The sequence below is a fragment of the Talpa europaea genome (genome assembly GCF_964194135.1).
Source record: "Talpa europaea genome assembly, chromosome: 7".
NCBI lineage: Eukaryota > Metazoa > Chordata > Mammalia > Eulipotyphla > Talpidae > Talpa > Talpa europaea.
The window spans coordinates 103,512,170-103,584,258 of record NC_140074.1 but is presented as its reverse complement, the minus strand read 5'-3'; the positions used below and the strand labels follow the sequence as shown (position 1 = coordinate 103,584,258).

The 72,089-nt window shown below is 40.7% G+C and overlaps 1 protein-coding gene and 1 pseudogene across 2 annotated transcripts; one reads left to right on the top strand and one right to left on the bottom strand.

Moving 5' to 3' along the window:
* Window positions 1-18,035: 18,035 nt before the first annotated feature.
* SPIN1 (spindlin 1) lies at window positions 18,036-49,717 on the bottom strand (the record flags this gene model as incomplete). Its single annotated transcript, XM_084238817.1, has 5 exons — window positions 18,036-18,235; window positions 21,385-21,618; window positions 26,528-26,781; window positions 35,800-35,848; window positions 49,666-49,717. 5 exons carry the CDS (start codon window positions 49,715-49,717, stop codon window positions 18,036-18,038), a joined length of 789 nt encoding a protein of 262 aa, XP_084094943.1.
* Window positions 49,718-50,661: 944 nt separating this feature from the next.
* Window positions 50,662-63,510, top strand: LOC311173853 (small ribosomal subunit protein uS12-like; annotated as a pseudogene). The gene is made up of 2 exons: window positions 50,662-50,712; window positions 63,047-63,510. The product of its transcript is annotated as a small ribosomal subunit protein uS12-like (transcript).
* The last annotated feature ends 8,579 nt before the right edge of the window (window positions 63,511-72,089 follow it).

The window sequence follows — 72,089 nt, the reverse complement described above, 5'->3', positions numbered from 1 at the left end:
TCATGGGTCTGACACATGGAGCCAGCACCCCACACTGTCCTTTATATTACCCGTCTCCTGCAGATGAGCAGCTCAGGGCCAAGGCACCAGGGACCAGGGCTGTAAACATTGAGATGGGGCTGACGTGCCATAAAACCCACCCTTTAAGGTAGTGGCTTTTAGTACATCGATAGGTAACACAACTATCACCTCTACCTATGCCCACATTTTCAAATCTCAAGAAAGGCCAGACCCATCAAACAGTCACTCCCCACAACTCTCCCTGCGTGGGCACCGATCTGCTGAGTCTGTGGATTTGCTGTTGTGGGCAGTTCACAGAAGTGGAGCCCAAGGAGATATGCTCTTCGCATCTGGCGTCTCTCACTCAGTGTTAATGCTTTTAGGGTTCATCCACGTGCAGCGTGTCAGTGCTTCATTACTTCAGGACTGAGAGATGTCCCGTGTGGATGTCCCACACTGTTTGCTGATCAGTTTATGGAAGTTTGAGTGGGCTTTACCTTGGGCTACGATGAAAAGCTGCTATGAACATGTGTAACCAGGTGTCTGCGTGAATACTTTCCGTTCTCAGCTATACTGCAAGCAGCAGAACTTTACCCTTCTGAGGCTATTTTCCCCAGCGGTGGCCCCCTTCTGAATCCCCACCAGCAGGAAGTGAGGGTCAGCTCTCCCCCCCTTGCACCAACACTTGTGGGTGGGAAATGTGTGACTCATTTTTAAGTAAGTTTCCCATCTTTCATCACACTACAGAATGTCCCCACAAAGAGACATGCAGCAAGCAGCACTAGGAACTGCGGTCAGAGCATTGTGCCTACTGTGTGGAAGCAAAGAAAATCAGCCAGGCCTTGGCAAGTAATTTACCATCTGTCTCAGTCTCCCCATGGGTAAAATGGAGACAGAGGGGACAATTTAATGAGATTAAATTGTTTAACTACTGTTTTCTTTTATTTACTTTGATATAAATCGATGCTACTGAGCTCTCATCAGCAACACGGTGACTATTTGTTACAGCAACCAGAGACGCTATAGTGATGAGGATAGGCGACCAGGTAACAGGAACAATCCCTGGACAGCCGACGGGATGCAGAGCCCTCAGTCACAAGCAGACTGTTGCAAGTGCTGCAGATTCTGCCCGCTGAAAGGATGGGCCATTGACTACTTACAATGAGGTCCAAAGAATAATAACATTCCCTCTTCTGCATCCCCATGACTCCCTGTCACTTTCAGTAGCCTCTGTCCAGCGCCGCCCGGGGGAGCCTTGAGGACTGTCCAGGAAACACACTCACACAAGTCAGGTTTGCCACAGGCCTGCAAGTAACTCAGCCCTGATTCCTCCCCTGGTGATTTCTCTTAAGCCATAGCTGGTCAGACCTCCTTGTGGAGGTAAAGCAGTCTTTCTTGGAAGCAGCCCAGGGATATCCCGGTCCTATGGGTCCTGGGCTCCCAGAACTTGCCCTGGACCAGGAGTGTGCACACCTCTACCATCTCACAACCAATGAGGTCTGTGAGTCTTACATGACTAAAGCTCTAGGTCAGAAGACGTCTCCAGGGGTCAGGTGCAGCACAAGCAAAATGGGGTGTCTTCTCCACACAGGTACTCCAGGGTGGCAGCCCCTGAAGCTGGAGAGAAATGAAAGCTCAGGACTCCTCCCACCCTCCAGAAGCCTACACATGACCCACTCGTTTTCAACCTGGGGTAGCTGCTGTCTAGACAGAGGTCCCATCGGGAGCTTTCTGCTCTCAGCTACCTGGACCCCCACCAGCTGCTGCAGCCTGGCCTCACGTCCCTCAGTGTACCTTTTCCCTCCCATCTGTGCTCTCACCAGGCCTCAGAGACAGGCCCACTGCGTGTGCACGTGTATGCTCACACGCATGCACCCACACGTGTTCATGCACATGTACTCACACATATACATATGTGCAGACACACTTGAACATGCCTGCACACCCAACAGCACACTCGCCTATACATGTGTACTCATGCATTCACACGTTAGTGTACATGCACACTTACACATGGACATGTACAGACACAGATACTCACACTTAGGCACTCGTACAACCACATGCACATGCAGACACACTTAAACATGCCCAACCACACACACACATCTATCTTCCATCTCTGAGACTGGTAAAGAAGGAAAAATAAGATTGATTTCAGCACACAGAGACGCCATAACTCAAGGGCAGATACTTCACCTTGGGCCTCACACTTTTCCAACTGGAAGAGCAGACTAGCCCCCCTAATTCAGTCTCCTTAAACTGTGAACACAGTGTGATGCGCTGCAGGGCACGTGCCTAAGAGAGGCTGCGGGGCAGCAGTTCTCATAGGGAGAATGGAGCTCAGGCTGGGCTGCTGTTCTCTTGACCCAAGAGTGCCATCAGAGGACCACAAGGTAGGCAGGCCCTGCCCTGGCAACCTTACCCTGAAGGTGAAAGTCGGAGCATGACATGTGAAGTATAAGCAGCACAAAGAAAAAATAAAGTGGATCTGTAGCAAAGTCTGTACAGCGAGGGACACCATCAACAAAGTGAAGACAACCTACGGATGAGCATTTGCAAAACATACATCTGAGAAGGGGTTAATGTTTGAAATACATAAAGTCATACAATCCAAGAAAAAATAACAAGTAACCCAATTTGAAAAATGGGCAAAGGACCTGAACAGACATCTCTCCAAGACAGATGGCGAGCAGGCACATGAAGATTGTCAACATCACGGACCTCGAGGAAACAAAACGAAACCACAACGAGGCGTCACCTCACACCTGTGAAGATGGCTGTTATCAAAAGGACAAGAGGAAACAAGCATCAGTGAGAATGTGGAGAAAAGGGAACAAACCCTTGTGCACTGCTGGTGGGACTGTTAGTATAGCCACTGTAGATAGCAGCATGGCGGTCCCTCAAAAAATTAAAAATAGAACCACCATATGATCTAGTCACCCCACTTCTGGAAATATATCCAAAGGAAACAAACACACAAACTTGAAAAGAAACTTGCACCCCCACGTTCACTGCAGCATTATTTACAAAAGGCATGAGAGCAACCAAGATGTCCATCGATGATGAATAAAGAAAACGCGGAATACAGACGTAATGAAATGTTATTCAGTCTCAACAATAAGGAAATCCTGTCATCTGTGACAACACGGCTGGAGCTTGGGGGCACCTGCTGAGTGAGAGAAGTCAGACAGAAAAAGATACATACAGTATGATCTCATCATATGTGGACTCTAAAATGAACAAAACAAAAAGCCAAAACCCAACTCGCAGGAGAGATGAGACTTGTGGTCACCAGAGGTGGGAAGTAGGGCATGGGGGAACTGAGGAAGGGGCTCAAGAGGCTCAAACATCAGTCCCACTGATGGGCAGCGAGATGAGACGGGGAGCGCGGCTGCAGCTGAGCCGCCGCGTGCTGTACTAGAAAGCGGTGAGAACAGAGCCCAAGCGTCCTCAGCACAAGCAGCACAAGGAGCACGTTTTTCCCTTTTCTTTTTATTGTCTCTTTTTTTATTTATGAGAAGGCAGATGTTAGCTGAACCTCTGTGGTCATCATTTCACACACACACATCAGACCCTCATACTGGATGACGCCTGCAACTGACAGCGATGTTGTCAATTCTCGAAGACAGCTTTTATGATATATAACACTTTCAGCGAGAGAAATATTTAAGTATTACTCATGTTTAGGAAGAGATTATTTTGTAACTGACAAAGTTTAGGAAATATAGGTAGAGAACAGTTTAAAAAAACACCAGCCAGGGGTCTCCATGGTGGCACAGGGGTTAAGCCTCAGTGCTATCCAGTTATTGCCAGCCACTGTGGCATGAGTTCCATCCCCAGCCAGGAAGCTAACCCACATGGCACAGCAGACCTCGCCTGTCTCACCCACTGCTCCCCTCAGCAGTGTATTTCAGTCAATTCGCCTGTTCTGCTCCCCACTATGTCTCTGGTGAATCCTCTCACCCCCTATACCTCTGGCCTGTACCCCAGTTCTTGTATGCATAAATAAGTAAATCTTTTTTTTTTTTTTTAAAAAGAAACAAACCACTAGCCAGGATCACACTTAGGCAAGCGCATCACTGATATTCAGAGAGACTAGCATATGACACAGACAGGAAATCACACCCAAGCAGGTATGACCCTGCTACCACCCTGAGGTCTGAGACGTGGGGTACGAAGTCAGAAGCAGTGACGCAGATGTTGCCCCACTGCCTCTTCCCTTAATCTCGAGATCTTATTATATTGTCCAACTATGCACAGAAATGACTAGTTCCCAAGTAGGAATGACACTGCCCCCACCCCCTTCATTTCAGTACGGGTATTCATTTTAGGATTTGTGTTTTATGGAACATACATGCAGAGCAGACAGGGAAAACAGCTCTCACAACAGAACACGAGGCTGGTGTGCTCTTTGAGTCAACCTCTCGAGTTAACATAGCCACGTAAGAAGAGAAAGTGAGTCTCATCAGAGCCCGGGATACTGCTTTTCCTTTTTACCTTGGGCCCTGTCATTCTTGGCTGGATCTCAAAGGAGCATGCACATCCCCACCTGAGAGGAGACAGGGTGCTGGCAGTCACCACCCACAGGGTCATGGCCGGAGCAGGCACTGGATTCACAGCTAACTCCTTCACAGAACATTCAGTCCACAGAAACTGCCGAACGGTGGGGTGGCTGGCAGAGCACACACACACACCCTCATGGAAACAGCAGGGTGCTCCCAGGGACTGCTGCACAGAGAACAGTCTTTCATTGACAGCACCAGGAACCTGCCAGAGAAACCTTGGAAAGCAACAATGCACTTCCCTCCAGCAAGGGAATCGGACAGAAGAGATGTTGGCAGCTGTGCAAATTCTTATCCCAAACAGGCTCCTAACATCTTGTCTCTGACCCGTACCTACAGCGCTCACGCCTAGCTTGCTCTCTCAGCCTTAAGTGATAGGGCTCTGAATCATTCCAAGTGAGCTCCCAGACTCCAGGGCCGCGGGCTGGAAAGGACTACATATCCCACCCTCATCTGCAGGTGCAGCACTCCTGGGAAGTGGGCAGCAAGTGGTTGTGCAGTCTCTGGAGGGGGCACACCACTACCCACCCAGCCTGTAGGACTTCAACGAAACATCTTCCAACTGCAATGTGCGTCGGTGTGGGTGACCTGTAGGATCGCCCCCACAGCTGACTTTCCTCAAATAATATTCCACAAAACCCTTCAAGGTGTAAAGCATTTGTGTTTATTAGCCACTGGTGAATCCTCTTTAGAGAAATGTCTATTCAAATCCTTTGCACATATTTTAGCTGGGCTGTCTTCTTAAGAGTTCTTTATATATTCTGGGTATCAATCCTTTGTCAACATGACTTGCAAATATTTTCTTCCAACCTGTGCCTTGTTTTCTCATTTCCTTAGTAGAGGTTTATGACAAATTTTTATTTAACTTTGACAAATCCTGTAATTTCTTCTAAGTTTTCTCTCTTATATTTAGGTATAATGTCCATTTTAATTTTTATATATATGACAAAAAGACCAAAATGACCTTTCTGCACATGGAGGTTTCGTCTGTTGAAAGGGCAATCTTTACTCCATTAAATCGCTGTGGTGCCTCTGAAGAACCCCAAATGAATGTGAGGTGGCTGCAAGGACTCTCTGAGACCCATCACTTCATCGACCAATACCCTTATACCAGATCATGCTATGCTGATTACTGTAGATTTGGAATGAATTTTGATATCAGGGATTATACGTTCTCTACATTTGTTTCTATTGATTCCTCTGGTTGAGTCCTTTAAATTTCCACAAAAATTCTAGGAACAGCTTATTTATACCTGAAAATCTGCTTGGGACTATAATAGGAACTGCCCTATGAATGTCTTTCAGTCCATGAACATAGAATGTATCTGGTGATTTAGATCTTTAATTTCTCTTTGCAGTCTTTCGTAGTTTTCTGTACACAATCAGATTCTTTTATTTAATTCATTCCTAAGTATTCTACCATTACGCTATTTCTGAATAGTTCATTGCTTATACTGACTGTATACACCATTTTTATACACAGGTCTTGTTGAATTTTTTAGTTGTGTGTGTCTCTGTCCTGCAAGATTTTCAACATAGAATCAAGTCATCTGCAAATAAAGACAATTTTATTTCTTCCTTTCCCACCTAGATCTTTTTCCATTTCTTGTTTGAGTGCAAGGACGTCAGTGAACACCAGTGACATTCCTGACCTTAGGGAGAAAAGTCATCCTTCACCATGAACTATGTTAGCTATTGACTTTTTTTATGAATAACCTTCCTTCATTTGGTCAAGAAAATGCCCTTCTATTGCATGTTTTTGAGTTTTAATCAAAAACAGGTGTTGCGTTTTGTCTTGAGATAATTTGTACATTTTGTCTACTTACTAATATTGCAGAATATACTCAACGGAGTTTTCTAATACTAAATCTCACTTGGTCCTATTCCTAACGCTAAATCTCACTTGGTCTGAAGTCTGTGCAGTCTCCGCAACTGGCTCTCAAAAGGTGGTCATCTTCACCGGGCACCACAACTCCACTGGCCATCAGGCCTGGCTGCTATCTCGGAGGCTGACAAACCTTCTGAAAAACATTGGATTTGTTGAAGACTTTCGTTATCTATACTCACAAAGGACACTGATCTGGATTGTTCCTGTGATGATTCTGACTGACTCTGGTATCAAGGTAAGAGAGGTTAACAGCTTAGAGCTGGCAAATAGACCCTCCTCTTCTATTTCCTGAGTTTGTGCAAGGCTGGTGTTATTTTTTTCAAATGTTTGGCAGCATCCACCAGTGAAGCTTTAAATCTGTGAAAGAGTCTAGTTTCTAGTTCAACTTCTTTACTTATTCTAGGTCTCTTGAGATTTTCCATTTGACTTGAATTGTCCAACATGTTGGCATAAAATTACTTACTTCTTTACAATTCTTTTAATTTTGTGCAGTTGGTGGAATATCCCCTCTTTCATTTCTGATGTTGGCAATCTGTTTTCCCTTTCTTCTTGGTCAGTGTAGCTAGAAGTAGCTAGAAGTTTGCCAAATTTGTTATCTTTTCAAAGGCCCAATTATTGGCTTCACTGACTGTTCTCTATTGTTTTTGTTTTCCATATCACTGATTTCCATACTAATCTATATTATTTCTTTGCTTAAGCTTGCTTTTTATTTATTTTACTCTTCTTTTTCTAGTTTATAAGGCAGACAATTAAGACTTTTTGAGATCTTTTTAGTAGAGGTATTTAGAATTATAAATCTCTAAGTAGTTTCGCCACATCCCTTAAATTCTATGTTATGTTGTGATTACCAAGTGATATTTATTTTACAGATACCTCTTTAATGCTCACTTCTTAAAGTTTCTGTAAAAGTCAAACTCCTTTCCAGGAAAGTAACAAGAATCTTCTATAAAATATAGGTTTTTAGTTCACCTCTTGAAGCTCCTACCTTGGACTTTGAAGTATCTATTAGGTACAGATCTCTCTAAGCACAGAGTCCTGAGCTGATCTGAGCTACCTGCAAAGTAATTATGTATGCATTTGGTATCAAGCCACTGAGTACACACCCCCATATCATAACTCAGATGGTTTACAGACTGAGTTCCAGTCTCTTAAAGACAAACATTATTCTGTAAAACACATGACTATTATTCACAGAAAACTCCAAGCGTACATGACAAATGAAATGCTGTTATTTTGTTCTTCTCATAAAATAGTTGTTTTTTGTAATAAATAATAAGTATCTTTCAGTTCTTAGAGGACATCAATCCATTTTCCAAAGCTAAGTCGATATAGGAGAGGATGAAAGAGCCTCCTGCAGGTGAAATTCGTTTTGGTATAAGGTATTTTCCTGTCTAGCAGGATCCTTTTTTTGTTTCAAGACGATTACCAGGCAGCCTTTTCAGGAAAGGAATAAACACACAAGCTCTCCCGCTATCTGAAAATGGAATGTTCCTTTTTGGTATTGACTTTACACTGGAAACTACAGAAACACTCTTCCATATAAATGAAAGGTAATAGCGTTACCAGGCCTTTTCTTCAGGGGCCTTCTGACCATGTACAACACGAGTGTAAGACACAAGGGACCTAACCAAGCACTGTTCCTCCCATGAAGTCACCTATTGGGAGACTGACAGTAGGGTTCACTCACCAGGGCAGGTGGGAAGACACCCTGACTTCTGAAGTCTGTGCAGTCTCAGCATGTGGCTCTCAAAAGGTAGTCATCTTCACCGGGCACCACACTCAACTGGCCATCAGACCTGGCTGCTAGCCTGGCTGCTATCTCGGAGGCTGTGACAGGTGACAGCAGCAACATTCAGATGGCATGCGACACCTGTCACAACGTTATGGGAAGCCTGTTGGGCAAAGCCCAGAGTAAGGCAGTCAGCACAGCTGGGGTTCTCACCCAATTTCTCAGTAGGCCTCTGCTCAGTGCCGCTCCCTGGACATTTTGCGGGCACTGGGAGTTGCCAGACGGCCTGACGTGGAGTGAGCCTGAGCTCAACCTGCTCAAAGAATTTCTTGTGCTTAAAGACACCTGAAGCACCATGTGAACCAACTGACTTCTTCAAGTAATGTTCTTTTCTGTATTTTCCTTTTAAGGGGTTTTCTTTCTCAAAAACTCACTCAAACCTAGAACGTTTTTGGAAGAGAGCACTGAGTGAAGTAAGGCTCAACCATCTGAACAAAATCTTAAAATCTTGCCTTTAAAGATCATAAAAAGTAAATAAATCAAGCATAATCATATTAACATGATGCTTAATAATAATGCCTCATAAAGGTATGACTATTTTACTTTTGTAGAATTTGTGGATCTCAAAAATAAAAAGAAATGTTAGTAATATGGCTAATTTAGAAAAGGAACTTAATTTTCTTGGCAAAATTAATGATTAATTTCAGAATAAATCACTTTGATCATAAAGCCCTCTCAAATCAATGCTGACAAATTTCTACTTTTAAAGTCAAATAAAGGATTCTTCCCACAATACAAGATAAAAATACTTCAGTTTACAAGAGGCCCATTTTGAAATATTTTTCTCCCCAAAATTCTTAAACTTCTGAAATTTAAATCATACAACATCCCCATCAGTTGGGTAACAAGAAGGTAGAGATCCAAATACAGTGCCTGTCTACATGAGTAACTCACCTAGCCAGCCCTAGGATAGGCGTACACACTTTCAGAAGCTCCCCCCACTCCAGCATGACACAACAGTTAGACCTGTCTTCAAAGGTCAGGAAACAGGACAATACAGGAAATTTTAAATTATGAAGACAGATTTTGGGTTTTTCTGAGAGTAAAAGGAAACAAAACTTCACCTTGCAGTTCCTAATAAAATCATAGGACAATGTGCTTTCCAGAAAGCTGAAAGCAGCAGCTATAATGCCCAACAGGCCAGCTTCATGCCCAGCCAAGGAGACTTGCTCCCACTCTGAATACAAGTCTGAGTTGCTACCTTGCTCTCTGGAGGAGAATGGGCAGAACCCTGCATGGATCCCAAAGTATTCATGCTCTGCCACATGAACATCAGCGAGGAAGAGTAGAACTTAAATGGGAGAATATGCTGCAAATTATATTTTACTTTGTTTCCTTGTTCTACAGACACCATACTACTCTCTGTTCGCAGAGAATTGAAATGCCTGAATGGCCGTTGGCAGGGCTGAGTCCTGGATGGCATGTGCAAGGAACAGGACAATGGCCGACAACCACTGCAGTCCTGGTGTTCTAAGGCACTAGGTGCAAGTGTGTGTGCACAGCATGCAAAGCTGTAGCACTAAGATCAGGCAGACACCTGCTTGCCTTCCAATCATCCTGTGGCTTTATGTGCAACATGAATTGCGACTACTGAGGCATTTTTGCAAAAACAAGTTAATCTTTCCAAAGCATATTAGAGATATAGGAAGCCATAATGTTCTGCATAAACAAATCAGAAGTTCAGGGAAAAAAAAAATCATGTAACAAGAGAAACTGAGGCCCAGAGAAGAACAAACTCTGCAGGGCTAATTCTATCAGGCTTTGTGAATTCATCCAGTCAAGTCCAGCTGCCACCAAGAGCACAGTCCCCCAAACTCCCCAAGTCACAGCCACCATGTAACTTCATGTCCTAGTGAATTTTAACCATTTAACACTGACTGCAAGTTTTCAGGCTCAGTTCAATCTCTGAAGTCACAGATCTGAGTGGCAGTACCTCATACCAACTTACATATACCTGGAAAGAAAGTATAATCTTCCACACAAGACTGAAAAATCCATAATTAATAAAGGAACACTTTCAATGAGAAATCAACAGTATCTACTTTGTTAAAAAAAATGTTGGTGGCTTATGAAATTATTTGTTTATACCCACATTTATAAAATATGCAAGATAAATGGACACTTTCATTAAAATGTGTCTAGCATAAAAACTGAGGTTATTTTGTTTATACATTATAATAAAGACTTGGAACTCATCAACATATGAAATTCCACTCTTGAGAAATTTAGTAATTATACCTTCAACTCCAATTATATTTTCTAGACTGGAGGCCTAGAATGCCACAAAATTCTAATTTCCTTCTAAGGAGACCCACTACCATCACTTTCCCAGAAAGTTGAAAACACATGAGTCTGCCCCCTTGCCCCTCTGCTATTTTTGAGACGTGAAGAAAGAACAGGTCACCATTTTCTGGCAGTCTTGATAGTTATTTCTCTTGCACACACATTAAAACAGAGTGAGATTCTACTGTAATTTAAATAAAGCAGCTAGCTTCAATTAGAGTTTAGGGACACGTGTTAAATACTGAGACCAGAAATTTAATTAACGATGGAGTATCAAAAACTAAAGTGAATTTTAACAACTGAAATTTTTCACCCCTAGAAAAACAATCAACTTTTAAAACTCTTCCAAAAAAGAACCAATTTCAAATTATATTAGAAAAGAAGAGGGAGTAATTGCATGCACAGTACATCAAGGTGCAATGGTGGAAATGATGAGTGAGAATTACTTTCATGTTCTACACAACAGCTACATTTCATTGCACACAAGCCTCCTTTTGTTTAAGGAGCACAGCCTCCCTCTCCAGCAGCTTGGAACGCCGTCTGGCCACTTGAATACCGCTCATCAGGCTGTGGGCTGACACTGCAAGTTCCATCACCAGGTTTCACAAAATCACTGAGAAGGTAATTTAGGGATCATGATCCCTATGACAATGTGAAAACAAACAAAACAGAAGTGCACCTCTCTTTACAAACGTCAAACTCAAAGTTTACTTCTCACAGTTAAACTGTGAAACAGCCACTGACTCGTCAACACTCAACATGGCTGTTGCAGTTTTTATATATGCTGGGAGACACCAGGGTGCTGAAACACACAATCACCTCTCCAGATGCTGCTGAATGATAAATGAAACTGACAATGCAGAACTTAGAATGTGACCTCAAAGCTCAGCAAGTCTAAGGAGAACATGGCAAGGCCTGGATGGCAAAGGTGCTCTCTGTAGGAACAATGCCGAGGACACCAGCGCGGAGGTGAGAGGTTCCAGGGCAAGGCAGAGGCAAACTATGCCCCCAGTCTCTTGCAGGTTGATGGCCCCACTTTGCAGATGAGGAAAGTACGTCAGAAAGACAAAATCACTTGCCTACAATTGCACCAGCAGGTAACAAACTGGACAAAGGCAACACTCTTTTTGGCGCCCTAAATCAAACAGAACATCAGCATTATTTTAATAGTAATTAGACTGTGTCTATAATAATGCCCTGCCATGTTAACATGTTGTTAGGAACTCAATGGTGGGTCTAAGATCCATGTGTTGGAGCCCTAATTCCCAGGCTGTCAGAATGGGACTATGTTTACAGGTAGGGCCTTTAAAGAGATGATTACAGTTAATTAAATGCGGTCATTAGGGTGGTCCTAATCCAAATGACTGTCCTAACAGGAGGAGATCAGGTCATGGACCAGTTAAGACACAGGAACAAGACAAGGAGGGCCTCAGAAGAAAACAGCCTTGCTGACAGCCTTATGTGGGCTGCCCAGCCTCCAAGACTGGGATAAAGAAATGTTGGGTTATTTAGGCTGCCTGACTGTGCTATTTGCTCCTCAGTTCAAGCAGGACAGTAACATAGTAGCAGAGGATTAAAGTAATAACCACCCAGTGCTATAGCATCTGATTAATCAGAGCATAACCCCTTTCAGAAATAAAATTATCAATTATTTAAAAAAGGACAGTGACAATGGCTGAGTTATGTCTGCATTTTTTACAAACGTGTGTTAACTGAACAAACAGATGTCCAGTACAGGACGTGATTTTTACCCAGAAAAGTGTTTTCTGAGCACTGATATGATATGCCCCCTGTGAACCAAACTGCAGCAGAAATTCCAATTGTGAAACCAACTGGACTGTGGATTCCACCTCCTCAGACACATTTTTAGCTCTCCCCTGTAAGACTGTTCTGAAAATGACCACAGTCTTGTCCCTCCTAGTGTGACAAATCAGATTCGGAAAAATTTAGCAGCAAACCCTAAGGTTAAAACTATTTACACAGCATTACAGGGCAACTCAAAGCAACATTTTGCTAAAAGGAGGTCTCCAGTAAAAGAACAGACATATACAGTTAACAGAGCACTAGACACAGAACTACTTTTGGGATCAGAAATCACTGCCTCTTGTTCTTCTAGTTGGGTCATCCTCAGCCCCTCATAGGTGAGTACTTGTATGGCACATGGGTGATAAACATTAAATTTCATGTCAATCCTTCAAGTGATAAATTTAAGGCAGAAGTTTTAATGCTATTTTCAAAATCTACAGCAAAAACAATTCCAAACACCAAATTTCAACCCTGAATTGTGCTGACTCTCTGTATCAACATCAAGGTTTCTCAAAGGCCTTCCTTCTGTCCCTTTGCATCATAAAGCACTTTGGTGGTTCCCACATAAAGCACACAGAATTTTAAAGCATGTGTACTGGTTCTATCCTACAAAGGATTTTAGGTAGCTCACAGGTTACCTCAATCTCTTATGCTCCCACAGAGCATGAATTTCCAAAGCATATGCTGAAAGTAATGAAGGAGGAGGATGAAAGTGGAGGCAAGGATTCACCTACATCACAGAGTCCAGGCTACTCACCCACCATCACCGCTGTAGTAGAAAGACACTTGAAAAGGGCCTGCACTGCATGCCACCAACACCAGAGCTGGCAGGATCACCACACTGCCTGGTAGCCTGGCCTCAAATAAAAACTAAGCAAGAAAAATATAATACCATTTTAGACAAAAATGACGTGCCAAGGCAATATTAAAAACCATCTGTCACTTAGGCTATCAAAACTTAATTTTCTGGCCAATATAAGGGCAGAATGTCTAAGAAATAATTAAATGACTTGTCTAATTCTCTGAAATTTGGCAGCCTAAACACTTACAAAGTACAGCGTAGGCCAAATCAATTATTGTACAAATTAGATGTGACATTGTATGCCATGGGCATAAGAAACCCAGGTTCTTAAGAAATGTAAATTTAATGACATGTTTAGATGTCTTTGAGATATAAAATAGTATCTATTCTTGTAATGGAAGATCACTTAAATTTCGTCAGCATATTTTCTCTCCAAAATACATTATTTTTCCAGAAAAAAGATAATTCTGGATTCTAATTCCTACTACACAGACATATGATTCCTACATTCAAAGGAACTTTTATTAGGCAGTATAGAAATAAGAACAATTTTTGCTATCAAGTTATGAAATGATCTTACAAAAAAGATGCCTGGAAATTACTAGATTACTCTGTTCCTCATTGAAGTAAATGAATCCTGCAATGTTACCTTACCACATCAGCTGGGAACCTGCTATGGACCCAATTCCCCGCCCCCTACAATCCTGGACACTCACCACACTGCTTTGCACTGTTAACTGAGCTGTATCTTCGATGCCTTAGGAAAAAGATGGTAAGACGAAGCCTGGGGTGTGCCTGTGCGACCACAGGTTTATCTCCGGGACTTGGTCTCCCTCCTCCCAACAGAGTTGGGAGGCTCCCCAGCTTCGCCTCCTATCACCTGGGTCATTGCAGCAGCCCCAGAACACATCTGCCTCAGCTACCCCCTGGCCTGACTACGAGATCATTAGCCTATCTCAACAGGAAACATACAACAAGTCTAATTAAAAGACACATAATAATCTCTCCTAATTAAAATGACCAGGAAGCAGCAGCAGCACACATAGGTCACGACAGCCTCTATATCTCCGCCCTGACACCAAGGGGAGTGGAGACTTCTCAAAAACAGAACCTCAGTGACGAGCAATGAAGCATTAAGAGAAGCATCACAGACAACATACAAAGTGAGAACTGATGCAAAGTATAAAATACACATATTTAATTCTATTTAAAACAAAGTTTAGAGTTTTGTAAATTAGTATTTCCTATTAAAGGCAAATCACAAACTTTAATATTTTGGATGATATATTTGGCTATTGATTTCTTGCCCCTCTCCTTCACGGTATTACATTATCATTCAAATAAAAGTTCCATTTCTTTCTGTTCCTACCTATATCTGACATTTACATGCGGTGGAAAAAAAGGGGGGGTAGATAACTTAAAATAGTAAAATAAAACTTTAAAAATTTTTTCCAGAAACTTAACACATCACATTTTGCTCATGAGCACAAAATTTACAGTCAAAAGTTGCACATAAAGGGTTTATTTTAAATGTTTTAAGGATAGGATAGAGTTACATCATAATTATAAAAATTACTTACAGAATTAACAGATTTATATTGTTTATACTTCTAAATGCAGAGAACAGGGAACTGTCTACACATTGTATAAAATAAAATTAAAATCAAAAATGAATTCAAGCTTGAAAGATGAGGTCATTTACCTAATTTTAAATGCGAACACGAAGACCTCTGAAGTCTACACATTCATTCAAACTGCACTAAAGATGGAAAATACAAAGAGCGCAGCATTTCCAAGGAACCACAGACATTTTGACCAAAATTGTTTTCTGTTATAAGAATTGTTCCTGTTTTGTCTTTGGAGAACTTTCTTTTTTGTTTGTTTTTTTTAAGACAATCAGCTTAAGAATGTTTCAGGCACTACAATTTGTGACAATCAAAACAGTCTTCTAATGGGTCCGCAGCGTTCAGAGATTCAAGCCCAATGCACTTTGGGGTTTGGCACAAAAAAGGACAATAGAAATGAAATCTGGTTCAGAACTGTGATTGTTTAAGAATGCACAGTCCCTTCGAATGCTGCGAGACATACACAACTGGAAATCACCTTCTGCCAGCACTACATTTGCTTCACCAGTGCATTTTTTTATCCTACAACCACTAAAACAGCACAGTAAGCAAATATACAGAAAACTGAAAACAAATAAAAACAAAGAGAAAACAAAAAACCTAAATACCTTTCACATGCAGTTTTAATTAGTTACATTGAACATTCTACTTAGAATATAGCATGCAAAAAAGGATGGTCTGCTTTTAAGGTTTTCCTTTGAAGCTTCCCGTGGCAGCCAGACGTCACACACACACACACACACACACACACACACATACACACACACACGACACGATAATACTATAGCAGGTCAATGAGGAAGGCCGATACATTTTATACAGAGTCATGTCTTGTGTTGTCACAAGTCCCATGATAATTTTGGAAATTAATGTTGGATTCCTAGAACAAGGACCCAACATTCAGATATCAGGAAGAGGCAAGCAGTGCATGCAGATCTGAAACATGAGCCTAAAACGAAGTCTGAAATACTTGGCTAGGGAGCAGAAAAGTCACAAGTGCCACTAAATGTGGTTTAAGTCACCGAAGAAAAAAAAAAAAGGCAAAAAAAAAAAAAAAAATGGAAGAACAACCCCCCCCAAAAAAACCCTTCCCCTTCCTTCAGCCCTGAAGGCAATAAATGGAACAATGGTTAAAATAATGAAATAATAATAATCACGTCACATTCAGAGAGTGGCATATTGTGTGGTATTAAAGTTGCTAAATTTACTTGCAAAAAGACCACAATGCAAGTTGCTAAGTAATGCTGGAAATTTATCAGCTGACCCAACCCTCAGGATGATTCCAAAGGACTTTGATTTTTGGCCCGACGTCACTGTGCAGTGTCTGTGCGCTCACACTGGACACACTCACGCTCAGGGCATGTGTTCACTGGGGCAATAGTGTGGGCTCGGCCTTGAGATTCACATGCAGGGAGGGATTCTACATGAGCCACTAGGACAACAGGTGCAGCACCCGTGGGTGTGGGGTGAAGGTGCCTAGAACTGGATACCATCGTACAGAGCAACGTGTCTGCCTGCGCAATACAGAGAACAGAGGGTGTGTATTAGAGGTCACCTTCCAACCATACAAGGTACACACCTTCTTGAAGGCAAAATAGGTAGCCAGTCAACCACAGGGAGGCAAGGTCTTGAAAACACAGCTGTAACAGTGGGTTAGCCATGCCAGGTCGCACAGACCTCTGACCCAAACTTTGGAGTTTCTGACAGTCTTCTGCCCAAATCTGGGGAAAGATTGCTATCTCCACAAGAGACGAGTTCCACATATTGCTTTTGCCCTAGCCTCAAACTGCCAGGGCGCATCCAAAACAGTGTTCAAAGGTCATTTAATTGCTAAACCAACCATGTTTGCAGTTGTGTTTCAGTTAAAACCACCTTGTGGGCAGGGATAAGCCAGGACAGGATTCTGTGGCTAAGGGCTGCTGTATGTTATACCCACAAACTAGTTGGGGTAACAGACCCTGGCGGTAGTGTCCACTGATGCAATGATTCATGTCAATAGCAAACCAGAAGAACAGACAGCACCGCAAAAGGTGTTGAGCGATTTCAGCTGTTATTTGTCCAGATATTCTTTGTGGGCAAAGTCTGAGGTGGGAGTTGGGAGGGTGGAGGGCGGAGTGAGGCATGGGAGATAATAGGGGAGGTTCTTCTGACCATAATCATGTCGATGATAATGATGAAAACAAAAGTATCCCAGAAAACGCGTTAGAAGGCAACAATGCCATTCTTGAAATTACATACCTAACATAAAAGAATAATGTTCTTCCAGGAACTTACCACATGCACACAAACCACTGATGTACAGTTGCCTTTGAAATCCATGTACTAAAATCCAGATGGCCGATTTGTACAAATAATGGACCAATGTGCCGTCCAAAATACACCTGCATTACACTGTGTGGACCAAGTACCTGGGCTTTGCAAAAAAAAAAAAAAAAAAAAAAAAAAAAAAAAAAAAAGATGATAAAAAAAAAAAGGTCAACAAAAAAAATTTACAAAGTGTAAAACTAAAGGCAGCCTTTTATCCAGATTTCCAGCTGTTTCTGTAAAATTTTGATGTGGGTTATTAACTGTTCACAAGTGATTCATATTTGGACCTATGGTTTAAAGTCTCCAGGTTGAAAAGGTGCTCTGAACTTGACTTTCAAAACAAGCTGACCGTCGCTATGTGCCCAAACTTAATTTTTTAATAAACAGCAGTAGTAATAGCAAATATGACTAACTTGGGTAAAGCACTCCTGTTAAACTGGAGATAATTATTTAACCCCTGTTCCAATCCACAAAGAAAGGACTGCCAATGGTGTGTGTTTGTGTGTGTGTACACACAGATCTGTGTGTGTATAGATATATTACATATGTATACACACAGACCTATAGATAAGATAGGTAGATATAGATACATATATATCTCAAAAAAGGCAGTAACAAAAATACCAAACTATGCTTGCATTGTGGCAGCAGAGTAAGAGTGTTAAAGTGAAGGGGAAGATGGACAAGATCTATTAGATTTAAATGTATGATAGATACTAGCTGAACTTTTACCAAACTTGCCTGTAACTCCCCTCCAAACAGACTTCTTTTAAGAGGAAGGAGTTCCTTACACAAAATGCTCTGTGTTCACATAAATCTGTACTAGTCAGAACCAAACCAGTTCTGCTGCAGAGATTGTGGGTTCGCAGGGACATTTAAGCTTTCATTAAACTGGAAAGCAATCAAGTCTTTATGTCTACAAATTATACATTTAATAGTTCCACAAATTTGGCAAAGTTCGTGATGACATCTAGGATGTTTTCACCAAATCGTAGACATAGATATGGAAATCATCATCAAACTTGATGAAGTAGACAGACGGTTTGGCTTCCACTTGATGGATGACCATGCCAGTCCTTTTAGAGCCGTCTTCTTTGGCATATTCCACTTGTTTGCCTACCAGGCTGTCCACAACTTCTCCTGGTTCCCTTTCTGCTGGAGGTGAATCATCTGTATTAAAAGGGGGGAAATAATAATTTAAAGTCAATTTTTAAATAAATGCCAACTTGCATGTCTATTTGAGTAACTTAAAAACTTTTATTATCCTGAATTCATCTTGATTTAAACCAAAAGCCAGAAGCTTTTTATTCAATGGTCAGACAATAAACACGTCAGGTTTGCAGGCCTCTGTCCTAATGACTTGGCTCTGCCAGGACAGCAGGAACAGCGGAGACCTGCACAGAGGAATGGGTGGGGCTGTGTGCCAATAAAACTCTATTTACAAAAGTAGCTTGCTGACACCCTAGATCTAGACATGTAAAACATTTTAAAAATGATAACCTAAAATATCTTTGGCTCACATTTAATAATAGCTGTAATTACCCAAAGAGAAAAATGTAGACAATCATATAACGTCTAAAAAATTAAGTCTGAGTTACTTTGACGATTTCAAAGCTGACAACCCACAGGGATTATTGAGAATATGCTACACTTACAATGCCTACATATTCTTGGTCTTACTTTGTGAATCCTGAAAGTTTCCTTTTCCTCAACTTCATTGCATTACACACCATCTTCCTAATTCAATTTCAATTTAAAAGAGGTTTCAATTCACCATGCTTTAGAAACAGGTGCTCAGTGAACTGCACCCCAGATGGATCACACAGATCCTGAAGAGGCTTAGGCACCTGCGTCCTGGAAGCCCTGAGTCCTAGAAAGCACTGTCTGATATCCTACAAGTTCTGTAAGTTCTAGGAATACACATGAAGTGACACAAAACCACTGTAATCAATGACAGGGAGAAGTGAAGAGAACGGGGAAGAGAGAGGCAACTATAATCCTATCTGGAGAAGCCATTACAGTTCTGAAGGCCTTCAGCTTTTTCCCCAGGACAGGAGAGGGGGGCATGAGGCAGGGCAACCGAGTCCAGGTGCCTGATGTGCCCAAGACAGTTCAGCTCATTTATGACAACTGTTAACTATACACCACTTCACATTCCCACATGTGTCCAAGTTTGGACCATGTTTAATATTTATGTTACAATAAATTCTCTCACTGAAGGACACAATCCGAACCCTACAGTCTGATGTCTGTACTACAGTCACAGCCGACACAAACAAAACACCCAAGCGTGATGGAATTCCTCTCTCTATGGGAAATGAAGAGGAAACCTGACCGCAATTCTTTTTCTTCAAAGCTCCCCTTCCCTCAGCAGCAGCAACAGCACACTGCCAAGTTTTTGTGGCACTTTACCATTTCCAAGGAATTCCAAACACAAGATAGCACTTCCTATTGCCTTATCGACTTATTTTGAGTACTCCTCTCATTAAATCCCATTTATATAATCCCCATTATGCAAATACATACATTTAAAAAACATTCTAACAAGGTTTAAGAAAGTCAGGCTCCGAAAAGTACATCGGCATATCCATAGTGACTGGCTTATTCACAGGAAAATCTTTTAAAGAAAAGAACAGCAAAGTGTCTGTAATATCAAGTGTCCACAAGATCACACCTGTCCAAAGTGAGGCATCCACGTGTTTGAGGAAAGGTTATGAGAACTGATTTGGAAAAGAACAGACTCCCCCAAAGATGAATTTTGAAAAGGAATACTATTCACAAGAACATCAAAAAGAATAAAATACTTAGTAATAAAATATCAATAAATGGACACATATCCCATGCTCATGGATCTGAAGATACTTCTTAAACTGATATGAAGATTCAATACAGTCCCTCCCAGAGTATCAGCTGACTGCTTTCCAGAAAGTGACAAGCTGATTCCAAAATGCATGTGGAACTGCCAGGGACACAGAACTGCCAAACAATTCTAAAAAAAGAGCAAAGCAGGAAGGTTCATGCTTACCAATTTCAAAACTTACAAAGCAATGTACCGCCAATGCACTGTGGCACTGGCATGACCACAAACAGAAGGACAGTCCTTCTACAGTCACATGCCTACAGTCAACTGGTTTTCAACAGAGGTGCCAAAAACCACTCGAGAGGGCAAAGAACAGTCTTTTCAACAAATGATGCGCAGACAACTGACTGTCAGGTACAAAAGAATAAAGGTGAATCCTTACCCCACATCATAAAGATCTAAGTGTAAGAACTAAGAGTATATGACAAGTAAATATCTTCATAACCTTGGCTGTGGCAAGGAATTATTTAGAAGTTATACCAAAACCACAAGCAACAACAACAACAAAAACCACAGATAAATTGGGCTTCATCAAAATTAAATACTTTTGTAGTTTAATGGACACTGTCAAGAAAGTGACGACAACTTACAAATGAATGTGATCTACATATCACAGAATTGACAAGGACTTGTACTAGAATACGGACTCTTGATATCTTAGTGATGAAGACAACCCAACTGAAAAGCAAGGAAAGGATCTGGATAGACACCTCCCAAGAAGACATACAAAGTTACTAACACAGGAAAAGGTGCCCGACATCTTTAGTCACCAGGGCAATGCACATTGAAAACACACTGAGACATGACCTCACACCCAACAACAGGTGCTGGTGGGAATGTGGAGCAATCAGAACCTTCAGAATAACACTGATGACGACTGAAATTTGAAAATTGGTCTGGAGGTAGTTCCCTAAATGATTAAAGCCAGAGTGACCACTACGACCCATCCATTTCACTCCTAGGTATATACCCAAGAGAAATGAAAACAAATGTCCACCCAGAAATGTGCGCTTTAAAAGGTTCACAGCAGCATTATTCATATAAAATGGTAGAAACCACCTAATATCCATCAACACGAGTAGATAAACATAACGTGGTCTATCTTTGCCATCAAAAGGGAATGAACCCCAGACACACGCTATGACAGACAAACCTTGAAAAATATGATGCTCCATTATGCCACGTGAAAGAACAGTCACAAAGGACTTCATGTTAGAAAGTCCATTTGTGTGAGATCAAAGTTCAGCTGTGCAGGGAAATCTGCACAGAAATTAAATTATTCTTGGGAAAGGGGTGAAAATTTTCACAGCCTACTTTTGGCACATGCCTAAAATAATTACATATGCCAAACAAAAAGTTTAAGTGTCTCTGATACAAAATAGTTAATGAAATTAATCTTGTCCTAAAATTTGACTTCCTTTTTAAATCATCTAAAAAAAAGTTGTCAATATATACTTACTGGAATCAGGCATAATGCGAAGGTCGCCTTCTTTATAATCATCTAAGAGCTGGTACATGTACAAGACAGGATCTTTCTCATAGGTAATGTAAAACCACGTGTTCATTATCGGTGCACGTGCTAACACCATTCCCCTCCACTCGTCTTTAGAACCATCCTCCGTCTCAAACATGTGCTCCACAGCCTTACCAATCATCGTGTCTGCTAGGTGTGCATCGCTGATTCGAGATGTTGCTGGATATAAAAATAAACAATGGTTTCTGAAGTGTTCTAGAAAATGCTTACTGTGATGAACTCAACTTACTAAGGGAACTATCAGGAGTTGTATCCACCTGACATACTAGCAAGGCAACAGAGTCAACTGAATGGCTTTGAGAAGTACAACCACCTAACACACACATGTTGGGTCAAGACCAGATTTGATTTCATTTAAAGTCAATTTAAGACAAATTCTGGTTTTTATTTTTATTTTTCCAAACTTATCTGCTCTTGGTACTAGACCTAAATTAGAACTCTTAATTATTCCATCAAGGTAGAAAGCGTTTGTTGCTATTATTTAATAGCTAATTATTTTTAATTTGGAGATAATTTTAGACTTGCAAAGGAAATGTGAAAATAGTAGCATTCCCATACCTTTCACTCACCTTCCCCTTTGTATCAACATCTTATGGAACCATAGACTGTTTTATAAAAACTAAGAAATTCAGCTATTTGAGACACAAATTTTCACTCCTGCTCTGACCATATATTTTTCTCAGTGACCAGGGTGACCTGGGGCAGTCACACAGATTGGGTTGTCTGCTTGCTTACAGTGCTCCACTTCCTTTCAACAAACTGCCCACAGAACATGAGGTCCTCCTGTTGTGTCCCTCCTTAGACACACAGTCTCTCTGCTCTTGGAACTCTTCTGCTTCTCTCCATCATGTCTAGACCCACATCTTCATGGCTGGCTCTGCCAGGCTCTCTGTGATCATCAGGTCAAAGTGGAGTCACCAACCACAGAGGCCTCACAGTATTTCTTACTGACATTTACCATTACCAGCTAAGCTACTTACTTGCTTTTAGCCTGTGATGAAAGCAGAGACCTTTCCTGCCTAGTTTCTAAAACTTAAATAGTTCAATATTTGCTATATGAATAAGTAATTTCAGAGCAAAGAGGTCTGCCCAGAGCCCTCATCCATTGCAACCTGACTCTATTCATCAAGTAGTAAGTGGAAAATTACAAGCTTCATTTAGTGTTTTTTTTTTTTTTTAAATACTGGGGAAATTATGGAGGATCCTACCAATTTTTTAAACAGATTTATTCATTCATTCATTCATTCATTCATTCAAGCACTGGGGACAGTCAGAAGCATGGGAGGATGAGAGAATTCACCAGAGCCAGAGCTGGGAGCAGAAGAGGCAGAAGGACTAAGTACAATGCTGAGGGGAGGCGGCAGGTGAGGTCTGCGCGCCATGTGGGACCCTCGCCAGGTGGCCAGGGATGGAACCGGCGCTGCAGAGGCTGCGGGCAGCTTTGCAGTCCAGTGCTCAACCGCTGCGCCACCGGGAGGCCCAAATCCTACCAATTTTAAGGTTTCTCTAGTCCTCAACTTTTAAGTACTTGACAAAAAATTAGCACTTCTATTTTACTCATTCATAAGTGTTTCTATTTCTGCTTTAAAAAATTCAAAGCGAGAAAGATTAAAATTTCTTGGTAAAGAAACTGCTTTCCAATTTAAACATTAGCAGACTTCATACACATATGATACTTTACTTTGCCTAAGTATGCAATTATTGTCAAAAAAAAAAAAAACATGTAGACCTTCCCATAGTGCATGACAATAAAACAAAATCCCACTGGTTTTTTTCATACCAGAAGTTCTCAAACTTTCTGATCTCAGGACTCCTTTACATCATTAAAAATTTTAGAGAACTTAAAAGAGCTTTTAGGTTGGATTCTAACTATTATTTCAGAAACTCTAAGTGATAAAACTAAAAATATGTATTTTAAAATGCCTATATAAACAATGTATTATTAGTGAAAAATACCTTTATCTTGTAAGAAAAATTTAGTCGAGGATTGGCATAATTTTACATTTTTATAATTGTCTTAATGTCTTAAGTTGTCTTAAAAAGGACAACTAGATTCCCCTATGTATTTCAGCATTAGATGTGCTCTATGTACTTTTGGTCAGTGTGTAAAATCTAGCCTCACAAACTACATGGTATTGAAAAGGAGTATTAAATTCATCTTTTAAGATCTTTCTAGATATTCTGACACTACATCAAAACTGAACAAATGGCAACTGCCCTGAAAGTTTAACAGCAATGTTGCATCTGAAGCCATTAATAGTAAAAGTGTCATATTGTTAAAAATAAAATTTGTCTCTGGAATACACAAAAAACAAACTGTTATAACTCAGTAAAAATAAGATAAAATAATTCAATCAAAAAATAAGAAAAGGACTTGAATAGACATTTCTGCTACTATGACATACAAATAGCCAAAAGGCACACGCTAAGGTACTCAATAGCCCCAGTCACAAGGGAAATGCAAATCAAAACCACAATGACATATAACCTTACACCCATTAGGAAGGCTATTATGAAAAACAAAAGGAAAAAAAAAAAAACCCACACAACAAAAGAAAGGAAGAGTATTGGTGAGAATGCAGAGAAATTGGAGCCCTTGTACACCACTGGGAGGATTGTAAAATGATACATTCACTACAGAAAACAGTATGGAGGCTCCTCAGAAAATTAAAAACAGAACTTCACAAGATAAGTGATTCTACTGGTTGGCATAAACCCAAAAGAACTGAAAGCAGGGTCCGGAGGAGTTAGCTGCTGCTTAATTGCAGCACTGCTCATTAGCACCAAAGATATAATGAAAGATGGAACAAGTCAAGTGCCCATGGAAGGATGAATGGATAAACAAAATGTGGTCTACACATACAATAGAATATTTTCAGTCTTAAAAAAGAAGGAAATTCTGACACATGCTACAACGTGGATGAATCTTGAGGCCATGATATTAAGAGAAAGAAGCCATTAACAAAAATATTCCCCTTATGGAGGGAGGAGAAATCAGGGAGCTATTGTTTTATGGGGATAAATGAAAAAGTTCTGGAGATTTGTTTCATACCAATATGAACATACTTAACATTACTGAAATGTACACTTAAAAAAATAGCTAAGTTAATGTTTTCTGTTATGTGTTTTTACCACTTTAAAACAAAAACTCAGTCTTTAAAAAAAAAATGTCAGTCTATGAATGGATCTAATACCAATTCATGATTTGGAAACACCAGGTACTGCTCATACGAGAATACTGTATTCACTACGTTATGCAGATTTTCCAAAGAGTGAACTCTAGTGTAAGACTGAACAAAGAAATCCCATCTTAATCAGGAAACTAATGTTGACCTCCACAAACCTCTTGAAGACAAATGGGCTTGAGGAATCTCAAGGGTTCCTAGACCACACTTTGGGAACCATCACATGCTTTCAGGGTGACTGACTTTTCCCCACCTTTAGCTTAACTACAACAAAATTATAACTATTACTGCATGAAACAAATTAGGAAAGACTTTTCTTCCTACATGGAACATAAATGAACGCCAAATACTCTTTCAGACACAAGCATCACAGGGAGTCATAAAATTAACTACTCATGAAATTAGGTGCATGACATACTGGAGGTTTGCAGAAGCCTTTGGGTTTCCTTTTTTAAGTTGCTCCACTGTTTACAGCAGCAGTCTATGCCTACAGTTGGAAATGAGATGACCCAAAACCAGAAAGAAAAACACTAAGTAATCTTTAATCCTAACACCAAAGAAACTTCTGTATTTCTAAATTATTTTGGTTTGGTCAAATCATTTCTCTATCAGCACAAAAATTTTTTTTTTTCTTTCCTAGGATAATGAAAGAATGGACTAAAACAGGTCCTGGAGCAAAATTTCAAATGAGCTTACAGTTTTACCCTAGAAAGAATGGAGACCAAAATTCAGGGCCTGAACGAGACTGCAGAATTATTTAGCATAAACACTGATATAAAGGTTTGGACGGTATTTTTTTCAGCCCTTAAAGTAGGACTCTCCAACACTAGTTTCCTACGTGGGAAACAGACTGCAGGTCTGAACAAGCTGTTTTAGACACTCAGAATGGATAAAAGAACTATGTTTATTACAGGATGAATACAGACTTAATATTTGATATCTAAAGGGAAGACAGATCAAAAAAATGTGGTGCCCTGGCAAAGAATTACCTGCTAAGAAGCACATGTGTCTCAAGAACACGGGACAAAAACAAGGTGAGGAGGGGAGCATGACAAGAGCTTCTTCCCCTGGCAAGGAGACGCCACATCTCTACCCTTCTCCATTCTCCATTCTCCTGAGACTGCATTTTTTACTTTCATAAACCAGAATTCAAGCCAATAACACTGTAATTATAACACTAAAACATTTCAGAGTAAACACTTTAAAGATGAAAAAACATTAATTTGGGTGTATCCTACTGATCTTGATTTTATTTTATTCTTAAAGATAAAATCAGTCATAATTAAACAGAAACATTATGCCTTAAAGCATGTAAGTTATGCAAGTACCTTATGACATTTGATAAAAAGAGGCACTCATTTTTACAAACATTGTGCAAACAAACCCTAAGGAATGGATAACAAAGTTCACACATTTTGGTTGCTTAAATTATGGCTGAAAGTATAATTTATGTAATAATACACAATAAAAGATACACTTCACATAAAGATTCTAAACTAAATAACTACAATTTTCCTTAATCATTATAAACCGATGGACTAAAATTAAGTATAGGATATATGAACTAGTAATGTTCTTACCCATAATACTCAAAATAAATAGTTCTCAAAATGTTAGAAATTATGTTAGCATTTATTAGATTGTAATCTTCTTGAGAAATAACTTTATACATCTTTATATCCAGGACAGTACCTTAGATTGTGATTTTAGAAGGTCTGCTGATCAATTTTTGTGACTAGAGGTAACAAATTTAAATGTGTATCAGGACTGCTTACACACCAATAAAAACAAATATACCAATAATACAGAAGAAAAATCAAAAAGCATCCATTTCAATAATCATTTATAAAGCATGTAACACACAAGTAGTAAAAAGAACTTACCAACTCTATCAGGGAGGACTTCAAGCGCAGAAACTCTTTCATCTTTATTAAGTTCTAGTCCATAAACACAGTCAAATCCATCGTATTTTATAAGATACAAAGAAGGATTTACAGGCACCTGGTCCAGAACGGTTCCTTTCCACTGTGTAACAGGGCCATTCCCCTCTTTCCACCCATGCTGAATCCTGCAGCCTACGATGTTCCGCCGGGGCTGGGAAACAGGTTTGCTTGGCCCCACACTGCTCCGATGTTTTCTGTATTCACACATACACACACGTAAGGTATCATCTCAAAGTATGAACTCCTAGATCCAACACAACCATTGCTAGCTCAAGTCTCACTACAGGTCATCCAGAGTCCCATGCTAGCTAACTCTGCCTCCCTCCAGACCCAGGTGGCTCTGGGCATGCTTTCTATTCCCATAGGCGTGCAACAGGGGCACACAGTGGGCCCCTTCTCTATCACTGTGGTATGTACACTTTTAGCAGCAGAAGCTTCCTGTGTACCCCAACTATGGACAGGCAGAAAAACACCATGGGTCAATAACGACAGAAACCCTAATATTTAAGCGTCAGTTTTTTGCAGCTGAGTTTCCTTTAATTTAATTCACAATTATCCAGGATAATGAAAGTAATGCTCTGACCGTAGGAATCTTCACACATGCACAGACCTTTATATAATATGAATGCTTTTCAGTCAAAATGAAATGTGCAACTATTGATTTCACCCATTCTGATGCCCACATAATTCTGCCCCCATGGGTTTTAATAAGTATCAACTAGACATTTACCTTTTCTTAACCTGTAGTCCAGGCTGGGTTATATCTATGTATTATACCATTGTTACTATTCTAAAAACACAACACCTTAGTTAACCGATTAAATCTGTGGCAAATACTTAATGTAACACTAAAAAATAACACCAAACTATATTCTTTCTGGATTGTTAACAGTTGGAAAATCGACATACAATATTTACAAGTAATAACCCGGGCTCTTAATGTCAGGAAAAAAAACTTTGTTTTACCTAGAAATGTAAAGACAAGGGACAAGACCTAGATTGACAGCAAACCAGAGGCCAAAGCCAAGCTGGCATGTGAAAACTGCTATAAGCCAAGAATGAAAAACTAAGAGAGCAGAAAAGAATTCCTTCTCAGTTTCATGGACATAAAGCTCTCAATTGGTACAACACGAATAGAAGTAACGAACATAAACTAAAAAAAAAAAAAAAACAATTTATTGTAGGTTCTTATATTTTAACTATAGTCGTACATATTTTAAATACAGCGGTTGGTAAACTGAGTGGGCAAAGGCACAGGTTAATACAAAGCTCAAGGGCAACTGCAGGAAGCCGTGAGTTAGCTAGGTAGGTCCTTGCCTTTGCTTAAGGGAGGTGGAGACACCAGATGGAGAAAAACAAGTCTGTGAAAGTTCAGGCAGGAAAACAGGGAAAGACCATTAGGAGAGCAGGAACCCCTCCTGAGGACACACTGCTAAGAATAAAGTCCGACTTAAGTGGTGACCCGCGGAATGAAAGAAGATGAGCATCAGACAGTGCCAGGCTGATTGTGGAAAAGTGTGATGGAAGGTATGTTCAAATATGTCACAGGAAAAGTGTGGCGCTGTCTTACACAGAGAGGCCTCCAGTGGAGCAGGGGGCGGTCATGACACAAAACATCAAGGTGACCCTCAGAAGGATGCTGTTGTTGGTTGGTGGGGGGCTGACCCCAAGCATGCTCTTGAGGTGGATAGAACCAGTGCCCAACACTGCTCAGAGACCACAAAAGAGGATTCACAACAGAAACACGAACAGGATGAGCCCAAGAGAAAAGTCAGGAAACAAGGAGCAAGGGGAATCCTTTTCAGAAATGAAGACTGAAGTAGAGGAATGTGAGGAGCCACGCAGGAAATAGATGGTGAGGAGACAGCAGGGCAGAATTAATGAAGAGGTGGTGATGGAGAGAAAATTCCAATTACTTTCTGACAGAATTACCTAAAAATAAAATTCAAAGCAACAGAAAAGAACACTAAAATAATTCCAAAAAACCTTCCTGAAAGACTTAAACATACAAATGCATCCCTGGGAAAACTGACTCAGACTGATGCCACTAAGATACATATCTTGGGCATCTGGGTGAAAGGACTACATCACGTCTAAGATCAGGATGTGATGTGCCACAGACAATGGAGGGGAAGTTTCTCAGAAAACAAAGTGAGAGTCAAGTAAAAGGCACAGATAAGACTGGCAGCATGTAAGACTCAGAGAATGCTGTTCTCACGGGCACTTCTTAAAGAAGTTACAGAACAAGTTTCAAAAAAGGCCTTAAGGAAAACCGGGCTCTCCCCTCAGGAAGAGGGAAGTCTGCCTTCTGACTGCACTGCAGGAGTTCATTCCTGTCCGCAATCCTCCCCTCAGTCTCCCCAATCCCATGCACACGCACAGACGTGCGCACACGCAAACACACAGATACACACAAATACTGACTCTGTTCCTCTGGAGAATACTGCCTACAGCCAGAAAACGTCTATCCCAGATTCACAAGCATGACAGTGGCTTCCATTCTCATCAAAACCAGCATCAACTCAGCCAATGATAGCAGAAGGGGTACCTACGACTCAGAGTTGCCATCTTCATGCTTCTGACACCGCTGAGTGTCGCTGTTCTGTACCACGTCTCTGTAGAGGGGGGGGGTGCCCCACTTTTCTTCCTAGTCACTCCAGGGGTACACAGGATTCCTCCCACTTCTGAATGGCCCAAGAGTCTACAGCTGGTCAGTCCCTTTTCAAGTGCTTCTGTTAGGGGGAAAAGGATGTCCCCGGGGTTGCTCTATAACACTTCCTGCATCCTTTAATTCTGAAGACATGCAATCCTTCCTGCTATGTGGGTACATTCTCACCTTCTTTAAGAGAATTTTAATGATTCCCAGGTACCCTTCCCCAGTCTTATTCTTTTTTTTTTTTAAATATCTATTTAATCTCCCCATTTCTTTTCTTTTTTTTAAAGATTAATTTATTCATACAAGAACCAGGATACAAGCCAGATGTGCGGGAGGATGAGAGGATTCACCAGAGACAGCGGGGAACACAACAGGCAGACTGACGAAATACACTGCTGAGGGGAGCAGCGGGCACAGGAGAGGTCTGCTGCGCCATGTGGGTTTCTCCCCAGCCAGCTGGGATCCAACCAGCTCTGCAGAGGCTGTGGGCAGCTTCACTGCTGCCATGCTCAACCACGGACACCACCAGGGAGGCCCCCCATTCTTATTCTTAAAACTGTTTCTACTTGCAACACTTTTGTTTCACTTCTCACCTTCTTCTTTCATCTGTGTGGCCAGGATGAATGAGCTTTCTTTGTACCAAATAAAGCTTCTAATAGAGACTATGTGTCTGATTTCTACTCTGACAGCAATCACCTCTGACTTTCAAATCATATTTGAACTTATTTTTTTCTACTAAACCTACAACTAGCAAAAACCCTATACTTTGCATTCCCCAAACCAAACAAGAATAAAAACAAATTCTTGAACAAGAAATGTTTTAAAAGCAGCCCATGATAACCCCTTATGGCCACTTTCAACTTACAGCTGAATGTTTCAAAGTTCTTGTTCCAAATTGTTATTTTTCATTTTGCTACTAGTTTTAAGACATTCCTTTAACACTGCCTTATTCAGAAACAAACAAGAATTTTTGCTGGTTCTTGCTTAACATTTTAATCTTTTCATGTATATTTTGCCTTTCAAGCTACATCCTTTGGTGAATCACAAAGGGTACAGAAATGCAAACTTGAAATTCATGCAAGCCTAAAACATTACTTTGCCCTCATTTCTGAATTGCTTACATATGCAAATTAGGTCTAAACCTTTTTCCTATGTTATTGGGGTAAAGTATTTTCATTTTCTTCTACTTTACGGGAGTTACAGCTATCGGATGCCAATCTGATCCTTGTTCCTTGGAGGATATAACCCAACTTTCCTTTCTCTCCTTTATTTTAAAAGTGCAGTACTTTTTAAATTTTGAGGTAACATTGGTTTGCCACACTGTATGTAATTCAAAGTATAGGATCACCCCCACTTCAAATGTATGGTATGACACCCATCACGAAGGGAGCCATAATCCTCCACCATAGTCCACTGGGTCCCTGCCACATTTTGTTTTCCATTCTTCCCCATCCCTCTGGTAGTCTTAATTCTACACAGAGATTTCTAGGGTTTGTTACAGGCTTGGCTTTGACTACCCCATGTTTTTTTCTTCTATATACTACATATAAGTGAAACCAGGCAATACTGGCCTTTTTCTTTCTGACTTGTTTGCTTAGCATTATCCCTTCCAGCTCCATCCACATTGTTGACCATGGCAAGAAATTATCTTTTCATTTTTTTATCGCTGAGTAGTATTCCAATAAATGTATATACCATATTCTTAATCCACTCATCTTGTACCTAAGTACCTCGGTACTTACGTTGTTTCCATAATTTAGCTATTACAAATTGTGCTGCAATGAACATAGGATTGCATATATCCCTTCTAATTAGAGTTCTTGCATTCTTTGGGTAGATGTCTAGGAGTGGAATTGCTGGGTCATACATACAGTAGATCTTTTTTTTAGTATCTTGAGAAACCCCCACATTGTTTTCTATAAAGGCTGTACCAGTTTGCATTCCCACTGAGGGCAACACAGTTTTCCTTTTCAAGTTGCTTTTAAAATATTACTTGTTTTTTGGATTCTGAAATGTCACTTAGACTTGTGACGTGTTAATTACCCTTCACCAACTGGCTGGCATCCTTTAGTTGATCAATCTAAAGACAGCTATGCGAAATTATTTTCCATACTATTTCTTAGTGTGTCCTCCCATCCATACTGAAACTTGCACTGGAGGAATGCTAGCATGTCTAGACACACCCTCCATGACTTGCTCATCCTGTGCTTCTTGAAGACATTCCAACTCAACTTTGCTTGAATTAAGTTAAATCCTAAGTCTGAATTTCAATCTTTCCACGAAATGTCTTACACATAGTATTTTTAATTTCTATGAACTGTTTATCTTATCTTGTATATCTTTTAAGAACCTGCCTCTGACACAGGAGGGTTAACGCTCATCTCCTTTCCTGATCCCTCTCTGAATGCTTTGGGGCTCGTCTTCTCTGTGCCAGATTTAGTGCCACCTGTCTGCTAATTCAGTGGATCTTCTCATTCTAATGACTTTCTGCCATGCTGTTGGAAATCCTCAGGTTACCTTGGTGTTCACAATTAGATGCAAGTCAAGATTAAAGGTTATTTGTAGCTGTAAAGTATTTCTTCAGCTCAAGTTGCTGACACTCAAGTAGTAAGTTCTGGAGAAGCAGGGAGTCGTGTAGAACAGCTGGAGTGTTCTCCAGCTGTAAGGCAGGAGTATTGGAGAAAAGGAGACTTTTCATCCACCTGGAAGGAATTTAAATTTACAGCCAGCTTTCGCTGTCTCTGACCCAGAGAGATTCTACGGAGCTGGTTTGAATATTAACTTTTTTTTTTTTTTTGGTGGGACCCTCGCAGAGGCCCGGGGAACGAACCAGCTCTGCAGAGGCTGCGGGCAGCCTCGCAGCCCAGCGCTCAACCGCTGCGCCGCCAGGGAAGGCCCTGAATATTAACTTTAGGGAGGTTTTCGTTTTCAGCTCCAAATAGCTAAGATTTCTTCAGCTCAGCTCAGGTTTTACATAAATCTGTTTTTCCTTTATTTCTTTCAGAAATTTCTAAGTGCTCTGGTGTGAGAGGAGGGCTTCTATAACAAAAACTTCAAATCTTGAGGAACCCTCAAAATGAAAACACACTACCTTCTCTATTTTCTCAGGAAGGAGCCTAAACGTTGTGGATCATTTACCAGGTAGTAAATAAACACTTAAAGGAGGATATCCAGAATTACAGCCAGATGCAAATAAAAAGCTGCATTGTATCAGGATCCAAACAACGTGAGCATAAAAGCAAATAAATCAATTAAATATCTCTTTCCTTATATCGTGTCTCCAGAAGCTATTTCTTGAAACAAACAGCTCAAAAAAAGAAGTCTAATGTGATTCAAAAACATTCAGCTTCATTAGGAATGAACTAGTATCTGTCCTGAGGGCTAAGAATATCTCTTCTTGTAGTTCCAACATGAAAAATAAGTGTCCAACTGCACACGAACCACCTTTTCATAGCTTCTACACAAGGTGACTCAGACATCACAATAGTTCAGAGCAGTGATGCTTAAACCCGGAAGGCCTGTGAAGAGAGATCCCTACACCCTATCCATCATGCGGGTCTGGAGAGGAGCAAAGGCTCTAATAAGCTCCCTGTGGCACTGATTCCCAGGACACCGCCCCAAGGAGCACTGAGAGCACACTCACTTATGTTCCAAGAAAAGTCAACTGAGGTTTCAGGGGTGGACACCTACATATTTTACTCAATACTTCAGTAAGTTCTAAAAGTATGATTCTAGTTATTCTACCACCTAAATACCTTAATGACATGAAATGACTATTATTCCTCATCAAGTAAACCTCACTGTTTTGATTGCCAATATTAACAGGCACCATAGCTGCTAAATTAAATTTCAACTATCACAATTCTACCGTGAATGAGTAAACATCTGTCACTAACTGTGTAGTTTGTTGTATGATTAATTACTGACACTCTCCTTATCCTTACTTAGTAGTGTGGTATAAAAGTGCTCCCTTATTCTTCTGTTAGGACAGATTCCCAAAGAAAGCACTGATTAAATCAAAACAATTGGGTTTTTTTGGCAAGATGCATGCCCATAAGTAGAGAGAAAAAACTTTTTCTGGTACTTGTTTGATATAAGTTTCACAATGCTCTGCCAACTTAAGTAACAAAATACAAGCAGGATGGAGCAAAAAGTCAGCTTTCCGTCAGCTCATTATGGTCTCTTTCATGACTTCTATACTACTGTGCCCTGAGAATACCAGAGATGGCCACAGTAACATCAAAATGCCTCCAGGATCTTCTTCCAACTTCCTGTTCCTCTCACTGATGTGAATAACAGTTGCTACAAGTTGTTAGACAGTATTACATTTTCATCAATAAAACTGTCCACACCCTGCTTCAATGGAAGTCTGCTCTAACAGTTATCCAGTATGTGTGTTTATAGTGGAAATATGCCATTTTTCAGAGGAGACAGCAATGCATGTAATTCAGAAAATTTGATGGTGGTGTTACTATGGTTCTAGGATCGCTTTCCTGTTTCTGAATCTAAGCTCCATCACTTCCTCTGTGACTCCCAAGGCAAGTTACCTAACCTCTGAGCACAGAGAGTTCATGTTCCTACTGAACAAGAGGGCAATGAAAATGACACAGATCCACATCAGGGAGAGGAGGCAGTAATGATAGTTTCTGGCACTGCCTAGCACTTCTGTCTGATTAATGAAAGGAAAAAGTTTCTGGAAATACCAGCACTTAAGTGTGACCACCACTCATTTCTAACTTTGCTTTAGGGAGAAACATACCAGTAAGCCCAGTTACCCTCCATGGAAATCTGTTACTACTCAAACTACGAAAGAAAAAAATTGACCAACATTTGAAAACTGAAAGGAAGAACCATGAAACCTAAATTCATCCTCTCATTTTGACTTCTCCCTTTTAAAACATGTTCAAGGCTTCTGGTCTGTAGAGCAAAGTAGGCTTCCTGCTAAAGCACTAGGTCAAGTTCCATGTGGTCCAACGAACAGGATGAGATCTCCTTTTAGCTAATACATACACGAACTTTGAGAATTGAATAAGTAGTCATTTATTCCTTGTGCTTTAGGAAAAAAAGATAATACATCAAAGCCTTGTGGTAAGAATCAATATTGCTTAGGATGAAGACATGAAATCTTTCTCAAGAGCTTAAACCCAAGAATGCCTGAAATCCAACTTAAACAAACTATTAATCATAGTTGGAAACATATAAAAATGGATGAAACAATGCACATTACATTCTTAAGGTCATTTATCTTAAACTAATCAGCAAAAATCTAGTTTGCATGATCATTCTGTTCTTGCATAGTTAACTTATACCTCACTTTTATTCACCACTGTATTTAACTTTATCACCACACAACATTTATGGCGTATATTTGTTATTATTGTTACCTTCTATTTGTAGCAAGATATGGCTTACCATTTATGGTAATGACATGGTAATAAGTGAGATGCTTTACAGAAATTATTAGATCACTTAGCAAGGAAGAAAAGTAAAAGTAATGGGCAAATGAATGAAATTTGAAAGTTATTTCATCAAACCTTAGGAACACAAGAGCATACTTACCAACCTTCACACATTAATTTTCCAGGTAATTTCTTAAACTGAAAATTGCAAATATTTACATTATGTCCCATGTATTCACTTAAATGGGAGACATGTTTGGTTTCATCACTAACAATTATGAAAGGGCATTGTTATTTCTGTTCACCTTTGCCAGCAACCAGGAAATTTTCCCGATTCAACCACTACAGAACAGTGACCAAGGGGCATTAAGTCTCTCACCAGAAATAATTTGGAGAGAACTGCCTCAGGAGTGCAAGTCAAGAGGAGCTTGTCTACATTAACAATTTATGACTAAGGCTCAGAATCAGAACTAATCTTGTCAAAACAGCTTCCATGCTGAAGTAGCAGCCGAAATGTATGACAGCACAAATGGGATAGTATTATGTAAGATGGCATCTCGATTTTCTTTTTGTACAGAGCAGTATCACACACCAAAAGTTTTCAAGGAGGAAAACGATACTCTAGTATCCATAAAATTTAAGATTTATGACAAATTTGTCACTTAAGAATACATGGCTATTTATCATTCAACATGCATAAGCATTCTCTAAAGTTTTTCAATCATTTGAAAGTGTCATAAAGCAGTGGGTGCGCGCTGGGCCACATGTCAGTCAGGTCTCCCAGCATAAGCCACAGTGTCCATCCACAGGAGCTCCTTATCCAGCAGTGGAGTCAAGGATGGGGGAAGATGTTGCATGCAGGAGCTGTGCGACCTCTCTGAGGGGAGAAGCAGGAGGAGTGCACCTAGCCCCTCACCTCCCACCAGTCCAGGCTTATAAAGGCTGAAGAATGAGGCCAGGATACTCGGGCCAGGTGACCAGGAAGTGGGCAGGAACAAGACTTCACACCAGTATTCAACAGAGGGCACAACCACAAACTTGCTATGTGTGCCAAGGCTTCTTCCATACCAGGGGATAGGGCACCACCCAGGTGACCTCATATTCCACCAATAACAGCCACAGCCCACTATCTCAAAGCAAACTTCAGAAGAGCTTACTTGTGGGATGTCCTTTTCTTCATCATGCTTGCAGACACACCAGCATGGCCTAAAAAAGAAGAGAGTACCAATCACTGAAAACTGTACATTATCTCAGAACTTGGGAAAAAAATTAACTTTTGAAAAATTGCCATATAAAGCATAAAATGAAGGAAAACCATGAACAGCCAACATGATAAAAAAAAAAAAAGGCCATCTGTTTGTTTGTTTAACTTTTATAAGGAAGGGTTTCTGGGAAAATAAAATGATAGGGAAAATAGTTCATCTACCCAAATCAGCCATAAAACAGAAAATCAAAATCATGTGGGAAAAGACTACAACAAAAATAAATGACAATCTTAACTACAGATTTACTGAAAGTTGCAGGATTTGTCTTCCTGACACACACAAGTAGAAAACAAAATATATGAAAGAAACATCTGGACCCAGACAGGAGATGGGCAGGCAGCATAGGAGTCTGGGCCCAAAGAGCAGAAGGTACATCTGGGGCCCCTGCTGCATCCGAAGAACAATGCAGATAATGGTAGCTGATGGAGAAACGAAGAATACTGTTTAATTTTATGCTGACAGGCAGGCTGCAACTGGAAAGGTAAGGTGGATGGGGCTTGTAGAACAGAGCTGAAGGTAGAAGTTTCCCAGATGGACTATCTAGGAGATGAGTCCAAAGTCTTTGACTAGATACTAACCTGCAAGGCATGAAAGCTTTCAAAGTCCACCTAGCCACCTCCCTGAACAACTGGTGGAGTCCATAAGATCACAAAAAGGTGACTCCCTACGCAGGAAGACTGAAACAGCCCTAAAAATAGACATTACCACAGATCCATCCTACTACCTCCTTGCCCAAACAAAAGCCAACACTTCTCAAATGTCCCATACCCCTAGAAAAATTACCAAACACACAAAAATAGCAAAAGATCTATAACCAAGCAAATTTTAACCAAAACTTCATAATAAAACAGGCAAAGATATTCAAAGCACTATAAATATGCTCAAATATTTAAGACAAAAATAGAAAAATGGAAAGAAAAGGAAATAGAAATGGCAAAAAACAAAAAAAAAAAACACCACATATGATCCAAAGTGGAAAAATGAAGTTCATTGGATGTGATTAACAGTATGTTAAATTCCACTGAGAAAGAGATCAGTGAGCTGAGACACTGTAATACAAAGTGCCCAATATGGCTCAGCAGAGATAAAGAAATGGCTCAGGGACCTGCAAGACAATTTCAAGTGTTCTAACTTAAATGAAACTAGGCTCCACTAGAGATAGAGCTGTGAGGGGTGAAAGAAGAAACAAACCTAAGATATACAATGGCAGAAAGGTTTCCAGGTGTGATTACCAAAAAAAAAAAAAAAAAAAATTGACACAGCCAACAATAACAATGATGTTAAAGTCAGACCAAAACAAAAAAAGTGACACCAAGGCACACCCTGCTGACATTTCTGAAAACCACAAAGCACTTTTAAAACAATAAAAGACATTAAATATAAATTTAATGTCAGGAACAATGTAAGCCAGAAGACAGTAGAATAAATCTTCAAGGTATAACAAGTATAAATCAACACAACAACTTACTTGTGGACTTAGAATACAATATTCAGCAAAATTATCTTTCAAACCCAACAACAAATATATTAAATGCAAATAGCCTATAGGTACCAAGTAAGATTATCTAAGAAAACAATTATTAATGTAAGACAAATTGACTTAAAAAGTAATCAAAAAGAACATTCCAAAATTACAAAGGGGTTAATTATTTAAGAAGCTGTAACAATCTCAAATATGTATGAACCTACTTTCAGAATGCTGAAATACATGAAGCAAAAACTGACAGATCTGATAAGAAAAATCAACATATCCACAGTGATACTTAAGAGATGTGAACTCTTCTGAGTAACTGATATAACAAGTGGGTAGTCAATCAGGTTACAGAAGTCCTGAATGTCACAGCAGCCAACTTGACATTTATAGAATACTAATCTAATAAGTTCCAAAATACACATTCTTTCCAAGTTTACAATATTAAGATACACCATATGCTACTTATTTTGGGGAAAGATTTATTTATGCATACGAGAACTGGGGTACAGGCCAGAGACACGGGGGGTGAGAGGATTCACCAGAGACAGAGTGGGGACGAGAACAGGCAGATGGACCGAAATACACTGCTGAGGGGAGCAGAGGACAAATCAGGAGAGGTCTGTTGTGCCATGTGGGAAGCTCCCTATCCGGGGATCAAACTCGTGCTACAGTGGCTGCAGAGAGCTTCATAGCTTGCATGTTAACCCCTTGTACCACCAGGGAGGCCCCCACCACATGCTACTTATAATGAAAGTCTCAATACACTAAAAACAACTTAAATACATGTAGAATGTTGCTCTGACCACATCAGACTTTTCAGAATTAAACTAGAATAGTAAGATACTTGTAAATATTTGAAAGTCAAACAACAATCTTCTAAACCATCCACAGTTCAAAAACAGAATCACAACAAAAATTCAACTATTTTAAACAAAACCAAAATATTCCAAAATCTACAGGATGCAGTAAAAGCAGCACCCACTATATTAAAATTAACATTAGAGAGTAAAAATAAAAAGAAAACAACTTTTTACCATAAACTCAGAAAAATGGTTCTACTGAGTAGAAGAGGAAGGTTTCTGGGTTACCTACAAAGTTCTCTGTCCTTGGCTTTACATTAATGCATGCATTGTTTTAAATACAAATTCATGTACTAACATTACAATTACAATTTTATTCTCTTTATGTTTTACAAACATCATTTTAAAAAAGATTTTATTTATGCATACAAGAACTGGGGTGTAGGCAAAGGTGTGGGGGGAGCGAGAGAATTCACCAGAGACAGAGTGGGGAGCAGAACAGGCAGATCCACTGATACAGCTGAGGGGAGCAGCAGGTGAGACAGGAGAGGTCTGCTGTGCCATGTGGGTTAGCTCCCTGCCCAGGGGTCAAATTCATGCCACAGTGGCTGATGATAGCTTGATAGTGCTGAGACTTTAACCCCTGTGCCACCAGGGAGGCCCTACAATTACAATTTTAAATAGTTAACTGAAAAAGGAGATATATGGCCAACTGGTCCATTTTAAGATCATCCATTCTTACTGATGAAGAGACTGAGGCATGGCCCTGAATGTTAAGAATCATTGCCCCATCATCACCCAACAAGTTTACATGCATTAGAGAAGTGAGCAGCTTATGTACAAAGGTAAGATACAAATTAGAAAAAGAGTTTATCTACCTTTAGCATCCCTGAAACACCCGACTTGGTGTAAACAGTGAAGAGTTAATAAATGAAAAACACAGACACTAAATTACAGATCAGGGAGCTTACAACTAACCCACTACTTCAGCCAAAACCAATGGTCACTGACCTTCTTCACACCCTGGAAAGGCAAGAGTACCTAGGACAGAAATTCAAGAAAAACTAGCTAAAATGCTTGAGATGATCCTTGATGTCATCTTTGTATTTGGATTCAGAATCCACTGTGGAAATGGCAAGACAACTGTTTTTGGCATGATTTAAGATACCTTGGATTATGCAAAGAAAAATGAACCCAAACATAGACTATGCTAAGTTCATGAGGCCCCACTCATCATCACATGGTCCCACAAGCTGACTTTTCCACCCAAAAGAGTACCATGAAAGAAATGACTCTAATATTTACCACCTATGAAAAGGTAAGATTTGTCATCAAACAATACTTCTTAAAAATGTATGCAAACATTGAAAGTTAAAAAAAAAATTGGTATGACAGGGAAAGATGAAAACAAGCAACATAGTTATCTCAAGATCCAAGAACCACCAAGATTAAATAAAAGACCCTTCTTCTATATTGTAATACCAACCTGAAGGAAACAAGATATTTTAGTCACAAAATGGGACAAGAGGCTTGAAAAGTGAAAACAAAAGCTCTTATAAACTTTAAAAAAAAGTTCCCGTTTTCATGTCAGCATGTAAGGGCTTAGGAAGTCATCACACTGTCCTAAGAAGCTGAACGAGTTAAAAAAATCAACAGTATCTCTTAGATTGGCCAGAGTATTGAGGTTACAAAGGTTAATAACTTCTGCCCCTAAAACTGGAGAGACAGGCAGATACAGAAAATCACAAGTCATTAAACAGAAGCCTCTCAGGCATGCATGCTGGGTGGGAGCACGGAACCACCTGCTGGAGGCTCTAGGTACACAAGTCTTAAGAAAGAAAAACTAATAGGACATAGTCATGGGGGCAGGGGGTGAGGAGAGGGTCTGAGACCTCCACATTTATATGAATTTTACTTCCAAAAGCCCTACCAGGTCCACAGGGTGAAGATCAGAGAAAAGGTCATGATTCAGCAGTACAGAGTCATTAAAAGATTGTGGCCTGGTCACAGACTACAGAATGCTCCCTCCCCAGCACCTCACCATACTACAAGAAGCTCTTTTACTGGAGTTCTTTTTACCCAATGTATTATGACTGCTTTCACTAAAAAACAAAACTTTCAAACATATCCTGGAAAAAAGGTAACCATGTTACCTCAATAAATGTATTTTTAAAAAATTATAAGGTATCCTGAAAGGCAAAAAAAAGTTTGAAAAGTCAGAGAAAGTATCAGAGTCAGACTTTACATACAACAGAGATACTGGAAATCTGATAAAGAATTTAAAGTAACTGTGCATAATGTGTTTAGGGTTCTAATAGAAAATGTAGACAGATGCCAAGAACAGAGAGATAATGTAAACAGACATGGAAATTCTAAAAAAAAAAAAAAAAAGGTAAAATAAAAAATATTGTAACAAAAATGAAAAGTGTCTTCACTCAGCACTATGAAGCTATCTGCAGCCACTGCAGCATGAGTTCAATCCAAGGCCAAGGAGATGACCCACATAGTGCAGCAGACCTCTCCTGACTCCCCACTGCTGCCCTCAGCAGTGTATTTCAGTGGGTTTGCCTGTTCTGCTCCCCACTCTGTCTCTGGTGAATCCGCTCACCCCCCACATCTCTGGCCTGCACCCCAGCTCTTGTATGCATAAATAAATAAATCTTTTTTAGGAAAGGAGCCAAAAATCTTAATAGACATATGTCATCAGGAAAATGCAAATTAACAAGATACCACTACTTACCCATTAGGATGGTAAAAATACAAACTGAAAACAGCAAATGCTGATGATAATGTGGAGCAACAGGAACTCTCAGTCACTGCTGGTGCAAATGCAAGTCAGTCTAGCTGCTTTGGATAGTTTGGCAGTTTTTCACAAAACTAATTGATGCTTACCACATGGCCTAGCAATTATAATCCTTGGCAATTACCCAAAGGAGTTGAAACCTTACTTCCACACACAAACCTGCACATGGATGTTTATACAGCTGTATTCATAACTGCCAAAATTTGGAAGCAACCAAGATGCTCTTTAGTAGGTGAATGAATAAACTGTGGCACATCCACACAGGAGGTTGTTATTGAGTACCAAAAAGAAATGAACTCTCAAGCCATGAAAAGACAGGGAATTGCCTTTAAATGAGCATCACTAAGTGAAACAAGCATTCTGTTTTCTACTCTTTTTTTCTTTTCCGCCGCCCCCCCCCCACCCGCCCCGGGCCGGCCTCTAAACAAGCATTCTGAATAGGCTATATACTATATGATTCCAACTACATGACATTCGGAAGATGAAAAACTATGGTGACCATAAAAGGATCTGTTGTTAAGTTTTAGGGGAAAGGAGTGGATAAACAGGTGGGGGCACAAAGGGTTTTTAGGGCAGTGAAAATTATTCTATACCATACCATAACGGTGCATACATATCATTACACGTTTGTCAAACCCCACAGAACGTACCATACCAAGAATGAACCCTAAGGTAAACTGTGGACTTGGGGTGATGATGATGTGTCAATGTAGGCTCATCAATTGTAACAAATGTACAATCTGGTGAGGGGTATTAATAGTGGTGAGGTGGGGGGACAGCATGGGGTATATGAGAAATTGAACATTCAAATTTTGTTCTGAACTTTAAAACTGCCAAAAATATAAAGCCTGTTTTTTAAAAAAATTCCTTTAAAGAAAATAAAGAGCTTTTTCCTCACACCTCAACACCAGATTAGGTGAGACTGGCCTTCAAAGCTGAGGTAAACAGATTTTGAATCCTGAATTCCTTACCTAACCAAATTGTCAACTGAGGATGTGGACACTTACATCTCACACAAATCTTCCATGGAAGACTGGAGGACACTCCTCAGAAAAGAGAGAAAAGCATCATAAACACAATGGATCCAAGAAACCACAGATGTGACCAGGAATGCAGAAGTCTAGCAGGACTTCGAGAAGAGACAAGAACTAGCACAAATGCTGTAAGAGGACCAGGGATCAGGAAAGGGAACTCCACACATACTAAGAATGAGATTAATAACACCCATCACAAACAAGCATTAGGAGTTCTGATGTTAAAAGAGTTTCTAACAGTAAGTTAGGATATTTGGTCTCACACATAAAATTACATTGGTATTTCTCATCCATCAGAGAGACAAAAATCCACACACCTAGCAACAAATTATACTGTGGGAGAGAAAAACAGATATTCTTGCTGACAGAAATACAAAATAACACAGAGCCCATGAAAAGAAATCTAGTGACACTGCACAGGATTCCATATGCATGTAAAATATGACTCAATTCCACATTTACAAATCTATCCCAATGACACACCAGCAAGACAAACAGGTAAGTGTACTAGTTGTGGTTATTATTTCTAATAGCAGAAGAGTAGAAATAACCTGAAAGTCCAAATAACTGACCACTTAATAAACTGATATGGCACATCCATGGAAAGGGAAAGTAAGTCTTCTGTTGTAGAATGAGAAAAATGATAGACTGTAAGTGTGTAGTTACCTATCCACACTGCTAAGTGGAAGAAACAGTAGCAGGAGAGCAGACATGTGTACATGTATTCACAGAGCACTGATGTAAGCATGTCAAGTAAGTGGGTGACATCACCCATCGGAGGATCACAGCTTCATCCAAGATCCTTACTAGGGGGCTACAGCTACATCTATTTATTGGTTGAAGTGAGGAAAGAAAGAAAAACCATAATTTACAAAATAAACTGTCCTAAGACTCACAAAACCAGTTACTTAAACTGTACTAAACCACAATGGGCAAGAAAAACCATACATCTCAAACTGTTCTAAAAGCTCATTGAAACACATGTTCCAAAATAACCAACTTTCAAATTTTGTGTGGAATTGGAAATTCCAAAAATAAAGATCAGTGTCTTTTAAGCAACTCATTTGATTACAAACCCAACCCCATATACGCCACATTTCCTGCCTCCAATCCCGGGTGCTCTTTACCCTCCCTAGGGATCCCTTTTCCTCTGGGGAAGTATCCCTGAGACTGTTATAAGGATGCTCCCTGCCACTCAGAAAATTTCCAAGCTCAAATTAATGTGACAAGCAGTAAGCGACTCCACTTAAATGGACTACTGAGGCATATGACTGCATGACTTCGAGATCAGGATATATGAAAGATGACAAATATTCTCATCATACAAACAGGAAACCCAAAACTCCATCTCTAGAGAACACTCCACACCCCAATATTCATACTGAAGCACCCAAGGGGAAGTGACATCCACCAGGCCACAAGGCCCACTTTCATATATATGGTGCCAATCAACTATTTTATGCCTTGCTAGATGATCTGAATGAGATTACAAGAGATTTAGGGGAAATTTCCAGATCATAAAGAATGAAAGCAGAGACACAAAACACATAAAACAAGCAGAGCTAATTCAAGAAACCATTTTTAAAAATGTAACTTAGAGCCTCAGAAGTATAAGCTACTGCATCTATGATATAATGCAATATGAAAATAAAGTAAGAAATATAAAGTTATTCGAAATTTTAAATATTTACTGAACTTTTTTTTAAAGGTTGAAAAATAAAAGATAATAAGAGGAAGAAATGAAGAATTAGGGGAGGGAGAAAGGCAAGTCTAAGAGGCATAACATCTAAAATGCATGTACCCCAGAAAGAGGGTATGGAATATGATCAGAAAAGTGACACGAAACTCCACAGTTTCAAGGTGAATCTGAAGACCTTAAATTCTGGAACAACAAATGAAAATATCTGCACTGTCATAAAGTTTCAGAATACATAAAAAGGTAATTATACAAGTTTTTATAGAGTGGAGGAAAACCAGCACAGGTTCAGAAATGAAAACAGGGGCCTCCCCAGTGGCGCAACGGTTGAGTAATGACTGGACTGCAAAGCTGCCCACAGCATCTGCAACGCCGGTTCGATCCCCGGCCACTGGCGAGAGTCCCACATGGCGCGCAGACCTCTCCTGCTGCACCCGCTGCTCCCCTCAGCAGTGTACTTCGTTGGTCTGCCTATTCTGTTGCCCACTCTGACTCTGGTGAATTCTCTCACCCTCCCGCGCTTCTGACTGTACCCAGTGCTTGTGTAAATAAATCAATAAATAAATCTTTATTAAAAAAAAAAAAAAAAAGAAATGAAAACAGCATCCAACTTCCCCAAAGAGCAACAATGGAACCTCAATGACAAAGAAGAAGCAAGACCTAGAAAATTCTGAAACAAAGTTATTCAAGCCTAGAATTTTTTTGCCCTCAAATGACTAAGCATGGGAGTGTAATAAAAATGTCAATGCAAGGCTTCAAAAAACTTTTATCTTCTATGAAAAATTGTTATGAGAGGTAACTTCACACATACGCAAAAGTGGAAAGAAAGAGAACATTAGTGAATCACCATATATTACATTTATGGCTTTAACAATCACGCACTCACTGCCTACCCCTGAGGAGTCTGGAAGATATGCATGCTTCTAGGAAGAGCACACAACACACACAAAACTAAGGTCTCCCAAGGAAGCAAGGTGACTCCAACCTAAACAGAAGAAAAAGGACCTCCAGGGACAGCAGTGCTGCAGCAGGGTAGAGGACAGTAACTCAGACTGAAAAGGACAGAAGGCACTAGAAAAAAGCCTCTAAAGAAACAGATTTGAATTATCTATCCCACTGGGCTGTGCAGGAAATTATACTAAGAGGAGTTTTATAAAGCTATGTTAGGAGGTTTAAGAGACTTCAAGTTGCAAATAAATTTGAGCAATCATTTAACAGTGATTTAAATCATTTAAATACCAGGAAAAAATACCATACCAAAAAAAAAAAAAAATCACACCATATTACATAGCTCACAAGTATTCAGTATTTATATAGTAGTTATAATGGAAACAATAAATATACAATTTTAGCCAAAACCAGTATTGGGAAGCTAGTGGGAGAACAAGAAAGCAAAAGAAAGTTAAATCCCCACACCCACAACAGAAGTCAATACATAATATCTAAAATCATAACATCCAGAGAAATTAATATACTCACAATTTTGGCTAGTGTTAAAGTCAGAAAGAATTAAAAGTATTAGCTCTATAGCACCTAGTTTTTGTTAAAAATCTTTGGCATTATATAACATTTTCAACTATGATTTTTTTTATTAATTTGATGAAAGTAAAATCAAGGTTTTTAAAAGATTTGAATTAAATATAGCAAAAATACTTGAATCTAAATAGTAGATACATGGATTCTATTATGTATTAAACCACAATGGGCAGACCATTGTGACCATTCCCTGTACCTGTCAGCATGACTAAGGGATGTCACAAAGGAGAAATATTCTCTGGTAAACCAGCAGAAATGAAGATTAAGAATAGGGATACAGGGTCCTTCCCTGGTGGCGCAGGCGGTTGAGTGCCGCGCTGTGAAGCTGTCCGCAGCCTCTGTAGTGCTGGTTTGATCCCGGCCGATTCCACATGGTGCAGCAGACCTCTTCTGTCTCGCTCGCTGCTCCCCTCAGCAGTGTGTTTCATCAGCCTGCCTGTTCTGTTCCCCATTCTGTCTCTGGTGAATCCTCTCACCCTCCTGCACGTCTGACCTGTAGCCCAGTTCTTGTATGTATGAATAAATAAATCTTTAAAAAAAAAAAAAGAAAAGGGGAAAAAAAAAAAAAAACAGGGAAACAAGGCCTCCCTGGTGAAGCAGCAGGTTGTGCGCAACCCTGTGAAGCTGTCCGCAGCCTCTGCAGCACGGATGTGATTCCCAGCCCGAGATTCCCACATGGCGCGGCAGACCTCTCCTGTTGCGCCCGCTGCTCCCCTCAGCAGTGCTTTCAGTCTGTCTGCCTGTTCTGCTCCCCGCTCTGTCTCTGGTGAATCCTCTCACCCTCCCGCACCTCCAGCCTGTACCCTGTACCCCAACTATTGAATAAAATTAAAAAAAAAAAATCTTAAAAAAAAAAAAAAGGGAAACATGTTCATTTTGCCCAGTGTCACTAGGTATATATAAACCACTACTTTAAATCCCAGCCTAATTACATAAACAAATTATTTTTTAAATAGAAATTTTAGAATTTTTTTTTAATTGAATTAAACCATTGGTATACATCTTTATTAGTGTTTTGGAAGTATAGTATTTCCCCTTCCAGGTGTAGTCACCAATAAATTCTTAATATGTTGAGCTAAATATATAAATAAAAATTCCATCTTCTAATTTGGATTGATCACACTTTATCAAAACACATTGTCAGGTTGTGGCACACACTGAGGATTGTCCACACTCAACTGGGTTGTCAGAGAAGTCATGACATTATCTTCTTAGTTTTTCAAGCGAAAATGAGTCATGACTTCTCCAGCAACCCAATATTTACCACTGCGGTGGTTCTTCAGAAAAGAGCTGGGGCTCGGGCCTCCCCGGTGGCGCAGCGGTTGAGCGCTGGGTTGCGAAGCTGCCTGCAGCCTCCTCAGCGCCGGTTCGGTCCCCGGCTGCTCCCCGGCCACCGGACGAGGGTCCCACATGGTGCACAGACCTCTCCTGCCGCCCGCTGCTCCCCTCAGCAGTGTACTTCGGTCCTTCTGCCTGCTCTGCTCCCCGCTCTGGCTCGGTGATTTCTCTCACCCTCCCGCGCTTCTGACTGTACCCAGTGCTTGTATAAATAAATAAATAAATTTAAAAAAAAAAAAAAAAAAGAAAAGAGCTGGGGCTCCATGCTCCTCCCTCACCCCAGGTGGCCGTATCTGTCAAAGCCCCAAGGACAGGATGCAGCAAGGGTGAAGATGTTTGATTCCCAGGCTCCAAGAGGAGAGGCCACACAGCTGTGCCTGCTTCTCTGTGGACAGTCACTCTGGGAGCCTCCAAAATTCCAGCCAGCCAAAGACCCACACAGGCAGAGGTGACCTAAGAGCGCTAACTGTGGAAGCCTTCAGCTTCATTCCAACTCCAAGGTATGCCCAGTTGGGCTTCTAAATGTATGAGGGGGAAAAAAACCTCCTTTTGGGCCCCTTATAAATGGGCACATCTGTAACTGACAGGGATTTAAAAGAACAAAACCACTTGTCTATGCTAACAAGATAAATGATTGATTTAATTTTACAAATAATACTGATCAAGGGGTTTTGTCAGCAATCTTTCCAAAATAGTGCATTATTACAGATAGTGAAAAACAATAATGACCCCAAGGTCTCATAAATTAAAATATCAAACATCAGGCCAATCAGAATTCAAAGAGTACTTTGTCTTTAGCCCTATGCTATGTGCTCTAACAAATATTGACATATAAGAAAATGTAAGATGAAAGTACTGGGTTAAGATCAACAGTTTCCCTAAAAATAGTAATTTGTCAGTTTGGCTCTTTCAGCTATTTTACCAAACTACAGAGCAATTCAGTCAGCTTGCTGTTCTAACAAGATGGCAACTTCAGAATCAATGAAGAATATTGCAGTGTTGAATTTGCAATGATGCGCAAAAAAAAGAACTCTGGAAAATGAATTACTAGTTCAATGATACTTGTAAGGTTTCACTGGGCAACAAAAACCTGACAGCACTTTTTGCAATTATAAGATGAAATTTAAAAAAAAAAAAAAATGTTTATTGCAGAGTTTGATCAACATACTTGCTTTTTGTAGAGCAGCTATAATATGCCAGATAAATAGCTAGGCACCTAACATAGCTAAGCTCATTTATTCTTCAATATAATCCCAATATGTACACACTACACAGTCCCATGAGGACTATAAAACACTGAAGTTTACAGGGCTAATAAGGGAGTTAGACAAGAAAAAACCCTGAAGCAGCCAAAGTGAGAGCAAAACTGAAGGAATCACAAAGCCCTAGTAATCAAAACAGTAAACTATTGGCACAAAGTAGAGGCACAGATCAACTGAATAGAATCAAAAGCCAAGAAATAAAACCCAAATATATGGTCAATTAATTTATGAGAAAACAGCCAAGAATATACAATGGGAAAAGGACAATCTCTTCAATAAGTAATGTTGGGAAAACCAGACAGCCACACACAAAATAATGAAACTGGACCCGTATCTTATATCATAAACAAAAATTAAGTCAAAGTGGACTGAAGACATGGATACATGGACCTTAAACCATAACTCCCAGAGAAAAACACAGTCAGTAAACTCCGTGACAACAAAAGCAAAAATAAACCAATAGGACTACATCAAATGTACCTGAAACCAATATAATCTTGTATGTCACAATTACACTTGAGCTTACAAAAATCACATTTTTTTTAATCCAATAGAGCACACTTAAAGGTACTTAAAAATAAGTGTGCATTTAAAGGGAAATGAATGGGATTGAGCTAAGGAGAGGGCTGGGTTTAACAATAAACCCTCAGATGAGGTACCCTTCACTACTATCACCATGCCAAATTAATCTTACTATACACATTAAACAATTATATCAATATTATCTTTATATTGCAGGAATTAAAATCAAGAGTTACAGTATACTTAAAATCTTAGTCCCTGAGGGTTCTTCTACAAAGGAGTTCCAAATACCACAAAATATAAACAGTAATGCTAAATTATGTAATAATCACTGTTGTGAGATTAATAATTTTGCTAACTTAATTCTCAGATTCACTTATCAAAGAACCTTACAATGTTATGACAGGCATTTTTCAATGTTTGAATGTATTCCTGGAATGAAGAAGAACCTACATGCTACCTAAAGTAAATGTCACTTACCCATTTTATACAGTGTAACCAGTAACATTTGATCTTTGTTTCAAAGGTGGATAAAACTCAGGCAAAGTCTAAGATTCTATTCTAAATTTTTTTTTTTTTTAGATTTATTTATTTATGCATACAAGAGCTGGGGTACAGGCCAGAGATGTGGTGGGTGAGAGGATTCACCAGAGACAGAGTGGAGTACAGTACAGGCAGACTGACTGAAATGTACTGCTAAGGGGAGGAGCGGGTGAGACAGGAGAGGTCTGCTGCGCCATGTGGGTAGCCCCCTCACCGGCTGAGGACCAAACTTGTGCTGCAGAGGCTGTGGATTGCTTCATAGTGCGGTGCTTAACCCCTTGCACCACCAGTGAGGCCTGATTCTATTCTAAAATCTAATCTAAGTATTAGCTGTATGCCATAAAAATAGAATTAATATAAGTTCTATTATTCATTTCATTTCCATCAGTAAAATTCCTTCAAATAAAATATAAAAACTGAGTTTATCTTTTCCCCTTGAAATGGCTATGAATTTCCTAAATCTCAACCTAATATTTAGTCTCCTCACATTTCTTTTCCAAAAAAACCCAAAGAGAGACAAATTCTTTATTATAATCTTAAATCCTCACTGCTGAATTTACTTGATATCTATAACTCTGCCAAAAGGTAGGGTCCCTGGCTTTCAAAAACCTAACCACCTGGGTTTTTTGACACTCTATGAAAACATATCTGAAATCAAAGCTTTAAGAATAGCAAACCACTAGGTATATATAGAAGTGTTCCACAATCTTGTTACTGTTTAAATTTATTATACTAGAACAAGCTGCCTACCTGCATCAGCTCTGGACCGCTGGCCAGGGGTCTTCCCGAATGGGGTCTTCATTCATCTGTATTTAAGTGAGCAGCAGCGCTGCTGTACTAGGGTGAAAATTCTGTATTCTTCAGCTTGAAACTTTTCACAGAATTGCAATGTTCTTGTTAATCCATTATCCAAGTGCCTCCTTTACAAGTTCAGCAAAAACACATGAAATTATAAGAACTCTGTAAAACAGTGAAATACAGTTCATCATTAGAGCAAAGTGAACACTGACCACAACAAAACATTTTAAACATAGTATTAGCTAAAGTGCACATGTCCCCAAAGCAATCACTTCACTTTGTGACACCTAGGTTCTCAGGACAGTACAAAGTGCTGGGAGAAAAGACAACACCAGCTTGGACACCTGGGACACTTGCAAGCCTCCAAAGTAAAGCTCCTAGGAGGTTCCAGACACGTCCAAGCATCTGGTTTCCCATATATCCCAACCCTAGTTAGATAGGAGCAGATGCTGGAGTGGAGGCAGGGCCCATCCTTGATAGACACAAAGCCCATAAGCTCAGGGGTGGCAAGGAGGTGGGAGTCACTAAAGAGTACCAATCACTAAAACCCTGATTTTGTTGTTTCAATATTTGCTATATAATGCTTTGAAAATACAGATAAATTGGAGCTCTCCTACAAAAAAAACTCACTCTCCTTCGACAGGAAAGAGCAAAATTGAAAAAGTTTGTTCAATTAAAAAATAGTACTATCTACTAGGTGGTTAATTGAAAAAAATACTTAAACTTTAAATGCTGAAATAGCAAAATCTCTTTTCTAGGATGGCAGGAATTATTAGTTTTCCTCACATGTTACAGAAACACTGTCAAGTGGAACTTAATTTCAATGCCCATGTAAACAACTGTTCTACGTTTATACAGACAAAACATGCTGAAACCATGACTGAAAGTCATGGGAACACAATGTTGCACAGCACCAAAGGGTCCCACAGATGACAGCTAACTACGACCATGGCCACTTTCCCACTGAAGGGATGTCCCACCAACTGCATATCGCCAATAGTGAGTCACCTACACTTACAGGCTGCCACTGTGACATGCTGTACCACATGTAAAGCAATGCTTTTCCTGAATTTCATACAGCTTCTATACCTAAATCCAGTTTATCAGAGTAACAGGCGATATAGGAGCAAGTGAGACATCGCCACCAGGAAACAGATTAAGAAATGAGGAATTTCTGTAGGACAGGCCACACCCTTCAAAAATCCATGTCATCCCAAAGGAATAAAGTAAGCACAGTGCTCTAGATTACAAGAGACTTAAAGACATCAACCGACCACAACAGACACCCCCTGAATGGATGGTATGGAGGGGGAAAGCTCTGTAGAAGAGATTAAGACGAAAGAAAACTTTAAGTAGGGGCTAAATAATAGATCTCATTAACTTTTTTTAAATTAATTAATTTATTTATTTTACTTATTTATACAAGCACTGGGTACAGTCAGAAGCACGGGAGGGTGAGAGAATTCACCAGAGCCAGAGCGGGCAGCAGAGCAGAGCAGGCGGGGAGCAGAGCGGGCGGCAGGAGAGGTCTGCGCGCCATGTGGGACCCTCCTCCAGTGGCCGGGGAGCAGCCGGGGATCGAACTGGCGCTGCAGAGGCTGCGGGCAGCTTCGCAACCCAGCGCTCAACCGCTGCGCCACCGGGGAGGCCCGATCTCATTAACTTTTAAAGGCACAATGATACTGTGGATATGTATGAGAATACCTTTTTTTCTTACTGCATGCTGAAATTTCTAGAGGTAAACTACTATAATGTTGTCAAGTAAATCAAACGGTTCAGATAATAAAAGCGAGAACACAAAGAATGACAATGGCAAAGAAATTAATTTTTAAATGTCCATGAAGAGCATATTAGTGCTATCCATCAAATGTTTGTTTCAATTTGTAATTTTTCTTAGTAAAAAAAGGGGGGGGGGAATCCTGAATTTTCTTTCGCTAAATCCATCCTTATGAAATATAACTAAATTTTACTAGTCTTTTAAATTTTGCTGTAATTTTGCTACAGTCTTTTAAATATGTCATGAACTTAAGTTTTGAACTCAAAATTCTCCTTCTGTTATGATCTCCAAGAAAATCACAAGATTCCCATAAACCATTTCACAGAAAAACACATGCTCCCAAGATGACACTTCCTCCTGTACCCCCATCAACTCAGAACCTACAGTCTCCAACAGACACACATTCTATCTTAGAAACTGAAAATTAGGCACAAAAGTTTAAATACGGTCATACAGATTTCAAGTAGCACTGAAGAGATAAATCTATTGTAAAAACAGACACTTATAGATTGTTCCCCTAAAGGAAGATGGTGTCACAAAATTCAATGACATTAGAGTCTGTCTCCAAAAAGATTTAAGAAATAAGTGTTCCAACGTTTCAGATATAAAAGTAGTAAAACAACACGAAGTAGAAATTATGCATCAAAATACTTGCTGCCAGCTGCCATTCCCCCCTCCCCCCAAAAAAGAAACCTCTAAAACTGTTCAAGCAAAAGTGCCAAGTTCCAAAGAAGCACCAGCCCTGTGTCACTAAAGGCAAAGTGCACAGGCTCACTAAAGACCATACTGAAGTGGCTGCTGGAGTCTGGACTGCCAACACTTTGTCTTAAAGTTGTCAACATGGTGGGAGGGACAGTATGTGATCATAAATATTTGTGGAAAAGGGCATAGCTAAAATCTGGAGAAGGCCTAAATGTGAGACAGGAAATCATTTTCTTAAGTATACTATTGTAGTTATAAGGAATATCCTCATTTTAAATGAGGAATATCATTTTAATTGAGGAATATCATCATTTAAAATTGTTATAGGACAGGGAGAGGGGCAGCCCAAAACCCCGCAAACCTGCCTATTCTAAATAGGTTCTGCCATCCGCCGCATCAACACAAAACATAGGAGACTTTAATGAAAAGGAACTTTAATAAAACTAGGAAACAATACAGGTAAGGCAAAGAATCTAGTTTCTAAATCAAGCACCCAAAGTTACCCATCCCCTCGTGGGTAAAAGTCCATCCAAATGGGATTGGCCCAGAGCAAGGCCCCAAGGCCTGCCACAAGTCTAAAGCATCTTCCAGTGGGGACACACAGAAAAGGGTCACAAACAACCGGACAAGCCCAGAAGGAAAAGAGCAAAATCAACATCAAGATAAAAGCTGCCATTGTCAACTCCCCGGGTCTCACCCACATCTGTGTCACCCAGTCCACGACCAAAAGACAAGCACAGTTTCTTCGCGTGTCTCTAGGCTCCATGCGCCTCCTCCAGGTCTCCTGGCTCCATCCTGCCTCTTTCCTCAGTCTCTTCTGCAGCTTCTTCTCTCCCTGCTCAGCTCCACCCTTCCTTGGGTGGGGCAGGGAACCTGGAACCTCCCCCTTTCCTGGGGACCACCCTGTTACAAAATGATGTCCACAATTTTCAAAAGGCTGAACAAAAAGTATCAGTAAGGAAATGTTAGCAAATGAATCTTAATAGAGGATGTACAGTGTAACTCAGCTGTAGTTTTAAATGTAATACATGCAGGAAATTACATTTACAAGTTGGGGGGGGGGCAGCAGAGGGAGGCGAGTAGCCAAATCTGGAGTTGGTGTCAATGTGTTTACTTAAGGCACTGAAAAAATTTGTAACTTATTTTCTAAGATACTATTTTTAAAGACAGAGTCTTTTTTAAAAAGCTCATAAGTAAAGACTGGTGGATATAGTGAAAATGGATTAAGGTGGTAAAAAGTTACAAGCATCCAGTTGTAAGATAAATAAGTCCTGGGGATGTGATGCACAGGACTGAAGTTAATAATACTGTATTGTATATATGCAAGTTGCTGAGTGTGTTATAGAGCAGCCCCGATATTAAACGGGTTCCTGGCTGTGGGTCCTCACCCGCGCGCTTTAAAGAGACTTATGAATACTCTACTACAGACACACACAAAAGGGTTAATAAAAGGTTTATTTACAAGAGAAAAAGAAAATAAGGAAAAGGTACAACTCAGGGAGAAAATAGGGAAATAAAGTCTAATGCGTCCTACCCGATCCGACGACCTGGAAACCCAAAGTCACTCTCAGAGCTGACCAGACGCTGCAAGCTGGCCGAGAGCCCAAAATGGAGAGCCCCCCAAAGCCCACGTGTCTGCCTTTTGAATCCACCTGGCTGCTTAACCCCACCCTCAGGTCCCAGCCACCTTCCCTTTGGTGGTGATGGGATTTGGAGTTCCCAGTGTCTTTGGCTTTGACCTGGGGTGGGGGTGGAGTCCACAAAGCCTATATGGAATTTGCTTTGGGACATCCTTTTCCCCCTAACAATTGGACAAAAATAATTAAAACAAAAAAGATGGCAAAATATTTGTTGTTCCTCACTCAGCTTACTTCAACTTTTCTATATACTTGAGAATTTTCATGATAAAAAGTTAAAGAGTAAAAAGGCCAATGGTTTCCAATTTTGCAAATGTGGAAAGAGAAAGCACAGGAATTGAACTGAGAACCATTCTAGGTACATAAAAGAATTTGCTAGAAAGTCAAATCACAAATCTATCAATGGATGGCACCGAAATAAACATTCCAGAGAAGAGACTGGCTGGGTTAGGTTATCTTTTTAACTAAAACTTCAATATTAAAATGAAGGGCTCAGTCTTTAACAAAGCATTGTTGATTACCCAAAGTTTGGCTGTAACACATACAATTTAAATATCTAAAGGCCTTCAGGGCCTCCCAGGTGGCGCAGCGGTTGAGCACTGGGTCCCCCTGGCCACCAGGGGAGGGTCCCACATGGCGCGCAGACCTCTCCTGCCGCCCGCTGCTCCCCTCAGTGTTATAGAGCAGCCCCGATATTAAACGGGTTCCTGGCTGTGGGTCCTCACCCGCGTGCTTTAAAGAGACTTATGAATACTCTACTACAGACACACACAAAAGGGTTAATAAAAGGTTTATTTACAAGAGAAAAAGAAAATAAGGAAAAGGTACAACTCAGGGAGAAAATAAGGAAATAAAGTCTTTAATGCGTCCTACCCGATCCGACGACCTGGAAACCCAAAGTCACTCTCAGAGCTGACCGGACGCTGAAAGGGCCGAGAGCCCAAAATGGAGAGCCCCCCAAAGCCCACGTGTCTGCCTTTTGTATCCACCTGGCTGCTTAACCCCACCCTCAGGTCCCAGCCACCTTCCCTTTGGTGGTGATGGGATTTGGAGTTCTCAGTGTCTTTGGCTTTGACCTGGGGTGGGGGTGGAGTCCACAAAGCCTATATGGAATTTGCTTTGGGACATCCTTTTCCCCCTAACAATTCCCCCCTTTCACTTGTTGCCACCATTTCCATGGTGATGAAGATCGAATATATGGAGGTTGGGATGCAGTCTCAGATGAACATTTTGTCAGGTTCCAGTGTGAAAGAAAACCAGTCTCTCCAGGTATTTGTCCATTGTGGAAAGCAAAAGTCCTCCACTCCAGGAAAAATAGTTCATCAGTTTAAGCCAAAAAAAATCTGGAGGTGTTAGCCAAAACAAGACAGCAGATATGTAAAAATTACAGGAAAAAAAATCTTAAAATGGTTCAACTGATGTAAAAAAAACCGTTGGGCGCCAAGCTGTTATAGAGCAGCCCCGATATTAAACGGGTTCCTGGCTGTGGGTCCTCACCCGCGTGCTTTAAAGAGACTTATGAATACTCTACTACAGACACACACAAAAGGGTTAATAAAAGGTTTATTTACAAGAGAAAAAGAAAATAAGGAAAAGGTACAACTCAGGGAGAAAATAAGGAAATAAAGTCTTTAATGCGTCCTACCCGATCCGACGACCTGGAAACCCAAAGTCACTCTCAGAGCTGACCGGACGCTGAAAGCTGGCCGAGAGCCCAAAATGGAGAGCCCCCCAAAGCCCACATGTCTGCCTTTTGTATCCACCTGGCTGCTTAACCCCACCCTCAGGTCCCAGCCACCTTCCCTTTGGTGGTGATGGGATTTGGAGTTCCCAGTGTCTTTGGCTTTGACCTGGGGTGGGGGTGGAGTCCACAAAGCCTATATGGAATTTGCTTTGGGACATCCTTTTCCCCCTAACATCAGCAGTGTACTTCGGTCCTTCTGCCTGCTCTGCTCCCTGCTCTGGCTCTGGTGAATTCTCTCACCCTCCCGCGCTTCTGACTGTACCCAGTGCATGTATAAACAAAACAAACAAACAAACTAAATAAAAAAAAAAAAAAACCCTGCCTCTATTGAAAAAAAAAAAAAAAAGTTAGTAAAGGCCTTCAGAGTCCCAAACTCTCTTTTCAAAATAAAATAATTAAACAGCCTGAATCACTACACATCTAACACCAGATTCCAATTAGGAGCTCTTAAGTAAGGACAAAATGTATAGGGCCATGAATCTGAATAGGGGGAAATTTCTACCTTCATGTGGTTTATATTCATTTACATCCTAAAAGTAGGAAACAACTCCAGTCTTGTCACCAGATCCTCTGACTTTCTCAACAATATAAATCAAGGTCTTCCCATCCCACTGTGCTTGTTTCATATCTTAAAATATCCTGTAAGTTGGTCAGTACTTTCAAGTTCAAGTTCCTAGTCCAGTCACAAAACAGTCAATGAAAGTGGGTCAGCCTCAGGCTACCAGTCATGAAACTATACAAGTAAAATCAGTGACTGCCATAAACAGAGCCTGGCAGGCCCTGGTCCTACTTCCTGGCAAGTACTCTACATCCTTGAATTCCATGAGACATGGGTTTTTGCTATTCAGAGGTGCCCCTACACAGTTTGGGCTAACAAGATGACCTAGAACAGGTAATGGCCGCCAAAAGACCAACTTTGGGATTAAAGGATGGGGCTTCGAGCCCCTTGATAGCAACCTGACCCCGGGGAGGGGAGAGGACAGAAAAACAAGGTGTCTGAATGCAATGGTCCAAGCAACCTTGCTTACACACTGAGGCCACAATTACAACTTTGGGCATGAGGTTGGAGTGAGTGTCCCTGGTCACCACTCCAATTCCACGTGGGAGGAGACTATCCTGACTGCGCTGGAGAGGACAAAGAGCTCCCTATCTGTTGTGCCTTGCTTCTTTAAGGATTTGAGTCCTGATTTGCTATAATGAAAGAATAATCACAAGGATAGCACTTTCTAAAGTCATTTTAAGTGAAATGTTGAAACCAATCCTCAAGTTTGTATTCTGGGGTCTGCAGGAAGGGCCCTAGGCAGAGAACTGTGGCTCAGAGGTGAAACCTGACCTGTTCTTGAGAAGACCTGTCAGGGTTGCATCTAAGATGTTCCCTAGTATTGTTCCCTGTCACCAGTTATCTACTGATCAAAGAGCGGAAAGAACTAAGTCAAAATCCACCTCATCATTTAGTCTTTAAACATCAAACTCTTCATTTTAGTATCTTAAAAATAAAATTTTAATTACCTATATGTCAACCACATTATCTCATCACTTAAAGGATTAATAAAGAAGCCATAATACTACACTAATATTGTTTTCTGTTTCATCACTACTTAAATATAAATAGTTTCTTTTGTGATCCCATGTATTTTACTTTATTGTTTTCAGAAACATTCTGGAGAAGTACCCATAGGTGTCACCAGATTACTAAAAGATTCATGGCACAACCACCTCTGCCTAAAAACACCCACAAAAACTCTGAAGCCTTATGGGTCTACAAAGGCTACCTCCAGTAACCAATGTAGAGAATGGCCAACTCCCAGCAGAATGAACGGCAATCTAGACAACTCCCTTGAAAGCTAGAAAAATCAAAATAAAATGTTCAAGAACTACCCTAACAACTATCAGGATCCAGGGTTTCCTATAGGAATGGTTAATTCCAGGCTGGGCAGGGAATACAAGGATCCTAGATCGTCAGTCATACCAGAAGCCAGAAAGCTACCACAGACTACTGGAGTGGTGTCAAAGAGAGAGAGGTTCGTTCACATTCTCTTCTTAGTTTTTATTTATGTTTGCAAATTTTCATGATAAAAACTTGAATATACTAAGCTGATACACTAAACATAAGTTTAAAGCATCAAAGAGGGCCTCCCCAGTGGTGCAGCGGTTGAGCGCTGGCTTGCTGGCTTGCGAAGCTGCCCGCAGCCTCTGCAGTGCTGGTTTGATCCCAGGCCACCGGGTGAGGGTCCCACATGGCGTGCAGACCTCTCCTGCCGCCCGCTGCTCCCCTCAGCAGTGAACTTCATCAGTCTGCCTGCTCTGCTCTCTGCTGACTCTGGTGAATTCTCTCACCCTCCCGCACTTCTGACTGTACCCAGTGTTTGTATAAATAAAGTATAAATAAATAAATCTTTAAAAAAAAAATAAAGTATCAAAGAACTGAAGACAAAAGCACACCAGAGGCAGGATCTAAAGCAGTAATCCTATGCTGAAACACACAAGAACTACTTCTATCCCTGAAAGAACCTGTCAAGTGCTAAGGAGGCGGCTGAAAAGCCAACAGCTTTGCAAGGCCAGGGGCCAGAGACTGGAATCTACTGACTACCAATGGGAGAAGGGATTGGAGAACCCACTTATATGAACTATATCCCAAGGTTCTCTCAGGAGCAGGGGATGATAAGAAGCTGGCAAAAAACCACATCCCATCTCAACTCATATCTTGACCCCCCCCCCCAAACCAACTTGAGGTGAATCCACTGCCAACACCTCAGATGCATGGGAAATAAAGCATAAGCTGTCTTCAGGAGTATATTCCTAGATCCTAAATTATTTTGTCATTTTTAAATGTAGTCTACTGCAAGTGCACATGTGCACACACAAACCAGCCCACAAGGAGAAAAACAAAAATGAGCAGAAATAACAAGTACTAAACAAACCAAAGTAAGTACAGGGCTTTTGAGACATTAGTGCTGCAAAATCAACTCTAAGTTGGGGAAAGAAACATATAGGAATAAACAAAATTATTAAATGAAAAATAAAAATTACAAATATTATATTCAAAGACATATGAAACAAAACTTTGGTAGAAAACTATCAAAGAACCAGATTTTTCCAGAGGTAAAAAAAAAAATAAACTCAATGAAATTAACAGTAGGCAAATCTTGTCTAAAAATTACCATTAGCCTACTATGAAAAGGACAGATGAAAAGAAAATAAGCAAAATGAATCATGGAAGGAAGAGACTGAGTAGGTTTAAGAGTTTGAATGAATTCTCAGAAACAAGAAAGAAACAAAAACAGGGTAGCAGAAAAAGTTAAAAATATTAACACCTACAAACTTCAAAAGAACGAAAGATGCTAGGATTCAATGAGACCTGTAAAAACAAAATGGAAAAAAAAAAAAAAAAACCCACATCAGGGCCTCCCTGGAAGCTCAGGGGTTAAAGTCTCAGCACTTTCAAGCTGTTGCCAGACACTGTGGCGTAAGTTTGATCCCCAGACAGGGAGCTAACCCACATGGCACAGCAGAGCTCTCCTATCTTGCCTGCTGCTCCCCTCAGCAGTATATTTCAGTAGATCTTCCTGTTCTGCTCCCCACTGTCTCTGGTGAATCCTCTCACACACACCCCACCTCTGGCCTACACTCCAGTTCCTGTATGCATAAATAAATCTAAAAATAAAAATCTTTAAAAAGACACACACATTATAGTAACATCAATCACATCATAGTAAAAATATTGAAAACCAAAGACCAAAAAAAGAAAAAAAGTCATAAAATCCTGGGAAAAAAGACAAATTCCAAATTTGTCTGACAAATTTAATTTGTGGAAAATTAAAGTGACAGTATACTTCTTATAAACAGAATGGAAGCTGATGTTAATTCATAACTTCCTTCAACACCTTGGAAGAAAACTGACAAGTTAGGATTCCATATACACCAAAAACATCCTTCAAAAAGGAAAATTAAGAGCCTCCCCGGTGGCACAGCTGTTGAGCGCTGGGTTGTGAAGCTGCCCGCAGCCTCTGCAGCACCAGTTCGATCCCCAGCCGGCCGAGCGAGGGTCTCACATGGCGCGCAGACCTCTCCTGCCGCCCGCTGCTCCCCTTAGCAGTGTACTTCAGTCCTTCTACCTGCTCTGCTCTCCCCTCTGGCTCTGGTGAATTCTCTCACCCTCCCGTGCTTCTGACTGTACCCAGTGTTTGTATAAAATAAATAAATAAATAAATCTTTAAAAAAAAAAAAAAAGGAAAATTAATTTGCGCATACCCAGACTAACATTCAGGTCATGATTAGCACTCACACAACAGGCAGGAAACATCAAGAGTGTTCTTCAGGCAATAGGAAAATCTATGTGATTGTTGATAATGGGAGATTTAAGAGGAATAGGGGACAGAGGGGAAATTTTGTAATCACTGCTGAATTTTGCTGCGAAACTAAAACTGCTCTTAAAAATACAGAACTGAGGTTACCAGAATTGAGGTTACCAGAAGGGAATGGAGGGGTGGAATAAAGGGGGCAGGGGGTCTAACAGACTATGGCGGAGGATTCACTGGGGCTGTGGCGGTGAATGTGGCGGTACGATAACAAACATTTGTAGAGGTGTGAACCTCTAACCCCTAAAACATATACAGTTCTGTAAGCCAACATTGCCTCAAGCATAATTTTAAAAGAAATATACAGGCAAACCTCAAATACTTTGGGTTTGGTTCCATACCACCCCAAAAGAGCATATATTGCAAGAAAGTAGTCACATGAGTTTTCCGGTCTCAGTGCATATATGTAAGTTGTGTTTACATTATATTGCAGTCTATTAAATGGGTGCTACCACTGCCTAAAAAAAAAAGTACTTAATAACCATAATTAAAATAACTTCATTGCTGAAAAAATGCTAACTATTACCTGAGCCCTTTGGCAAGTCACAATCTTTTTGCTGGTGGAAGGTTTGGCCTCAATGCTGATGCTGCCAACTCCTCAGGACGGTGTTGCTGAAGGTTAGGATGGCTGTGGTAACATATTAAAATAAGACATGAAAGAAGCTTGCCATGCGGACTGACTTCCTTTCATGACAGACTTCGACTTCGCTGTATGTGACTCTGTACAGTAACATTTTTTCAACAGCCGAACTTTAGAATTTGGAGTCCACCTTCTTATAAACCCTGCTGCTGCTTTACCAACCAGGTTTGTGTAATATTCTAAGTCCTTTGTTGTCACTTCAACAATGTTCACAGCATCTTTATCAGTAGATTCCATCTCAAGAAACCACTTTCTTTTTTTGTTCATCTATAAGAAGCAACTACTTGCTCCTGCTTAAAAAGTTTTATCATGAGACTGCAGGATTCAGTCACACCGTCAGGCTCCACTTCTAATTCTCTTGCTATTTTCACCACGTCTACAGTTACTATATAGTTTTGAACTCCTCAGTCACCCATAAGGGTTAGAAGAAACTCCTGTTAATGTTGAAACCTCCTTCCTTCCACAAATGTCTCTAATGGGTTCTAGAATGGTGAATCCTCTCCAGGAGTTTTTCAAACGACTGCCCAGATCCATCAGAGGAATATATGGCCACGATAGCATTACAAAATGAATTTCTTATATGAGACTCAAAAGTCCAAATTACTCTTTGTTCCATGGGCTACAGAATGGGTGCTGTATTAGCAGGCATGAAAACATAACCTTCTAGTACACCTCCATTAGTGCTCTTGGGTGGGGTCTCCCCCCGGCGGCGCAGCGGTTGAGCGCTGGGCTGCGAAGCTGCCCACAGCCTCTGCAGAGCCGGTTTGATCCCCAGCCTCCGGTTCGGGTCCCACATGGCTAGGGTCCCACATGGCGCGCAGACCTCTCCTGCTGTGCCCGCTGCTCCCCTCAGCAGTGAATTTCATCGGTCTGTCTGTTCTGTTCCCCACTCTGGCTCTGGTGAATTCTCTCACCCTCCCACGCTTCTGACTGTACCCAGTGCTTAAATGAATGAATGAATGAATGAATGAATGAATGAATGAATGAATGAATAAAGAGAGCTCTTGGGTGGTCACATGTGCTGTCAATGAGCAGTAATATTTTGAAAGGCATCTTTCTTTCTGAGCAGTAGATCTCAACAGTGGCTTAGAAGATCATGTTTAAAAAAAAAAAAGAAACCAAATTAAGAATCTATTGTCTCATTTACAGGACACAGGCAGGAAAGCTCAAATATAATTTTTAATGGCCTTGGGATTTTTCAGAATTGTATACATATATTGGCTTCAACTTGAAAGTCACCAGCTGCATTAGCTCCTAGCAAACATCAGTCTGTCCTGTGAAGTTTGAAATCAATCTTCTTTTCCTCTGTAGCTATGGAAGTTCTAGATGGCATCATCTTCGATCAGAAGGCTATTTTTTCCTAAGCTGAAATCTGTTGTTGGTACAGCCACCTTCAACACCAATCTTTAGTTAGATCTTCTGGATTTCCTGCTGCTTCACCTTGTACTTGTATGTTATGGGGCTGGTTACCTTCCTTAAAGCTCATGAACCGACCTCTTCTAGCTTCAAACTTCTCTTCTGCAGTTTCCTCCCCTCTCTCAGCCTTCACTGAATTGAAGAAAGTTAGGACTTTGCTCAGGATTAGGATCTGGTTTAATGGAGTTTTGTTACTGGTTTGATCATCTGTCCAAATCACTTAAACGTTCTCCAAATCAGCAAGAAGGCTGGTCTGCTTTCTAATCATTTATGTAGTCACTAGGAGTAACATTTTTAATATTCTTTTAGAATTTTTCCTTTGCATTCACAACCTGGCTGTTTGGGGCAAGAAGCCTCATTTAAAAAAAAAAAAAAAGATTTATTTATTATATAAGCATTGGGTACAGTCAGAAGCGCGGAAGGGCGAGAGAATTCACCAGAGCCAGAGCGGGGAACAGAACAGGCAGACTGATGAAATACACCGCTGAGGGGAGCAGCGGGTGACAGGAGAGGTCTGCTCACCATGTGGGACCCTCACCCAGCGGCTAGGGATAGAACTGGCACTGCAGAGGCTGCAGGCAGCTTCGCAGCCCAGCGCTCAACCGCTGCGCCACCTATGCAGGTGCTCTACTTGCCTTCCCCATTAAGCTCAATCATTCCTAGCTTTGATTTAAAGTGAGACACATGGCTCGTCGTTTTGCATCAACACTGAGAGGCCACTGAAGGATTAACTGATCTAATTTCAGCATCTCTTGTTTCAGAGAATAGGGAGGCCCAAGGAGAGGGAGAGAGATGGGGAAAGAGAGAGTCAGTGGAGCAGCCAGTCCTACTAAGCCCACCATCTCACAGGGGCACAGTCTGTGGAGCTCCAAAACAATTACAACAGTAACATTGATCACCAATCACCCGAACAGATATAATGATGTCTCAAACATTGTGAGAACTACCAAAATGCATCACAGAAACACAAAGTGAGTAGATGCTTTTGGGGGAAAAGGCCCTCTGTGCTGTTTTTTTTTCTCTTTAGCTTAGGTCCTTAGCAATGGCAGAATGGGCTAGAGCTTCAGTCTTTGTACTGCCGGGAAACTCAGAAGCCATGGATGATCAACAGTGTCATGATAAACAGTACAAGAAAGCCCATGCAGGCACTGCCCTAAAGGCAACCCTCTGGAAGGCACTTCTCATGGAAAGGGAATTGTGCTGGAAAAAGTAAGAGTTGAAGCCAAACAGCCAGATTCAGCTAGTATGTCAGAGTCCAGCTGACCAAGAATGGGGCGGGGGTGGGGGGGACGGGACAGGACGACACAGCCTTTGTACCTAACGATGGCTGTTTGAATTTTATTGAGGAAAATGATGAATTTCTGGTTGCTGGATTTGGTTACAAAGGTAATACTGCTGGTGACATTCCCAGAGTCTGCTTTAAGGCTGTCAAAGCAGCCAATCTCTCTCTTTTGGCCTCATACAAAGGCAAGAAGGAAAGACCAAGATTCTAAGTTTTGGTAGTGAAAACACAGCAGCAATAAATTTTCACATGCCACCAAAAGACAGAAAAAATGGCACCCATATTTGTTTGTCTCAGGATTGTCATACTTTCACTCGGTAAAAAAACACAGTAAGGGAAGCACAATTAGTGAAACACAATAAAACAAGGCATGCCCGTAAAGTCTATTTTTAAATAATATGCTCGTCAGGATAGGTTAACAAGTGAAACTATGGTTTCAAATTCCTACTCCCCACCCTACCCAATCCTTTTCTCTACTTTCCTTCCTTTCCCCCTCCCTCTGATCACTGTAGAATAGTAAAAGACATGGCCCACCAGGAAGCTCCCTCTGGAGACTGAGTCCAGGCAGGAGGACAGGCATGCAACAAGCCTCACCACTCAAAGTCTGCGGGACAAGTCTCTTCTGCTCACATTTCACAGACCAAGGCAATCAGAAGTCCACAGGTAACTTAGGAGGCAGGAACCAGAATGGATCTTACCACAAACACACCAGGATGACTAAAATCAAAACCCAATACCAACTGGTAGGGTGAGGATTAGGATCCTCAAGAATCCACTCACTATTGTTAAGAATAAAAATGAGCTTATCCACAGTGGAAAAGCTTGGCATTATCCTCTAACACTGGTCACCACCCAGCAACTCTCCTCCTAACACAAGCATCTAAGAAAATAAGTACCTAAATGTTCATGGCACACAAGTTCTGTGATGGCCGTGACAATGTGTCTCCTGGGTGGCCCCACCATGAAGAGCTGAACTGATAGCAGCTGCACCACTGTGAAAGCTCCAAAACCACCACCCTGTGTCCCACCCCACACATCCAACAGGCTCTTTCTAGCCAATGTCTGGCCATAGTAAGATGCCATAGTAAGCAGGCCCATTCCTTCAGGACTAGGTACTTCTGTGCCCCCGACTTTGGCTGGGCAACCCCTCACTGGCCTGGATTACACTTTCTCCAAACTGACTTCATTCAGACATTTCCTAACAGTTATTTCCTCCATCTCTTTCTCCCCCCACACATCAGACCTGCAAGTGGCTGAAGACTACCTCCCACAGTTCCGCAATAAATCTAAATCTAATTCCAACTTGATGTTGTCCTGTTCCTCGAGACCTGATCCCACAGTATCACACTGGAACCAATCCAACATTTGTCAACAGGAGAATGAATAGTCATGTGATAATACATGATCAAACACACCTCAAGTACATGTTAAGTGAGTAAAATTTATCATTTCTGAAACGAATGGTAATAATCGCTTCTCAGCCTTTTGGCTAAAGTCAAGTGCAATATGAAATGAATGATAGTAACACAGTTGCTGTGTCACCAACCAAACTTTGTAACTACTTCAACTGGGCCAATTTCACAATAAAAAAAAGAGAAAGCAAGATTCTGAGAAGTCAGTAGTCCTCAAACCAAATGGAAATTTGTTACTATAAACTCAGATTAAGAAGCTATTAGGCCTCCCCAGTGGCCCAGTGGTTAAGCGCTGGGTTGCGAAGCTGCCCGCAGCCTCTGCAGCGCCGGTTCAATCCCTGGCTGCTCTCCGGCCACCGGGGGAAGGTCCCGCATGGTGTGCAGACCTCTCCTGCCGCCCGCTGCTCCCCTCAGCAGTGTACTTCGGTCCTTCTGCCTGCTCTGCTCCCCGCTCTGGCTCTGGTGAATTCTCTCACCCTCCCGGGCTTCTGACTGTACCCAGCGCTTGTATAAACAAATAAAAATAAATCTTTAAAAAAAAAAAAAAGAAGCTATTAGGAGACAACAAATTGTTACCATCTCATACACAGCCCTCTTCCCCATTGTTCAAAGACTGCTGTGAATCCAACGGATTTTAATGCAAGTACACAGGCATTGTAAACTCACACAAACATCTTAGCATACATAAGACGGAGAATATAGTCCTATAACTTATTATCTTACTAAATGATATGTCTTCCACACAGTAGAAAAAGCTTTTTCCTATCAGCCTCTTGTTTTTAATAGTGACAGAATAATCTAATGTGTAAAGATCACTTATTTTATCCTGTTAACTGCAATACTGCACAGGTTTTTCTAATTTTTCATTATCATACACAGCACCACCATGAAAAACTTTACACAAATCTATTTTGCAAGTACAATACAATATACAATAATTTCTGGTTGTTGAATTGCTAGGTAAGAGTATGTACAAACTAAACTGTTTAAGTGCAATGAAGCTACCTTTCACACAGGCTCCATGTAACCTAAGTCACACCACAGACGTAAGTTAGTTTTTTAAAGATTACATATTTTAGCTGACCCTTTCTGGACCATTATTTTAAAAGTTATGAAGACTACTTATTAACGAAAAACACATAGGCTTACTTTTACCTCTCACAAGTCATTTTAATGGACAAACTGATAGAGATCTAAGCAACAATACCAGAGTAAACCAGAAAAAGGAAAAAAAAAACACCTAAACAACAGTAGTCACAATCAGAAGTTAACGCTGAATGAAGACCATTCAGAACTGCTGCCTTGACCCAAAACCCCCACTGCAGGTGGTGTCCCAGTTCAATGCAGCAGTCCCCTGTGATTTCTAACCCTGGGAGGTCAAGGATGCGTAAGGATGCTGGAGCTCACTCCAAGTTTCTTACAGTGATGGGAGAAGATAGGAGAGCTAATGCTCCCAGGGCAGTAAGCAGGCATTTTGTGACAGATCCCCTCTAGCACTCAGTTCCCTGAGTCCTGGAGACCAGCTTAGTTTTGAGACCCTCCTCTGCAACATTCAATGCAACTACAGCACCTCAACCTCACATGACCCATTTGGTCTGTTTCAGGCCACAACCAAGCAGAACTCTGCTTAGTGGGTCCATACCAATAAATTCAGCCCGATACAACTTAATTTTACTCCCACCATGACCCCACACCCTCAACATCCATTCCTCAAAACACTCCCCAAGCTCCTATCTTTATGAAGGTACACCACGTTTTATCCACTTCCAGTTATCACACTCTGCAGATAATCACACTGTTCATAAGCTGAAGGTTTATAGCAAGCCTACATTAAGCAAATCTGTCAGCACCATTTTTCCAACCACATGTGCTCACTTCATGTCTCTGTGTCAGACTAATAAATGTTGGGTTTTTACACATAATGCTATTGTACACTTAATAGACTACAGTGTAAATGTAACTTTCTATGCATTGGGAAACCAAAAATTCCTCATGACTTGTTTGACTGAGATATTTATTAGCTTTAGTGCAGTGGTCTGGAACCAATGCCCAGCATCTCTCCAAGGTGTGCCTGCAGGCCAAGCCAGATGATCTTTTGGAGTGCAGCACACCTCCTCAGGGATCACACTTTGCACCTCACCCACTGAACCTGCTGGAACTCTCCTAGGGGAGGCCAATCACAGGTTTCCGAGCAGAGATTAAGTTCCTCAGGCAAGGGTAGGAAAGACTGCTTCTTCTGGCAAAGGCCCAGCAGAACTCAGGAGGGTCAAGCTCTCCAGCTTAACAGGACTCTGAAATATGCCCCTAATTCAGTTTTCCAGATTCCATTCCTTACCAATCAATTTTCTCACTTACAACCTGAGAACGCAATTTATACTGTCCTTTAAGGACAGTCATAGGAACTTTCAGGCCCTGTATATGGAACCTGGGCCAGGAATTTAACACCCTGAGCACATTGTTTTGCTGGGTAAATTTTTAACTTGGCTGAACCACACTCTCCAGTCCATTTCTAGGCAGAACATTTCTCAGGCAGCAGGTGAAGGGTGCAAGTGAATGGGTACACCTGGTAGCCCGCAACAGGGATCTCACCCTCCAACACACTGATGGAGCTGTGGGTATGTGCCATACCTACCACACTACTCTACTTTCCCAGGCTCTGTAAGCATCTTAGCCTCTGGGCCAAAAGTGGGTGTTTGGCTCCACGAAAGAGTACAGTCCTGCACGATGCCCATACAACCATAATAATCAGAGTAACAGACCTGACAGCTTTCAATCTGTCCCACAGTGATGACCAACTTGACTGTTGTTCTCCACTTCACATCTATATTCTTTCCCAATCGCCTGCCCTATCTACTTCATGCCTTGATGCCTCCAGCAACAGGTCAAAGACAATAGTCTTATCTACATACTGCTTAGACAGCCCAGCACAGTGTTAACTCAGATACCCAAAGAACCAGTCAGACGGCTTCCTGTACAGCATACGGGACAATTAACTGCATGTCTCAGTCTCCTCATTGGGCACTCTAGCTCCTGCCCCAGGGAGTCTGAACATTCACCACCCAAGTACTGAGCTAAGTACTAGAAAGGCAATTATGGACAAGAATGGAACCAGTCTGTTTCTATGAAACTCACAGCCCATTTGGGAAAAACAAATGTTAACACTGACTTTAACAAGCATCTGGAAAGAGCACAGAGCCTCAAGGAGAACTTAACTTCAAAGAAGTCAAAAAGAAACATTAAAAAACTTCAGAAAATTGATGGCTGTAGTGGTTAATAATTACATGGGGGTTCCCTGAACTAGCATCTCTACCTTTATTATGAAAATCTGGCAATTCACACAAAAAGAAATTTCATGACAAAGTGATGCTTGAATCAAAGCAGCCTTAAAAGAAGACGAAAGAGGAGGAATTAGAGTCAAAATAAGAGGGGTGCAATTGTATGGGGAATATAACCAAAATGAAAATGCATACATTATGCAAAAATGAAAAATGATACAAGAATTATATAAAACAAAATATATTAAAAAAAATAAAAGAAGACAAGGAGAATAATTGAACAAGGGAAAGCATTTCACATTAGAGGAAATGAACAGGTGCCAAGCTCACTGGTGAAGATGGCAGCATAAGAAACTGAAGGATTAGCAAGGCTGCAGCAAGGAAAGCAGAAGAGAGGTGGTAGGGGTGAGGTAAAGGCACCAACACAAGAAAAGTATACCTACAGTAAGTCCTCACTTAACAATGTTCATAGGTTCTTGGACATGAAGCAAAAGAACAAATCCAATCTGACCATAGGCTAATTGATAGAAACAAGAGCTCAGTTCGTATGGCATATTATTGGTCACAAAACATCACCAAATTTCTAAATAAAGACCAAAAAATACTTGTAATATTCTTCAATCGTTTGTATTTGCTCATTCATTTTCCAAACCACTTACTCCAGTTCAGTGGCCAGAGACTATCCTAGCAGCTCAGGGCACAAGACAAAACCCAACCCTGGACAGGACAACCTTCCACTGCAGGGCACACTCACACACACCCCCACACTCATTCAGAGTGGGAGGGGCCGCTGAGACACACCAATGAACCTCACACAAGCACATCTTTGAGATGTGAGGGAAAACTGGTAAGAATGTGCACATTCCATAGATAATGGCCCCAACCAGTAGATTGTTTTTTCACAACAACAATAAAATGAAACCGTATTATTCAAGGGCCTGCTGTACCTCTGAGGTCATGTTATGAAGTTTTTGCCATTAAAGCAATGGGTAGACGGAGAGTTTGAAATGAAAAGATGTCATAATCAAATCTATCTTTTTAAAATGTAACTTCTTATAATTTTTTTAATTTACCTTTTATCCAACAACCTATCTCAAGTTTATACCAGCACAAATACAATATGTGCACAAGACTAATTCGACTAATATAAACAATCCATATGCTCATTAGGAGATGAAGTGCAACCACAACTTGAAAAGAGATTAAACGAAGTGACCTTCAGACTACATTAACTAAAAATGAAGAAACAGAACAGTGTAATGATTTCTATCTTTTAAGAGAGCAATGGAAATAAAAACATACCAATGTACTTACATTTGCAAAAATGAAACATTTGAATAATCCAGAAACTGCTACAAATGGGCAGGAGATCCAGACTGTAAACCCGCCTTTTCAGTATAGCTTTGACTTTTGAATTACATGAAATGTTTTACATATTAACATTAAGGTAGAAAAAAGCCCACATTAAATAAAAAATTAAAGTAACCTTAAAACTTAAGGATTTCAGGGCCTCCCTGGTGGTACAAGGGTTAAAGTCTCAGCACTATCAAGCTGTTGCCAGCCACTGGGGCATGAGTTCTATCCCCAGCCAGTGAGCAACCCACATGGTACAGCATACATCTCCTGTCTCCCCCGCTGCTCCCCTCAACAGTGTATTTCAGTAGAGCCACCTGTTCTGCTCCCCACTCTGTCTATGGTGAATCCCCTCAACCCTCCACCCCCCACCCCCACATCTCTGGTCTACATCCCAGTTCTCGTATGCATAAGTAAATAAAAATAAAAGTTAAAAAAAACCCAAAAACTCAAGGATTTCACATAAAGAAACCAAAGAATCAAAGTGGTAACATCATCTGTGGGGAAATAATTGCAAGTGATTTTATAATTCAGAATGTCAATTGTATATCCTTATGTGACATACAGGAAAAAAACTAAGACAATGTAAACCCACAATCATTTTATTGCTATTAAGGATTTCAAACTATTACATTTATATTATAGCTTATAAGAGACGGTAATGTTGCTAAGAATGCAAATTTTCAACTTCAGAGAAAAACGACAAACTCAGTGAAAAAACGTCTATAGTGCTGGATTTTAATTTGAAATATCAATACAACATTAAAGTTTACATATTTTGCACAATGAAAGCATGGACGCCCCAGCAGCGATAAGGACACACAGCATCAGATTATGGTGTCTAAATCCCACTCCCCAATGGAAGGTATAAAAAGAATGGGGTGATAGAAACTGGACAGGAGGGCCTCCCCTGGTGGTGCAGTGGTTAAGCGCTGGGCTGCGAAGCTGCCTGTAGCCTCTGCAGCGCCAGTTCAATCCCCAGCCGCCAGCAAGGGTCCCACATGGCGTGCAGACCTCTCCTGCCACGCCTGCTGCTCCCCTCAGCAGTGTATTTCATCCGCCTGCCTGTTCTGTTCCCGGCTCTGGCTCTGGTGAATTCTCTCGCCCTCCCGTGCTTCTGACTGTACCCAGTGCTTGAATGAATGAATGAATGAATGAATGAATGAATCTTTAAAAAAAAAAAAAAGAAAGAAACTGGACAGGAAAAGCACATAGTGAATCTCAGACATTCTGTGTCAGAAAGCAAGAAAGGCCCCCAGAGATTAACTAGGCTGCATCCCAACTAGCTTGAAAGCACCACACGAGGCCCAAATCTGGACAAGCAGAGGAAAAAGAAAAATGACTACTTGATTAAAATATACTGAACCCTGGGCCTCCCCTGGTGGCGCAGTGGTTGAGCATTGGGCAGCGCTGGTTCAATCCCTGGCCACCAGGCGAGGGTCCCACATGGCGCACAGACCTCTCCTGCCGCCCGCTGCTCCCCTCAGCAGTGTACTTCGTCAGTCTGCCTGCTCTGCTCTCCCCTCTGGATCTGGTGAATTCTCTCACCTTCCCGCGCTTCTGACTGTACCCAGTACTTGCATAAAAAACAAAATAAATCTTTTAAAAAATAAAATATACTGAACCCATAAAAATCCATGGGTTCAGTGATTTACCAGAGAAAGCAGAAAGAAAACAATTCAAATCACCACCCAATTCTGTACACAGGAAAAAACATATTCTGATCCAGTCAGAACCTGAAACTTAAGCGGGTAACGATTATTCAAATATATGATTAGTGTACACACAAACACTGTAAATAAGTATGTTCAGAACTACATAGATCCCTTATAGTAAATAAATATGCAGATTCTTTGCAGAACTTAGGTTATAAGGACCTAACTACGAGCAAATTGAATTTACCATAAACAAACGTAATATAAGCTTTAAAAAAAACTTTTTAAAGGCATTATATAACCTAAAAACATCTAAATGTTTTACTAGTAAATATCTTCATTTGCTCTCAATATTTAGATATAATATCCATGTTGAATGGAGCCTTCCTCCCCTCCATCCTTAAAAAAAGTGAACACATTTAACATTCTAGTAACTCTAGACTGACACACCCCTCATCTGTCTTCTCTAATGAACTGGATGCTGGGCACTATAACACCTACACTGCCCACCTTCCAGGTGTTCTAAACACAGCACAGCCTTGCAGTGGCATCCCCCATGGGATGTTGATATAAAGAATATTTCATAATTGTTGATATACAGAATTATTTCAAATCTGGCCCCCAAAACCATGCCTAGACAGACTGGCCATGCCAAGCTACATGTGGCAATGAATTGGGCTTGGAGTCCCAGGGCCAGACCCCAAGGGGTTCTTGGTTCTCACTTCGATGAAGAAAGAATTCAACTTCAAGACCAGAGTTAGAAAAGAAGCAATTTATTGTCAGAGAAGGACAAGAAAGCTCTCTGAGCAGAGGAGTCCCCAGGGGGTTGCTACTGAGGGGACAAGAAGCAGGAGTTTTTGTGAGTATGGAGAGCATGGGGTGGAGGTTCAGACTGGTTGTCTGGGTGTTGCATCTCTTGTTGACTGGTTTCAGCCCACTGGGTCTCCCAAGGTGCTCAGTCTAGTCTCCCCAGAATGAGCTCTGGCACTCTGTGAGTTTTCTGAGCAGTTTTTACCGGGTTGGGGCACCCTGACCCTACCTGACGGCCTATACTCAGCCTAAATTCCTCATTCAGCATCCGGAGTGGTAACATCATCCTCACCAATAGAAACAGGGCACATGCTA